General features: G+C 27.1%; 1 protein-coding gene across 3 annotated transcripts; it reads right to left on the reverse strand.

The window, feature by feature from the left end:
* Window positions 1-30,508: 30,508 nt before the first annotated feature.
* Window positions 30,509-59,644, reverse strand: LOC101235950 (equilibrative nucleoside transporter 1). 3 transcript variants are annotated; one of them, XM_065800311.1, is made up of 15 exons: window positions 59,430-59,644; window positions 59,136-59,262; window positions 49,199-49,280; window positions 46,987-47,108; window positions 43,767-43,861; window positions 43,481-43,531; window positions 42,765-42,850; window positions 42,547-42,595; window positions 40,559-40,650; window positions 38,795-38,855; window positions 36,226-36,335; window positions 34,138-34,249; window positions 33,940-34,025; window positions 31,870-32,069; window positions 30,509-30,808 (listed from the first exon to the last, which is right to left on the reverse strand). In XM_065800311.1, the coding sequence occupies exons 2-15, from the start codon at window positions 59,216-59,218 to the stop codon at window positions 30,697-30,699; spliced, it is 1,341 nt and encodes a 446-aa protein (XP_065656383.1). In that variant the 5' UTR covers window positions 59,219-59,262; window positions 59,430-59,644; the 3' UTR covers window positions 30,509-30,696. The 3 variants fall into 3 exon arrangements, with proteins under 3 accessions (XP_065656383.1, XP_065656385.1, XP_065656384.1); XM_065800313.1 differs by lacking the exon at window positions 59,136-59,262 and having other exon boundaries at window positions 59,430-59,566; XM_065800312.1 differs by lacking the exons at window positions 49,199-49,280; window positions 59,136-59,262; window positions 59,430-59,644 and adding an exon at window positions 48,685-48,837.
* Window positions 59,645-60,948: the final 1,304 nt, after the last annotated feature.

Below are 60,948 nucleotides of genomic sequence, written 5' to 3' on the forward strand. Positions count from 1 at the left end.
GCTAGGAAGCTGCATTCAGATTCGTCAATTATAAAAGAAACTGAAACTGTAGATAACATTGAATGTTATGTTTTAATTAACACAGATATATTTCGAACAATTGTTAATTTGGTTGGAACATGTCCCAGTTGTCAATCAAAAGTGTATCTTGCTCATGAAATTGAATCTAAAAAAGGGTTGTCACATTTATTTGTTTTGCATTGTGTTGTATGTAAATGGTCAAAAAACTTGTATAGCTCTAAAGAGATTGCTAATCCTGATTCAAAGAGAGGAAGAAAAACCTTTGATGTAAATATTAGATCAATTGTAGCTTTTCGAGAGATTGGTAAAGGACATAGTGTCATAGAGACATTTTGTAATGTCAAGAATATTCCACCACCAATGAGTTTACCAACATATAATGATATTGTAGAAAAAATGCACACTGCTTATTTAAAAGCTTGTTCTGCATCAATGTCTGCGGCATCTCTGCAATGTGTTGACAATGGTTTTGCAGGTGATGCATCATTTAACAATGAAGGGAATGAAATAAAAAATGTAACTGTTAGTGTTGATGAAACTTGGCAGCGTCGCGGATTCTCTTCATTAAATGGAGTCGTTACTTTAATTTCTAACAATAAATGCATTGATACACAAACCTTAGCTAAAAATTGTAAATCTTGTAAATATTGGGAGTCCAAAAAAGGATCCCCAGAGTACAGTGTATGGTTTGTATCTCATACATGCCCAATTAATCATTTTGGTTGTTCTGGAGCAATGGAATCTGTCGGAGTGCTTGAAATGTTTAATCGTTCTCTTTCAAAATACAATTTACGCTATGTAAAGTATCAAGGTGATGGAGATAGCAAATCCTATAAAGCTATTGTAGATGCTAATCCATATCCAAGTTATAAAATTGAAAAGACTGAGTGTGTCGGACATGTACAAAAACGAGTTGGTGCACGGTTAAGAGCACTTAAGGATTCATATAAAGGAAAGTTGTTGAGTGATGGCAAGAAATTGACAGGTAACGGTAGAATGACTGACAAAGTTATAAACATTCTTCAAAATTATTATGGAATATGCATAAGACAGAACAAAGGTAATCTTTATGGTATGAAAAAATCAATTGCAGCACTAATCCATCACTGTTCAGAAAACAATAATGATGACGACCGGCACAAATACTGCCCAAGAGATTACAACACTTGGTGTAAATATCAATTAGATAAACTAATGAAAACATCTAAATATAAAAAATCAATAAACATACCAAAAGCTGTGGGTGAATTAATTAAGCCAATTTTCTCGTGGAAGGATTTAGGTGCTGACAGTTTACTTGAACGATGTCTAGATGGAGAAACACAAAATGCAAATGAATCGCTAAATAACCTAGTGTGGATGCGAGCCCCAAAAATGTTTATGTTGGTAAAACCATTATTGAAATAGCAGTTGCATCAGCTGTTTTGACATTCAATGATGGAGGAGTTGGTATTTTATCAGTTTTAAAAAACTTAAACGTCTCTGAAGGAGTTTTTTCAACTCGCGGTTTGAATCAGAAAAATAAAACCCGCATTCAGAAAATGAACATTAAAGCTAGTGACAAAGGTAAAAAACAAAGAAAGAAATTGAGAGCAACTAGAAAAGGTTTTGATGACAAAATTAAAACAAAGAAGGCAAAGTTTATGGACAAGGAGAATTTTAAATTTAATATAATTTGTTTTTTGACTTTACATTTCATTTTCTCCACTCAAGGTTTTTGGATCTTCTGGCAAGGATTCTGAAATAAGTACTTGAGCTTTTTCTATCAAATTTGGACCAAGTGTTCCCTGATATATGTAGAATGTGCTGAAATTCAGAAAATGTTTAATATTTTATTTTAAAGACTTAAATTTTATATTATTCAATGAAAATTTTTGTCGTATTTATTGTGAACATCTGCGGAGGAGTAGTGTGAAGTAAATATTTTGAGAACCTTTTTATTTTTGATTTCAGCACATAAAGTACCATATAGACTTAACTTTGTGAAAATTTCAGATGCTAACTCTTTTTCGTTTTTTAGTAATCTTTGCCAGAATATAGTTCAATTTTAGCTAAAATTGGCTTTAATTAGTCCTAATTAAGTACTTAATTTTTTTTTTTTTTTATATCATTTCAAATGTCCAATAACAATTTAGAAACATAAAATATCAAAAAAATACTATAATAAACAAATTCGTTTATTTACCTATGTACCACCTTAATTCAAACGCAGGCGACTTTAAATTAAAAGAAGTAATTCTTTATTTGGTTTTCTGTTTTGTATTGTACTTTTGTCGTTTGTATCCAACGATACAATATTGGTATATATGAAAACTAATTTTTTTACGCGTTCATTGTCAAGCGATCTCTCAATCATGAATGAATAAATCAGATAATCGACCAAGTTTTCTCTGCTGTTGCTGACGAACAAATCATTTCAACAATAGATTTTGCAACTTTAAAGACAGCTGGACATTTCTCACGACCAACAATGTTCCAATAATTCTTTGCGCTTGTTTAAAAATTGTCTCTTTTTTCTATCATTTCTTAAACAAATTTAATTATTTCACTTTCAACTGTCTCAACAATTGTTGAATTTGTTTTGGAGGTTTCTGAAATTGAATTGATTATGTCAGTCTTATCCTCACCAAAATAGAATCCTTCTGCAGCATACTTCGGTGTCAGGATATAGGCAATTCCCATATTTGAGGTGATAAGGAATTTAAAACGCTTCATAACCATTTCCTGAATAATTTCCTCATCCGCGAATTTCTTGTACATTTCATCAAAATAATTGTACACCAAAGATAATGGAGCATCATAATTTTCAAGTCTTCTCAGGATGTCAGAAGGAGACTCGATATCTTTCACAAGTTTTGCCAAACTATCACAGAAAGCATTTGATCTAATTAGCGTCAAAACAGCGGCCAAATTTGTTTTTGGAGCAATATCTTTCAAAGATGCATTTTCTTCATCCGCAAGTTAAATCAAAACATACTTTGCCATATAAAGGTCGTTTATTGAACTAAATTGACTGAGACATCGAGTCCAAACAGACATTATGAGTGAGCGAGGAATATTTGCTGCGATTCTCTTTTCGTCAAACTTTTCTTTAACAATGTGATGATTTTTCAGCTTCTTTGATGGTCTTTGAACTTTCAGCAGTACTCAAAATGTCCTTAACGAGAAGATTCATGCCGTGTGCTGCATAGCCATACGTCAAAATGGGTGGAAATTTTTCTTTAATTAATTTCCAAGCAGAAAAATCATCGGTTTTAATAATGGAATTAAAAATGTTTAACTTTTAATTCCACTATTAAAACTGATGATTTTTTTGTTTCAAAAGTATATTAATTAAAAATTTCATGAAAACTAAAACAAAAATTCGTTTTTTTGTCTACCTGTCTAGTCAAAACAATTTGACGGTTTTTAATGATTTGAAATTGAAAAAAAGTTATGCGCATAATTATGCGAATAAATGCGCACAATTTATCGACGAATATCTACGCATACAAACTTTTTCGAACCCTAGTAATTTGCCAAAAAAGATTGCTAATAGGCCGAGTGAATAAAAAAAAGCAATTGCTTTTACTCAGTGTTTTTGAAGTAATTGCTCAGCTTTAAGTGAATAAAAATTTATCAAAATCGCTCAAACATAAGCGTTTTTTGTGTTTTTTTCGAAACTTCAACATTAAGTTAGAGCTTTTTACCTTAATGAAGTTTGTTACCAAATACCGTTTTCTTTTATTTTAAACATCGATCTTTCAAAATCTGCAATTGAAATTAATAAATTTATAGTTGCTACAAAAGTTTTGATTCACGTGATCATGCAATGTTTGCCCCCATGTCAAAACGGTAGCCGCTTAGTAAACACCAAGAATATGCTTTTTTTTAATTTTCATTTTTTTCTGAAAAAAACAAACACTTAATATGAACAGAAATACATAAAAAACACATACATAAAGTAATTTTAAGACTACATTGCATTCAAATATTTAATGATTCAATAAGAAATCAGATAAAAAAAGTTTTGTGCATACATGTTTTGTTTTTACAAGATAGATCAGTTCTACATATAGCATCAAGCCACAATGTTCTTTTCTTTGGATCAGCAGAAAAAATATAAAAATTCAGGTTCGGATAACTTTGGTTTAAATATTACCAAGACGTCTTCGTTTTACCATTTTTATTTTGTTGGTGTCACTCCTTTGATTAGACTTCAGTATGGAGTGACACCATGCTTATGAATCTTTAACTTATTATTATAAATAATATTATGTTTATAACTATTATTACAACATTTATTTTCATGTTTTTTTTCTTGTTGTTGTTGTTGTTCATTATAATCATACTTTATTTTTACTTTATTTACTATTTACTACTTTATTTTCTTCTTAAATATAACTACAATCGTACGATAGTTTGTATCATTTTTGTTATATTTTTATAACTATAATAATTTACTTTTTTATCATAGTAATTATTATTGTTGTTATTATTATTAGCATCATTTTTCATTTCCATTAATCATTTTTGTAAAAATGATTAATGGAAAATAAATAGCATGCTATTGTTGTTGTTGTTGTTTTTTTGTTGTGTTGCAAGTTCTAGAAAGCTTATTAATATCTTGGGTTCTAAATTTTCAATGCCTGCTTCTGCCAAAATTACTAGCCTACTTAGTGAAAAACTTACTTTTTTAACAAGAAAAATTTGTTACCTCATATCAGAAGGCAGGCGCATCACAATATGTCTTGATGGCTGGACTTTAAAAGGTCTTACTGCGTCCTTTTTAGGAACTACGGTTTGTTTTTTCACTGCAAATCCGAAAAACCGATAAATGCTCTGCTTAATTTGTATCTTGTAAAACATCCACATACTGGTGAACAAATTGCTGATTGTTTTAAAAAATTCCTAAAGTATTGGAATATTTGCAGAGAAAAAAATTGCTTGATATTTCGGACAATGAAGCAAATATGGTCAAAGGCATAAAGTTGTCGAGAATTAAAGCTCAAGCTGAACGTGATATACTTATTGAATTAGAAAATAATGTTTTTGAAGAGCAGATAACAGATCCGGAAGACCATGAGAATATGAAAAATAGTGAAGAGTGGGAACAAGTTGACATGATAATTCAAAACGTAGCATTTAGCAGATTGGGATGCTTTGCACATAATATGCAGCTAGTTGTAAAACTTTTATATGAGGGTAGATAACATGGCTAACTTTTGGAGATACGTGAATTATTGGGAAAATTTTGCAAACCTTCTGTTGCATTGGAAAAAATTATCAGCAAATGTGGTAAGACTGTGATTAGCGACTGTTCTACAAGATGAAACAGCACTAATTTTATGGTTCGGAGATTTCTGGAAATTAAGACATCTATCAACGAAGTGCTCGGTGACCTTAACATTGATTCACTTGCTAATAGTGAATGGATAATGCTTCAGAATTTTGTCAATCTTTTAGAACCTTTTTCCAATGAAACTGATATTCTTTAGACGGATGCACTTTCTTTATCCAGTGTTATACTTTTGATACTTAAATTAGCATGTCACCTTGAGCAATTTGGATAATTCAAGCATATGTTCAAAATTTTTTTTTTCAATCTGTGACTTGATCTTAAATGGACGGAGAAATTGCATGTCAGCGTCATTGGAAATGCGAGTTTTCTTAAAACTGAGTTCTTATCTAGTCTAGATGATAATCATATAATCACAACGTCATTTTATTTGCAAAATTTATGAGTAATTATTAAAGTCAGAACAATAATTGTTTATTATTTTTTATTGTTACCAAATTTGAGGAGCTTTTTTTTTACTTTTTTAGTTATACCTTATAATTGAATTTTTTTTAAATTTTAGAGCCCTATGTACAGGTTTTCGTGGTGTTTTTTATTAAGTGCGGAGGGCGGGGCTGTAAACTTCTAGCCATGGCACTGGATGTATAATGTTACATTTAAGTAAGTTTTCCCATTTTTTTGTTTGCTTATAGCACTATGTCCTACTTCTTTTAGTTATATATGTCTATATTATTTATAAATTATATTTAATTAAAATTAGATGAGAAAAATTTTATTCGACAAACAAATATTTAACTAAATATAAACTAGAACTAAAATTATCTCAACATGAACTGAATAAAAACTAGATTTAGGTTTATTTACTGAACTGAATAAAAGCTAAAACTATAAACTTTGCCTCTAAAATGAATGAAAACTAAAACATAAAACTTATGCCGACTTTTTCAGCATACCAAGAATTTGTTAGGATTTAGAGACAACTGTTTGAATATGTGTGCTCCATTTAAGGTTAGATGTAAATGAGGTTAGATAAATTTTTTTTTATTCACCTCCTCAAGGCCGAGAAGGCCACTACAGATGAGGAGGCTACTTAATAGTGGTTATAACCCTCTCTCAACTCTATAACTCCGAAACACGAACCTTGACGATTAAGGCCGCTGCGCGGAGAAACAAGTTGAGCGCGGTAAATTTATATAGATAAGTTAAGAGTGGGAAATTTATTTAGATAAGTCGGTTTCAATTCTACTTTCAAAATACTTTATCTAAAGTTTTTGTTTTTGTTTTAAAAAACTTCTTTTTTTTTTAATTCTTCTTTTTTGAATTAGAAATACTTTTTTTGTTTTTGTCTATAATATTGTTTTTGTAAGCAGAAAATATCAATAAAGCTGTTGAAGCTGAGTTTGTGTTTCCAAGGTTAAAATTTTGATAGACATTGTCCTAATTCAATATCAAGTTCTATTTTTATAAATTGAAGACTTATTTATAATTACAAAATAAATAATTTGCAGCAGTTTGAGACAAAGAAAAATAAATAAAAAAGGTCTAAAATATCTGATTTAACTTAATTTTGACTTTAAAGAAGCATTAAGATTGAGATCTTGTATTAAAATCTTGTATTGAGTTTGAGAATATATTATTAAAACAGTAATGGAATTAGAAATTACCCTGCTCTGTTTGTTGATGGTGGCGAGCATATTTACCTTTTTTTTTATTTTTATAAGTTGAAAATACAATCGAAACCAACTTATCTAAATAAATTTACCGCGCTCATTTTAAATAAATGACTCCGAAATCATGCTCTTCAGTAGAGTTTCTTAGACATTAATTTATTTCTCGGTTATTTTGCAGAAAGTAATTGTAATGACGGCTGTTTGATAATGCTGCCATGTTAAAAAAATGAAATAAAAAACACAACTAATGATTAAACAAGTTGGTAACTTTTGTTTGCTAAACTAAACTAAGTAATTGTTTAAAACATTAGGCCTAAAAGTAACTTTAAAAACTTTTTTCTATTAGATTGTTAAAATATTTTATATTAGATGTAAAATATTTTAAGGGTAAAATGTTTTAAGAATAAAGATGAGTAAGTCAATATCAGAAGACAAAGTTTTTTATAATTTCTAATAATGAATCATTTTATTTCAATAAAACTGCAAAAGTATTTAAGTATTTCGTTAATTTTCTTTTTTTTTTAATTTCTTTTTTTTATCTTTGATTCAAAATTTAAGCATTTAATAGAAATTTTTGCTCAGAAAGAATAATAATGGAAATGGATTTGGAAGAATCTAAAATTAACGTGTTTACGAAAAGTTCTACGGAGAAGAGCACGAGGCCACAAATTAAGCGGACCGTATTAGCACGGTTCTTTTTGTAGTGGCAATCGCACAAGTCGCTCGTAAACATGGTTCATTCTAAAGTTTGGTTTAGTCATCCCAGAACTTATGGACCTGGCTCCAGACAATGGTTCGATTTAGTTTATTTTTGTATTTAATTTTCATTAAAGCTATGCGTGTTTTTAAAAAAATTACAAAATTTAACAAAGTCTATACACGTGTATTACCAACTAATCAAGTTTTAAAGTCTTTGAAGGTAGATACGATTGAGAAAGTTGTTTCTGGTTTAACTTATTGCAGTTATATTGAAATATGATTGATCTTAATTATAAACAACCAAATGAGGTTACGAAAAAAAGACTCAGCTGTCACAACAGTCGTGGTTTTTTAGCTTAATGGGATCCGTAACAAAGCCCCTAAAATATTATTTAAACAAATTTATGTATCGTTAAATAAAAATAAGGAGTTATCAATTAGTTTTAAAATCATATTTAAATCAAAGTGACCTGATAAGAATTATGAAAATATAATATGTAGAAGTTGGTTTTTTCATATGAGGAATTGATTGATAAAATGCTTTTTTTTTGTTTTCTGTTTTGTGCTGGTTTTGTTATATATTGTTAGCTAAGTGACGAAACGATTAGATTTTAATAGGTAAACGAAATAATTTTTATTGTTATCTAAATTCAATTCCATAACTTAAAAATAAGTCCAACCTTACTTTATTGCTCATTTTATTATACATTTCGTGATTTAATTATGTCTTCCAATATAGCATTCAATCTAGCGTTATTACCAATTTAATATAGTAAATTGGTTGTTTATTGTAGGCTCTAATTAACAATTATTTCAAAGACCTGCCTCCATATTTTTTAAGAAGGTTCAAATTGTTCATACAATACAAATTATATAAATATTTATACATATATGTATATAATATATATATATATATATATATATATATATATATATATATATATATATTATACATAAATACATACATATATACATACATTTAATCTTCTACATGCTTAGGTCAAAAAAGAAAGGGTTTTTTAATAAAATCCATGTATATTTAAAAAAAAACATTAACTTTCTTGATTATCAAGCAGTTGTCGAGATTATAATAGGTTATTAAGACAACTTTTTTATATACCTTTTTTTTTTGTATTACTAATTTTTCTGTAATGCTTGATATTCTGAAATTCAATATTTTTTCCAAGCGTCAAGCAACATGTATACTAGTTAAATAACAATATATAAATATAAAAAGAAGTTAATATTAAATTAGTAAATTTCCATGTTATGATCACTTCTAATTTTCTTAAACTAATTTTTCAACGCTAATTTTCTTTTGACAAAATAACAAATATAATTTTGAAATCTTAAGAGACAATTTTTAATATAAAAACATTACCAGCCAGCCATCTTTAAACCATTCCAAAAAAAATGATACTCCACTAGTACCCAGCCGGTACAAACATCTTTTAGAGGTTGTTTTTTTTTTTCCGCATTTAAAATGTCAACACTTTTAGACGTCTAAATTTAGATAAATATAAGATATCTATTAGTAGTCATCTTTTAGATAACTTGAGACAGCTATTATTCATTGTCTCAAAGATAAATACAATTAGATGTTTTATAGTTATCTGAATTAAGACGTCTAAAGGTGTTAACATTTTAGATTCTAAAGACGCGTGTTTGTGCTGGCTGGGTAAAACCTGATTCTTATGCAAGTTTTGGTCTGGTGTTTTTGTAATAATAAATCCTTTTTAACAGACCATGCACAATTTATAGTAACTTACAGTCAGAGCCACCAATCTTTTAAGAACTTTGGCAGCAGCTTTTTTTATTAAAACAGCTGCTTTATGAAGGAGATGTAGGTAAGTTAACTCCAACAAAACTCAGTTATTTACTGCAAACAACTATCGCAGTACTATAGGTATTCCTGTATTAATGAATGGCAACCCTCTTGCTGGGTCCTCTTCTTTATATCTTCTTGGATAATTATTTACTACTGACCTTTAATGGAAACCATATATGCAATCGATTGCTAAATTAACATCTACTAAGCTTGCTTTTCTTCCTCTTGCTCCCCATTTTTTTCTCTCCTGATTCCATTTTCTACCTGTACAAATCTCTTATTTGTCCTTGTATGGAATACTGTTGTCATATTTAAGCTGGCTTTTTTAATGATGCTCTTTTTCCTCTGAACAAAGTTCAAAAACACATTTTATACGTTGTTGGACCTGCTCTATAAGTCTTCTGTCAACTGTTTTCTTGCTCTATAATTATTTATTTTTTTTTTTTTCTGGTAACTCTCCCAACTTATTAGTGGTCACTTGCAGCCTTGTTTTGAAGTGAATCAGAATAAAAAATGCATATATAAATCAAAACTGTTATTGAATCTTTTAGGAACTTGATAAGTTTCAACTTTGTCCTGGTGATGAAATTGCAGTATTTTTTTTTCAGTGTTAAAATTCTGTTGAAAATTTTATTTCATCAAATTTAGAATTAAAACAAAAATTAAGTCCTCAACCAAATTTTTTTGGTTTTTTTTTTACAAGACTATTTATAGTTGTTATAAATTCTGACTGGGCCTAAAACACTAGGTCAATTTATCTATTAATAAGATTTACTTTAAAATTATTTATATATTTTTATGTATATATGTATATTTCTGTTTATTCTAACAAAAATTGTTTATAAATTTAGTCGTGTGTGCTCTAATGGGCATGGTTTGATCAGAAAATATGGACTAAATCTATGTCGTCAGTGTTTTGGAGAATATGCTGCTGATATAGGATTTAAAAAGGTGACTTTAAAATTGTTGATGTTTTAAAATTACACGGTTATACGTTTTTTGTAATAATTTTTTAAAATCTTTAATTGTAATTTTTTAATGATTCATAGTATAACAATTAACACAAATCACAATTTTTTAATGATTCATAGTATTAACACAAGTCATATATCAAAATGTAAACTGAGCAGCAAAATTGAAAATGTTTTTAGTTTTGATTTAAATTAGTTTTAAACAAAATTATTTAAAAATTATTTTAGTTCTATATTCTGGAAAATCTTGTGCTCTATCTAATGACAAAAATAATAAAATTATTAATTTTCGTATCAAACTCAAAAGTTTAAGCATTAATTGTGATAAAAATTTCGATTGAAATAGATGAGTATTTTTTTTTTTTTTTAAACTTATACTTTATTATAATATCAATATAAAAGTCTCAAAAAATAAATAAATCAACATTAAAGTAAAAGATATGAATCCATTTTCAAAAATGGATTTGTTACTTACTGAAAAAAAGTTTATCAGATTTACAGAAAATTCATATTTCTGGGTAAAACTGAACACTTGTAATTTTCGAACTTTTTTTCAAAAAGCTATTATTCTCATCTAATTCATTAATTTTTTAACTTATCATTACTCTTTTTTATTATTATAAATATTTATATAAACTTTTGATACATGTTTGACGTTTGTGGTTCTCTCATATTAATGTTAATGTAAAAAACTTGTTGCTAATTCATGAACTTATTAATTAGTAATGATCATTTTAGATAAAAGATAGATTGCAGATATTTGGGTAGACTTCGGTCCCCCTTTTGAGAGGATTAAGGTTGGGTTCAAGTAGCCCTGTTATTGGGGCTGCTTGAACCCATAGTGTAAAAGCTCTCCCCCTTTTGAGGTATCTGGCAAATCTCTCAGATAGCTTATGATGTCTTCTAATAAAAGCTTTTACCCATTCAGTACCTGGGAGATTTTCAATAAAACCTAATCGATCTAGATGGGATTTCACAATAACTCGAAAATCAAATGATGTCAGTGGGTAGCCAAAAGTTGAAACTATTCAAGTGATCACAAAATGACAGTTCTTCAGGCGTGAAGACAGCTGGATGTGTTGCATGTTTCTTTTTGATAGTAAGGTGTCGTTTTCGAAGAGCTCTCTTAATGCTGGAACAGTTAATTCTAAGTTGTTCTTCAGCAAATTCTTGAATCATAGCTCCACGTTCAATATTAATACATGCTTGCTCTAAGTTACGACTGGTATAGTCTTAGTAAGCTCTAGATCTCAATTTTCTTTTATATCTGCGAACCATTCTGGTAGAACCAGTTATGATAGCATGAAGTATACGCAAAAAGGTGTATAACAATAGCTTTAACCAACCATCAACTTTATTTAGGTATGCATTTTATAACCTAACAAATATTAAAAGCATGTTTAAAATAACAGCTATATCAACTACTTTTAAATATATTATTACACTTTGGGGTTAAATTTTAATGGAAAACAAATTTAATCATTTTCAAACATAAGCTGCTACAATGACATTTGGGTTCAAGTAACCCCAGCATGATGGTACTTTAAATGTGGGTTGTATTAATGATTATATTTTTGAATTTAAAGAGATTTTTTAAAAGAATCTAATATTTCTGAAGCTAGCTTTAAATTAAATCAGAGAAATCTACCTCAAAAAATTGGGTCATGGTAGCAACATCAATTTTTGCCATGTCTGATAACATCTGTCCGCCAACATCTGAAATTTCATTGGTGTCTAATAACATCTGCAAAAATTAAATGAATATTACAGATATAATTAAATCTTTTAAACTATCAAAGTGTAATAACATCTGTGCAACTAATCTGTGGGTACCACAGATGTAGTTATTTCTAAGATTTTTAAGAAATTAATTAATAATGCCTACTTAAACCAGGTGTTAGTTACATAAAGGATTTTTTTCAGGTGTAACTACATGTGGAAAAAATACTTACAGATGTTATTGGACCCGGAGAAAAATTACTAGGTGTAGTTACATCCTTCTATTGTAATGGGTCGTTGAATTTTCATATGATATTGGACAGATGTTATTAGGGTAAAAGAAAAATGCAGGTGATCTTGGACTACTTCACAGTGGTTTTATGGGACAGATGTAGTATTCTTTTACAAAAGTATTGACTGACACCCTGATTGATGTTAATTCAGCCCCAGTGTCAGTTGTCTACTAATGTCAGTATCAAAATTAGAAATTGTTGCAATTATACTAAAAAGAACACTAAGCTTTAAGGCCTTTCAAAGCTATTTTAAAACACCATTTTGTTTTAACAATTATGTATTTAACAATTTTTTAATGTATTTAACAATACAAGTCTATGCTGAAGAAATTTATAGTCTTGTGTCTTAAATTTCAACAAAATGGGGAGTTTTTTTTATATTTCAGCTAATCTTACTAACTAATGACATAGTGATGATTATTAAATGTATAAGTAAAATTTAAAAAAGGAAGTTTAAAAGCTATAAATTTGTCTGTATACATATATATTAATAAAAATAAAAACATTTTTCAGTTTAAATTTGTTTTTCAACTATTTTTGACATAACATGCATCAGCTGATTTATGTAGCCTTACTTTATTTGCTCTTAAACTTGACTTGGCACTGTCTTATTGTAAATTCGTTTCATGGAGCACAAACTTTATTACTAAAGACTTTTTACCTAATATTTGTATACACAAGTTATACAATCTATTTAGCATGATACAAGTTTCAAGAAATACAATTCCAAACTTTCTTGAACATTGCTCTTTTGATATGTACTTATATATTTTTATGAAATGACCAGGGTTTTACAAGATAAAATTTTGATTATTAAATCTGTGTGGAATATGGAGATTTAATATGATGATAATAAATGGATACGGAGTCAAAAAATGTTGAAAATAAGTTATACATGGCATTTGAATAATAATAATATTAAGTATCAAGGAAAAAAGTTTTAATTATAAATATCCCTTCAAATAATGAGCACTTGATTCATTATACATAGCTTGAAATTGTACTTTTCAAAAAAATTGCCACTGCCCCAATTTTATATTGCTACTGCTGTAAAAGTGAAATTCTGTGACTCGTCTTCCTTTTGCACACAGAGATATTTAACGTGCTGTTAATTCACTCCAATGAATTTTTACCTGAAAATGATCACGTCTGTGTGTGTGCTTAAACTTTTGCTGGCTCAGTTATAATCTGCACTTTTATCATAATATATAATGTGCACAATTAACCTGATAGTTATGTAAAATTGCTGTAGTTTTTGGTCGATAAATTTGCTGGATAACCACCTCCCAAGTACATGGTTTGTTTTATTAAGACGTCATCAGTGATATCTGCGATTTGCTCTCGCGTCCTTAATACAAGAAGGGGTGGGAATTTGAGTCCAAATCTAATATGGGAGGGGGTTTGTGTTATAATATAAGTACAAACATTTTTTATAAAAAATTTTAGTTTATAAATCCAAACTAATTTTTTTTTAAAAAACACAAATTATTTAAATCTAGCATGGCTTGCGGTCAAATGCGCATTTTCTAACAGTTGTTTTATAATAACTTCAATAGGATATAATTATGCTGATATAAGTTTATACATGGGTGAGAAATAAATTAAAAGCTCATTTTCGACAAATCGAGAATTTCATGGTTGGTGATTTTTTTATACCCTGTTTACACTGGAATTTTCGTTTTTATCATTGACTGAAATAATTGTTTTCTAATTTTTAAGGTTTTTTAAAGTATTGTGTACATTGTGTGTCAGTTTTTTAAAATATTGTGTATATATTTTGAAGGTATATATGTTTCGTATTATGATATGTAGTCGTTGTATCAACAGCAATAACTATTGTTGTGATTTTTAAACCTTTTTTTTTATTATTTTAGTACAAATAAGAAAGAACTCGACTAGTGGATGCACAAAAGTTTTTCTTTTTCGGAAGTAAAAGATACAGTGACATGATTACAGTTGTATTTGTTTTTCCTTGAAGAAAATGTTTCCCTCCAAAAATAAATCTTTTTTATTATTGAATCCGGTAAATAAGATCTGTAAAACGATGAATGTCAGGAATTTTTAATGGAAATAAACCTTACATAATTTTTTTTATTAAATCTTACTAAAATAATTGCATGTAAAAACGTAATCGAACATAAATTTGTTATGTATCAAAATTAGCGCATCAGAAATGAACAAGCTTGTAATTCGCTTGCTTGTAATTTTCCCTTAAATACAGTGCATTTCCCTTAAATACAGTGCATACATTTTCCCTTAAATACAGTATGTACACAGAATCAAACAGCAAATATAAGTCGAGTAAAATATCAAATATTGAAAGAACTGAAATTTGGAATTTTATTTTATTAGTATCGCACCTTTCAAATTTTTTAGTTCAAATTTTAAAAACTATTACTAGAGTAAACTTTGCACTATATAAGACGTTGAAGAAAAGATTGTTATCTTTTCTAATGCCGGTGCACCAAACAATGTTCTCCATCTAAAAGAAGTCGGCATTTTACATCTTGTGTACCTAAATGCTTAGCAGCTAAACAAAACATAAAAATTTTTTATTTTATGCAATTTCCAATATAGAAAATATTGAAGAATAAAAAAAATAATAACTTTTTATATTAAAAATTTTGGCAACAATTTTTGGAAAATCAAGCACATTTCTATTATATCTCTTACTGAAAAACTTGAAGAAATCATTTTGTCTCTGGATCATATATTTTTAAGCGCTTAATAATTTGCTGAAATTATTTAAGAGATTTAATTCGATAACAAGACATGATTGGTCTTCTACGAGTACCTTATTTCTTATTATTTCAACCATTTTAATGTAAAACAATTTACTTAAATGTGTAAAAAAATATATATATTCACTGTGCTCGTTGCACACTTAAGACTGACTGATGAAATTCAAAAAATGGGAAAAAATCAATAAAATTTGACGTTAAAATTAACACAAATTTTATCGGCAAGTATTAAATTAAAAAAAAAAAATTTAAATTCTAGGATTTCTTTGTTAAACAAAAAAGAAATCCTAAATGAAAAAACTACAGAAAATTGTAATTGTAAACAAAAAAAACAGTTGTCCAATGAGTGGAAGTTATTTATCCAAAAATGTGGTATATAAATGTGATGTTTCCTCGAAGAATGTACGTGATAAACAATATATTGGCAATTACAGAGGGTGAATGGAAAAAACGTTTTGCCAATCATAAGCAATCCTTTAAAAAAGAAAAGTATTCAAAAGACACCATGCTGTCAAAATATATATAGGAATTAAAGGATAAAAATATTGATGGTTTATACTGAATTGGTCCATCCTTAAAACAGCACCTGCATATGACAATATTTCCAAAAAATGCATATTATGCATACAAGAAAAATTTGAAATTATTACACATGCAAACCAAGAATGTTTATTTAAAAAAAAATCCGAATTGATTTCTAAATGTAGGCACGAAAATAAGTTTCTCCTAAAAAACTATAAAAATAAGTGAGCTCGTATAATATTAAACCCCCCTTTATATAATTTTTTTAAAAAAAAAGCAAAAGTAATCAATTCTAAAGAATTTTTTTTTATAATAGTGTCAGCATATTTATACTTAAAGAAGTATGAATATTTTTTGAAAGAAACATTTTACATGGTAAGATATAAAATGTTCACGTCCACATGTTTATTATGACAAAAGTTCCCATCCACACTTCTATTCCCACTCCACCATGAATAAGCACTGTCACTGCTTCAGATATGGTTTTACTTTTTTTATTATGTATTTTGGAATATAAATAAATGGTTAGGATAAAAAATACTTAGCTGTATTCCTTGTATTTTCTGCAAAATAAGTTCGACTTTCGTGGCTAACTCTTGTCATTTTATTTAGCTTGTTTCTGGCTTCAAATGTCCTCTCAACTAAAGAAACTATTGAAAACATATTGAAAATACTAAAAAACACCTTGAACTGTTTATGCACAGATTGTGATAACAGTTATGGTTCTTTAAAGATATGCAAATAGATATTCAGATTTTAATTTGAAAATAGTTATATCCGGTCTTGTGGTTGTGCTGTTAAAACCAATGAGTCTTTAAACAGCTTAATCATACTGATATTAAAGAATAATAATTGTTCTTTTCACTAATGAGTAATTAAAAATTTTGTAACATTTTCATTATTGGTTTTGTGTAACTTTCTTTCCTAATAAAAGTAATTCTTATTTTTATTTGTCTAAAATAATTTATTTAAATTTTCTTAAATCTTCAATAAATGCTGGAATATGTTTTTGAATTCAATAGATTTTTTTTTAAATAGATTTTAAATTAAACCCATTTGAATTTACAAGACGTACATGGGAGCGCTGAAGTACAACTTTTTTTAAAGCATGCTTGATAGAACAGCGTTTAGTGTTCTTTGCAAACTCAGTGTGGTATAAGTTTTATAACTTTTTAAAATTTGCAACTATCTTACATACAGAGTGTTTTGCTGTCGCTCGATGTGGTGTAAATAATTGACAAAATAGAGCTTACTACAAAATTACTTTCACGCATTCAATATAATATATACATCAATATAAACCAATTTCATTTTTAAAGGTTTGAATTTTTATGAAGATAACCGGCTATATTATGTTTATAATAAAACCAATGCTTTATTATAAACATAGCAGAAGACTATTGATTTGCATGTGGATTATTTGAAATTAAATTTTTCTATATTATTTTTTCTCTACTTCGAACCTCCAACAGTATAAAACTATACAATACACAGATCGATCATTCACATCTTGATAATTGCTAAATTATGAATCTTAGCTTGAATATTTTGAGCATCACCAACTCTTTTGCAAATAATATGTACAATATGAAGCTTGTGATAAGTTCATTTTACAAATACTTTCATAATCCAAAAGATACTTAAACACTATAGAATCTGTGTGCTTAATTATATAGAAAAGAGTATATTTTATTTCGATTTTGGAATAATCAACTCATTTCTAGATATTTTAACTTTTTATTTGGAATACTTTTTAAAGTTTTTTTTGCCTTATATCTGTTTTTGACAGTAATATCATTATAAATATCATTTTAAATGCCAAAGCGGCTTAAGAAATTGTATTTGAAGCATTTATTAAAATTCAGATATTCCTGACGTAACAGTAACGATTAGGCAACTCCAGCCTTGATGCCACAGTAACAGTTAAGCTTACAAGGTATTAATACCCAACTACAATAGTTGAATATATTAGCTGAACTACTATTAATACCTAACTAATGCCCATTTACCAATATTAAAATACTTTAACTATTGCCCATTTACCAATATTAAAAGTACTTTAAAAGGTAAAAATTTTACAGCAATGAAATTGTTTTTTTTTTACTCCGAGTAAAGCAACTGTTTTAGTAAGAATGTCATCAAATTCTGTTTTTTTTATTTGTTTTCTTTTTCTTTCAATGTTTATACCTTTTAAAATGTTTTCGGAAGAAGTTCGCGGTAAGCCGTTATCTTTTGCAAGAAAAAAAAGTTCTTCTATAAATTCTACTTAAAAAAAAGTTCTTCTATAAATTCTACTTAAAAAAAAGTTCTTCTATAAATTCTTAAAACTTTTAAAGTACTAGTCATGTAAAAAATGTTTTGAGAAATTAAAAAAAAATCTTATATATTTAAGTTCATTATGTTTTTTGAATGGAAATAAGTTAATTTAAACATAAAAATAAGTAAGATTTATATATCTTATAAATAATGATTATAGATTTTAGATTTTGTGTTCTTAATTTTTTTAGATGAAAGTTTTAACTTTTTTTCCTGTTGTGAAACGTTTAGGTTTATGAATGAATAAATAGGTCATTCAAAAGTTTATAGGTTATATAAAAAATATATGGGTTACAATCATACCCTAAAATTTGGGTACAAACAAAAGCTTAAGTTTTCCAGAAATGCTCAAAAGTCGTACTAGAAAAAGTATTAAAAAAATTTGAACATCTCAACAAATCTCTAAACCCTAATAACTTGCTCTAGCATTAGAATCTAAAAGTTCATTTGCATTTTAGATGTTAAAGTAAAATTTTACTTTGATCTGATGGTTTTTCTTTGCTTTTTTACAAAATCATTTGCTTTTCTCGTCATGCGTTTTACACGTGAAAAATCCAATTTTTTAGTAATTTGTTGTAAAAAATACCAAGAATAAAATTTTTACCAATTTAAAAATTTACCCATTTCATTTAATTCTCTTCCAACAAATATAGATTTTCGTAAACAGGAAGGTTGTTAGATTACATTCAAAGCCTTGTTTGCATTTTATGTTTTAGCTCATCTCCCAGTCAAAGCAATACTAAAATTGTTATTATTCTATTTACTGAAAAATGGCCGCGTTTCTGCCACGTATCATCAACCAAAATATGTATTGTATATCACCAACAATTTCAATATAGGCAACCCTTGCAGCAGCAGTTCTTATACTGCATTAAGCTAATTTCTTGTAACAACTTTGTTAAGTTGGTGAAATGTTTCTTTTGTTAGACATTTTATATTCATTATTGAAGAAAATATATACATTGCACAGAAACCACATCCAATTACACGAAATCTAAAACTGCTGGAAAAAAATTTTTCTGTGATTATTAAGGTGCTCAAGGAAGTCCTTAAGGTCTTATAACGAACCTGTGGAAGTGCATTTGACCAGAAAAGTCACAACTCCTCTCTTACCAAGGCAGTTCTTCTGGATAGATTCGGCATCGAACTTTGGATCTTTTGATTCTTAGCCTCTAAGTATTGCGCCACGGCTATATTGACGTCTAAAGCTCAACGATATTGAATTTATTTATTTTCTTTTTGTTTGGTTTCAGCAGAAATTTTAAATTTTTAATCTAGTCCCAACTTTAACATCTAAGTCTAATACAATGTGAAAAACCTTGTCGCTTATGTTGTACATTGTTAATAGCACACTTTGCACACGTCAATTCACAAAAGATGTTAAATATAAAATAAATTATGCATTGCTAATTGTACCAGTATTAAAAATTCATAATCAAGATGTTGAGTACTACATGTGTGAAAATACCATTATTTTTATATTGTTTCTTTTGACATGAATATGATCCTCCAACTTTCTATTTTTTTGGCAAACACATTAGGCCGGGTGAATTAAAAAAAAGCAATTGCTTTTACTCAGTAATTGGTCAACTTTACGTGAATAAAAATAAAATTTTAGCAATTTTCCTTAAGTTTTCATTCACGTAAAGCTGAGCAATTACTGAGTAAATTGCTTAACTTTACGTGAATAAAATTTTTGCAAAACTGCTAAAGGTTTTATTCAGTAAAACTGACCAATTACTGAGTAAAAGCAATTGCTATTTTTTATTCACCCAACCAATTATTCTTTGTTTGTTTGTACTTCTACTATTACTTAGCATCTATAAAATATTGCATATGTAAATACACATACATGCACATACAAATAAATTCGTATATACATTATAAAAAATAGTAAAACATGTATAAAAAGATATTCATCACACAGAAAATAACTTCTATGTGATGAGTTTCTAAATAACTATCATAAGTTTTGAGTTTCAAAATATACTTTTTAGAACTAATTTCGAGTAGAGCAAAGTGGATGTTTACACAGAATAAAAAAATAACCCACGTAAAGGGGTTATTTTGGGCTTTAAACATTTTGAACGATAACTAGGAGCGTTACTGTAAATTAGTATGTAAATGTTAAAAAATACAAGACCTATTAGTTTTCAAAACTGATTAAATTGATATGCAGTAGAATGCATTAACTATTGTGTCGGTCAGAGTTACTGTAAAGAAATAATTCTTTAAAACCAGGTTATAAAATAAATTAATCGATAATAAACCACGCAATAAGTAATATAAGCAAAATAGTTTTATAATTACAAATTTTAATGCATTAGTTGAGTGAGCAAGTTTTTTTTTTTTTTTCAGTTTTGCAAAACTAATTAAGGAGTAGATTTTTGATAAAAGAACTAATTTTGCGTAATTTTTAAAAGTAAAGATATTAAATTCTAAGATTTAGTTTTTAATATAATTGAACACAAAGCAAAAATAAAAAAGAAACAAACGAAAAAAAAAACGATATTCAAAATTATGTATAGAAGATTTTAATTATTGCGATTAAGAATTATGAAGTATAATAAAAAGAATTGAAGATTTTAAGGAAAAATTTTTAGTTTTTCACAACAAGAAAATAAAAAATAAGTTTTTAGAGAACTAAATTTTTAAACCTTTGCAAATAAAATATACTCTACAATATTTTAAAGGCCAACATTTAAATATAGCTCTAGAAGAAGTCCTTCATTTTTTGATTAATTAAAATTATTTCTTTTAGTTTTGATTTCAAAGTATTTATGTTTGCAAGCGTTTTGATGTCATTTCTAATTACTATACTATATAGTTGGGGGCCTCTAGCTGTGATAGAAAACTTAGTGGCTTCAAAGTGAGTTTTAGCTCGAATATAATTATTGTTTGCATGTCTAGTAAGGTATTTGTGCTGTATTTTTTTAAATAGCGTTTTAAAAATATTTGGCATCGTATCATTATTGATTTTATATATAAAAATTAAATGATGATATATATTTATTTGGTAAACATTTAAAAATTTTAGATTAATAAATAGTGGCTGTGAATGAGAGAGACGATCTGCGTTGGATATTTTTCTTATGGCATGTTTTTGTTTGTTAAATAGTTTGTTTAGTTTTTTTTTTATTGGTGCTGCACCAATAAAGTAGCGTTTAAATATAGTTAAGTTAAAATGCCAATGCGTAAAATGTTTTTACAACGAAGATTTCTCCAAAGAAAGGAAGTTAAAAAAAATATACCGACATCAAAAAAAAGCAAAATGTTCAGTATGCATTTTGGTATGGATGCCAGTTTTTCTTAAAAAATATCCTCACTATTATCCGGATATAAATTCACATCCTTCACATAAAATTTCATGAAGTTTAAAAAAAATATATTTTCGGCCTTTTAAGTTTGAAATTTCGTAAAATGCATGAGGGATTTATGTTATGAATACTCGCGATCATCAGCTGCAACTACGTGGATGGGGCGGGCAGTAACAGCCTCCCACGCATGTTTTAAGGACTTTTTTATTTATTTTTTTTTAAGTCATTTATTTCAAAATTATTTATTTGAAAAACTATCGGAGGGCAAATGCCCCTGCTGCCCCCTTCCCCCCCAGGTTGTTACTGGCCTGTTACTATAGTTTCAAACGATGAAGCTACACTGAACTAAATTAGACTCCTTTTTAACTAAACGTATGTACTTTTTAGTAAAGTAGTATATATGTTTATGCTTATATGTTTATAGTATATATATTTGTGTTTATATGTTTACAGTATATATGCTGTAATTGAAAGTATTAGTAATAATATAAATTACACTTAAGAATAAATAATTTCTTAGACAAAACGAGAATGACGTTCGTGTAAATGCAGGACCATATGGACTCACAAACACCGGTAATCCTGTCCCGAGAAAGCAGACAATAGCGAGGTTAGCTTAGCTGCTGACATTGCTCCTGAAGATGTCACGGATGATATTACTGGAGGTAAAAATATTTGTACATGTATCTTTTGTGGAAAGAGTAGAAAAAATTTAAAGGTCGTGAAAAGAAATTATATATTTTTACTAAAAATGTATAAATTTAGAAAAAGAGAGCAACAATTCCGACATGTTAAAAAAAAATTTAGAACTTACCTTCAAATGGAGAGAAATATTTTCATATAAGGTAGTCACATAACTTATGATGTTGTCGAAAAGTTGGTTACTGAATATATTATCTTACAAGATTTGCCACTTAATTTTTTAAATAATATGTTTGAAATATCAATTATTTTTTCATATTGATCAAGTTTTACTATACGCGCGTACTAATCAGGGCCGCCGAGAGGGGAGGGGCACTGGATACATTTTACCAAGGCACAAGGACTAAAGGGGCACATGCGACCCTCAATAAAAGATTTTACTAAAATTTTTAATAATCATAAAAGGCACTTCTTCTTGGAGAAATTAAAAACAAAATCTGAAAGACTTTTCTTACAATTAGAATTTATTACAACAGACTTCAAATATTTATTATTCTAAATTTAATTCAAAATAGAAAAAAAAAACTTTGCTATTATCACTAAATGAATATATCTTATTAAACATTAATATAGAAAACGTGTATGCATTAATATATATAGATATTTATATTACTTTTATTTTAAATCAGTAAAAATATACTATAGTTTCACGCTCTTTTAAAGACATTTTTAGCATTTTGCAAACTTTATATGTATACTACTGTGATCAAAAAGTAAGGTGAATTTTTAATTTAAACTTCCCGCCTTATTCGAATCGTCCAATCTTTTTTATTTTTAAGTTGGTAGGAATGTCATTAACATTTGCGCCAAATTACATGTCAAACTCATAATTATTTTTTTTTGTTTACGCTTGTTTCTGAAGTACCAAAAGTGCATTCGGCGATTTTCACGATGTCTAATTTTGTTGAGCAAAGAAGTGCTATTAAATTTTGTTTGCGGAATGATATTTCTGCTGCTGAAACGTATCGAATGTTGCAAAAGGCCTTCGGTGAAGAGACTATATCTCAAAAAAATGTTTACAAGTGGTACAAAGACTTCAAAGAAGGCCGAGAACGTGTTGATGACTTGGAACGCTCCGGACGACCATCGACTTCGATTGATAATCGCCACATCAACAAAATCAAAGAATTGGTGCTTGTAAATCGTCGGTTAACCATTCGAGACCTTGTTGACATGGTTGGAATATCATTTGGGTTGGTGCAAGCGATTTTGAAGGATCATTTGGGCCTCAGAAGACTCAACTCACGTTTGGTGCCGAAATTTCTCAACTTCTTTGAAAAAGAGCGTCGCGTTAAAACGTGTGAAGCAATGCTTTCTGACTATCAAGACGTCTACAAACAAATTATTACTGGCGATGAGACTTGGGTCTACGCATACGACCCTGAAACAACCGACCAATCGAGTGAATACCGTGAAAAAGGCGAGCCGAGACCAAAGCAACCACGTCAAAGTCGCTCAAAAATCAAGGTCATGTTGACTGTTTTTTTTGATTATTGTGGTGTCGTGCACTACGAATTCCTTCCAACTGGCCAAACTGTCAACAAGGAATATTATTTAAGCGTTATGCGACGTTTGCGTGAAGCTATTCGTAAAAAGAGACCGGAATTATGGGCCAATAACTCTTGGATTTTGCACCACGATAATGCGCCTTCGCACACAGCACTGGTTCTTCGTGAGTTTTTCGCCAAAAACTCTACCCATGTTGCTCCACAACCACCGTATTCGCCCGACTTAGCACCGTGTGACTTCTGGCTGTTCCCAAAGCTCAAGAGACCACTCCGGGGAAATCGTTTTGAGTCCATTGAAGAGATCCAACGTGAATCGGCACGCGCATAGAAGGCTATCCCTACCGAGGACTTTTCGGCATGCTTCGAAGACTGGAAAAAACGTTGGCAAAAGTGCATTGGGGCCGGGGGGGATTATTTTAAGGGGGACGATACAGATTTGGAAGAATAAATAAAGATTTTTCATTTTATAAAAAAATTCACCTTACTTTTTGATCACAGTAGTATTAAAACGGATTATGTAAACAGGGTTCGGTGATAAGACAGTTTATGTTTTCTTCTTACTCTGGCCTAAATTTATATATGTAGTATGTATTTATTGTAAATTTATCAAACGGCAAACTTTCAAACAGGCAAATTATCAAACGGCAAAAAAAAAGGAAGATTATTTGGATAACTTTAGGCATAAAATTTTAGACAAAATAGAAAAAAAAATTTTTCTGTAAGAAATTTTGTAAGTTTTTTTGAATTTTATAACATGAAATGAAATTGAAATTTAGGCTAAGTTAAATGTAAGTTTCGCAATTTCTATCTTTTCTGCATGGAAGGACAGATTGCAATGGCTCCTAATTAAATATAATTCAAATTCAAATTACATAACACTTATCCGAACAAAAGACTTGATTTAAAACATGAATGTTATGTTACACAAATCAGTTACTCTCAATCCAACACTTTTAAAATATTCTTTCAAAATACATTTATTCCAATTAATTTGATATCGTGAAATTGCATTTAATTCTTTTCTCTTTAATTCCATTGAGAATTAAATTCTATATAAAAAGTTCATTTCGATTTCGAAACAAATTAAAAACTTTTTTATTTTATTTAAAAAAACACACATCTTAGAGCAGAGTTGTTAGTGGGTTGGGTTAACCCATGGGTTGGGTTGGGTTGGGTTGGGTTGGGTTGAGGAAGTATAACCCACTGATAACCCACGCCTTAGCTGCATTTTCATTGTATTTTCGCCGTTTCACCGTTATGTTTATTTCATTATTTGCGCTTAAGATTTAACGGATTTGCTATCAAATAACGCAGTTTTATTAAAGCCAACCGTCGAATTGACGTCAACACATCGATATCCAGGCCGCTGTATTAATGTAAAAAAAAATAATGTATAATAATTAGTGTAAAAAAAAAACTGCTCTTGCGTCATCGAAAGCATAATTACTTTCGATGACGCAAGAGCAGTTTTTTACAGTTAGCGATTAGAGCGTTTTTTTTCTGCGTGAATGACGTCATATAGCAAATTCATCGCTGAGTACGGCTATATAAACAGCATAAAATTAAATTAAAAGCATCATAATAATTCAAACTAAGCATGATGGCGAATGCCGATGAATTAAAAAATAAATTGAAACGTTACCCCAATAATTATTTATTCAAACCGTACGAGGCTGCAAAATCTGCGATTTGGGATAGGTTTACTTTAATATTTGAAAAGCGTGACGTTGCCGGAAATGGAGAGCCATCGAGTGTTGAATTGAAATATTTCTGTGCGTGTACCGTATGCAAAAAAGTTTATGCGTATAAGTCTGCTGATGGTCTAAGCTGCTTTGGCACAAAAAATCTCATAAATCATGCAAAATTATGCGGCACGAAGGACAGCAAACAACTGCAGATTCGTCAATGTTTCGCGTTAAAGTGTCAATTGACAAAAGATGACTGTGACCTTATGAAAAGAAAAGAAGTAGAATTCTGTGCTGATGGTTATCATTCTTTTCGATCTGTCGAACACGATGGTTTTAAGAGACTGCTTCAAACATGTGTTGACTTTGGCGCCAAGTATGGAAAATTTGACATCACTGACGCTCTAGTTAAACGTGAAACTGTAACGCAAGCTACACGGCTACAAGCTGCAGAAATAAAGAAGAGAATAATAGACGCTATTAAGGAGCCTATCGGAGATGGAACAATTTCACTGTGTCTCGACTTGTACACTGACGACTACAGGAAAAAAGCGTACCTTGATGTTCATGCTTCGTGGACTGACCGACAATTTTGCGTACAACATGCAGCGTTGGCCATTCGCCACTTTGGGACTGAAGCTCACACGGGTGTCAACATATCAACTGCGGTGAATACCATCTTCGCTAATATAGTGCTCATTTATGTTAAAGCTGTTCTTTGTTAGTTTGCTTACTAACGCATATAGTGACAGTAACTGAGTAACAACATATTATTTGTATCTAATATGGTTGTATAGGCTAGAATGTATTAAAATGTCGCCAATTTAACGGTATAATTATACATGTTTGCATGCACTCCGTGGGTCAACCCATGGGTTGGGTTGGGTTCATGTGGCAGTGGGTTGGGTTGGGTTGGGTTCAATTTTCTTAACCCACTAACAACTCTGTCTTAGAGTAAACGCGTCATGTCCAGTTTTCGAAAGCATGATTCAGGGTCATGTCCAGTTTTCGAAAGCATGATTCAGGGCAGAAAAAAAGCTGTTTTATAAATTTTATAAAAGAATACAAGAACAAACATACACTGGAAAAATGTGGCTTTGACAAAGATAAAAAAAAGACATCTAATAACTGTACGTCCTTCCAAGTCGTCAAGCAATAGGTTAACAGCTTTATTTTTTTATTCACAATCTTATATTCATAGTTTTATTTAAAAACTGTAAAAAGAAATCTTTTTGACGGACCATGCTACCAATAACATTGATGAACCCTTGAGTTCAAGAAAGTTATCTTCCCCTTCAAACTTTTTAACGGTCTCTGAAGTAGACGATCATTCGGTGAGTTTGGGACGCATTCTCATTTTATGAAAAACCTGCAGATATTAAAAACATATCTGCAGATTCTAAAAACATATCATTTAGTATCTGCAGATTCTAAAAGCATATCATTTAATATCTGCATTTATTAAATACATACCACAATTCTCAAATGCTTTTTTTAATTTAGGATTATGAGGCGATTCAACTTGATGATCAAGCAGTTAGAAACGACCTCGTTTTGTAGAAGAGGGATTTATCCAAACTCGAACGCGATCTAGTCACCTGATGAAGACTAGTCAGATATAGTGTGATCTGACTAGTCTTCATAATTAATATTTTATTGATGAAACATATAACTCCATTAATTTTAAATTGTATTTGTATTTTCATTTTATCATATATAATCAAGTTCAAATAAAGAGTGTTAATGCGCAGCGATAGTTAATACAAAAGTAATTATTGTTTTCATTAAATTGTAATGTGATAGTAGGCATACGGACAATAAACAGTAAAATTCATGCTTAATTCAATATACCCAGGAATCTAAAGTTTTGGGCACCAAACAAAAATTGACCCCGGGCACTACAAAGTCTCTGTGCGTCCCTTTAAATATATACATTGTTTCTTAAAATTCCATATATATTGTATAACGACGTTACCAAAAGAATTCAAATATATTTTCAATTGAAAGAATCAAGTTTTTAAATTTATTTTTGAAGACTAGAAAAGTAATTGATAAATCAAAATTTGGTAAAACAATCCTATTCCAAAGATATAGTGCACGATATGAAATACAAAATTGATTAAATCTTATTTTATAAAACGGTTCATTTACAAAGTTATTATTTCTTAAGGTGTATTTGTTTATGAGTTAATTATTAATAATTTGTAGTTTATTAATAGTTGACACATATGATTTTTACAAAGGTAGCTCTATAATTAGCTAATTTAAGTCAACTGACACTGATCCTTCAAAAAAAAAAGTATCGTTATAAATGTAAATTGTAAGATAACCGATAAATACATTAATAGAAAACAGTTTATATCTTTAAATGACTGTATTTAGACAAATAAATAGACGATATTATGTGGGGTTCCACTAGACTCAAATTTGGGTCCTCTATTACTTTTAATTCATGTTAATGATCTATATAATGTGTGGTTTAGTCGTAGAACGCTTGCTTCATTAGCGAGAAGTTTGATCGCTACCATGTCCTTGGTAGTACCGCGCTCATCTTGTTCGTCAGGTTTGTGTTTTGAAATTATAGAGTTGAGGGAGAGTTAAAACCAAAATTAAAGTCCTAAATTAATTATTCCAAGTTAACCTCCTCAATTGTAGTGACCTTTTTGGCCTTGGGGAGGTGAATTAACATTAAAGAAATATATAAAGCGTCAAACACAATGTCTTTTCTCATATTTGCTAACAACATTACTTATTTTATACTCGCAGTAACATTATCAGTCTATTTTAAATAGCAAAAAAGAAACCAGAATAAACACCAATTTGGCTTAATGCCAACAGTTTATCATTAAACACTGATGAAACTAAGTTTCCATTGTATTAATCTGAACAATCGGAAAAAGAATCGGGGCGTAGTGATAAAGCAAATCGGGGCGTAGTTATAAGGCAAATCGGGGCGTAGTGATAAAGCAAATATTGTCTTCTTTTAGCCCCGGTCATGTAAATTTTATTTATATAAAACGGCATTGTATTCTTTTTTTTAATGACGAAATAAAAAAACAAAAAAAGTTTTAATATATTCCTACGTCTTTACCGATATTTTTTATAAGTATTATCACAATTAAGCACTCTACCACAAACAAATTTTTGGTGTTTTAGTAGGTAAAAACTTATCTTGGAGAGATATATTAGCAACACTATATATTACGATATATTAAATATACTAAATACACTAGTAATATAATCTCAATAAATATTGGTATTTTGTATAAAACTCGTCGAAGCTTAGATAACACAAAACTAACTCTGTACTTTGCATTCATAAAAAGTTATATATGTTATGGTAATATTGTTGTATAAAACAATGACAGATATTTTTTTATGTTTTTATAAGGGTCGTTTTTTAAGGGGTTTTCAAATGACTTTGTACCTTTTATACTCTAAAAAATACATAAAAAACTCCCTAAAAAACGACCCTGCTGAAAACAATGACTCTCTCTTTACCCTCTTTTTATCACGTTCTTGGTTCGTGACCATTTATGACGCTTTTATATCACGTTCTTAGCTCGTGCTACTTTTATATCACGTTCTCAGCTCGTGCAATGATATCATCTGATGATGTAATTGTATGATCTCATCTAATGATGTCATAGTATGATGTAATACAAGGTTTTGCAAAGTTATAAGTGCGCATATAAAATTAATTTCAACCGGATTCAATAAACATACAGTGCGCTCATATGGCTATTCTCCAAAAGATACAAAAGCATACTTGACAGTTCCTGCAAATAAAGGACAAAATGTTAGCCTCATGTGCTTAATTCCAATTTAGGAGTTGAATGTTTCCAATACAAAAGCGGCAATACAATACACAATCATTTATTGATTTCATCAACCACAAACTAGTACCATTCTCTGCAGTAAATCCAAATAAAATTCTTATAATAGATAATGCAAAATTTCATAAAGCAGCTGCAGTACTTCAATTACTAAGAGAAAAAAATATTACTCAGAAGTTTTTAGTACCATACTCCCTTGAATTAAACCCAATCGAAGAGTTCTTTTCAATGTTAAAATCCTATTTCAAATCCACAAGAAATTCCGATATGACTGTTGAAGAAACTCTAGAATAAATTTTATCACCTGATGATAATTAATGTCAACAGTGCAATGCCTTTTATATAAATATGAGAAGATGGTTGGAAAAGGCAATAAGGAGAGAAAAATTTATCTAATTAAAATATTTGAAATGATTTGTTTATTTTTTTAACAGTGTATATTTTTGCAGCCTTTTTTAAAAATTATGATTATATAATGTATACTATTTTTTAAAACTTATAGAAAGTATCTAATCTAGAAAAGTTATTGATATATAACAGTATCTAAATTGAGTGAAAATGTAAAGAATTTTAACTAATTCATCAAAAATTAGGCTGGTACTGAAAATGAAGCAATTGCTTTTTATTAGCAAGTAAACTCGATACACAAATAGCCTCACAAGTTTAACCAGTTGTATTTTAGGAACTAATAAATTTACTTTTGTAGGTATAAATTTATTCTACAAATTTAACCAGTCGCCTAAAAAAAAAGTCTATTAAAAAAATTGTTACGAAGCAAAAACCAAAAGTGTATCATGGTGCCCCATTCTCCTCTAAATATTTACAAAAAGTGAATTATTTAGAACAATTAGAACACTATATTGGTTCACTCTACTATAAGTTAACTGCAAACGTAGTGTTTATTTTGATGGAACTTTAGTCTCCCATGTCAGCTGAGATCTAAACCTTTTTACAAGTTTATATTTTGCATTTCTACTTTGTATTTTTTTATTTTTTTTCATTTTACTTTTCTTCAAACATCCTAACACAGGACTTCCATAACAAAAGTGCTTGTGTTGTATTAATAACTGAAGATTTTATCCTGTTTAAAGTTTTTGAAATAATAAAAGAAAATGGCTGGAAAAATATATAGTAAGTGCCGGAAAGTAATAATTTCAACTTCAGACAATAAAACTTTATTTAAAACAATAATTTATTAATAATAATAAATAAATACACTTTAAAAAAAGAAACACAGTTTCATATTTTAAAAATTTTTTATACAAATAATAACTGAAGTAATAACAGAAAATAAATACAAAGACGTAAATATATATATATATATATATATATATATATATATATATATATATATATATATATATATATATATATATATATATACATAAATAAATAAATATGCTTTAAATGCTCTTAATTTTGAAATACATATACATATATACAATTATGTTTATAAATAAATATAATATTAACTTTTAATTAATTCAAATAGATATTTAAGGAGAATAAAAACTTATACAAATTTATATACAAACAAATAATTTTTTTTAGAACATAAGCAATAAAATAAGCTATTAACAAAGAATTAGTTTACAAATTTGGAGCAATAGCAAATGAAAAAGCAGCACCACAAGTCAATCCAGCCACAACAGAAAAAACCATAATAGTCCCAGCCATTTCAGCGTCACGAGCATTTACATATCTAAAATTAAGTATCAAATAAAACAAAAATTTTTCTGCAGCGGTCAGCGGTCTTGTACTTTAGAATGGTTAAGAGAAAATATAAAGGAGAGTAATGATGTTCAAAAAAATTTAACAATAAAAAAATATATATTGTCAAATTTCACTATCACCTAAGTCATTTGTGGGGGGTTTGAGTTTATGGTTGAAATGAATAGCTTAAAAGGTTTTCTATTATATTATATAAAAGCCTGTACTTTGAACCATACAGAAAATAGTTTTTTTATTCGTTTCATTGCGATGAAGAAAAATAGCGAAGCTTTTTTTCAGTTTTTTTTAGTTTTCAAAACATAAAAAAATGACTTGGACGATTGTAAAATCAGAGACGGTATATATGAAGTGTTGCATTTTTCTAAAGAATTATTATTAAGAATTGGATTAACAAATGAGCGATCACACGTATCAGTGTTAAAAAATTGTAGAAACACCATGAGATTCTAAATAAAATCTCATCGCTGTTAAATAATCTTTTCAAAATTTTCTAAAAATTACTCCTTTATAATAATGATGTATGTGTATAGTACATATATTAAGTCCTTATATTATTTTACTTAAGATATACTATGTCGATGTATTTTAAGTTAAGAAACTTTATTGGTGATTTTACATGCATTCTTGTTCTTTTGTAGGTAAAAAATTAGTGACAGAAAATTTCGGAGTCCAAACCGAGAACTTAAAAGTTTCCAGTACTCTAATGAAGCTAAAGTCCAAAAACAAAAAAAACAAAAAATGAAAAGTCTAATGCAGTTAATACATAAAACTCCATGCATTTCGTTAAATCCACCTTCACGACCAGATTTAGTTATTACCGAGCAGGTACAAAACTTCTATAGGACGTGAAGCATTTATGAGACGTAAAGGGTCTACATAAAGGGTCTCACTGACGTCTATCCCCGATGAGTTAAATATTTTTGCACAAAATAAAAAAAAATTCATGTAAATAAAACTTAACAAATCATAAAATTAAAATAACCTAAATACATGAATATATATACATAACTAAAAATACTGAACTTAACTTACGTCGGTCCTTGCATGACAGCTATACATCCTAAATACCCATTAGTGGTCGCAAAAACTATCGTAAATAAAATGGGCCATGCATCATGTTGGAAGACAATTAATGTTCCGTTATCGCGAGGTTGAGCATTGCACAATGCAAATAACGGCAAAAATACCAAACGTGTTGCACACATCAAAATTAAGAGACGACTGTTTTTAGGCTAAAAGAAATTTATCACAATTATCACCATTGTATTTTTTATTGCAATTATCACCACTGTATTTTTATTGCAATTAATACTACTTATTATCAACTATCTGGTGAACTTGGAAAAATCTGGTCATCTTTAAATTATTTCTCTAAAATATTTACATTATAATTTTATCTACCAATTTTTTACCAATTTAATTGTGTGTTGAATTCCTTTGATTTCTCTATCTAAGCTTTTCTTAGGTGCACTTTTCTTATCAATTGCCTTAATTCCAGCATTTTTTTTTTTTACATACTTTGAACATAAACAGAAAGTTTTATTACCTCTATTTTTAGGCTTTCTTTTAAAGTTTTGAGCAATTTTTAACTTATTTACAAAACTTATTACCAAAAGCTTTTAAAGTTTTGAAAAATGATAATCTAGAGACCAGATTTTTCTGTGTCCATCTGCTACTTTAAAAATTTAAAAATGCATCTTAAAAAATAATTGGAACACCTGAAACAAAATTGGAACACCTAAGGAATAAAAATATTTTATACCTAAGGAATAATTTATTTTTATGATTTGATTAATGCAAACAGACAACCCTACTATACTTTTAAACATCATAAGAATTAATGGATTATTATTGGAACAAATACGGTTTTGTCAAGACAACAATTTTGTTCCAAAAAATGCAACCAAATGTTTCCTAAATTGAAGCACTTTGATTAATTTATAGATTAACAGCTTGCTTCTTTTTAAAAAAACTTTATGATCAACTAAGGAAAACTTTATCGTTCTGATCAAGGAAACTTTGAACTATTTTGCTATATTACTGCAATAACATGTTTGCAGCAACTTATAAGATGAGTTTATGTTATTACTTGCATTTGAAATCCCATCACATTAAACACTATAAAATCGTATAAATCACAGCAGTATAGTATACCCAATGCAATCAATATAGTGTAAACAGGAAATTAAATCACCTAAAATAAGTATAGTTTACACAATGCAATCAATATAGTGTGACAGGAAATTAGATCACCTTAAATAAGTGAAGCAAAAAAGCTTTGAATTGATGGTGGACTAACATTTTTCAAGAGATAACTTTCAAAATCTCTCAAAACATAATAATTAAGGCATTTTATTAGAAAAATGTAAAATATGCTCATGAGATTAAGGTGCTGTTCTTATTTTATTAAAAATTAAATAAGAACAGCACCTTAATCTCATGAGCAAAGTTTTGGCTTTCGGAACAAAAATTAAATAGGGGAGAATTCCCCTATTTAATTTTTGTTCCGAAAGCTAAAACTTTGATTTTTTGTAAAAAAATAAATAAAGTAATATCAATCATTGTCATAAGAATGTAAAATAATCAAAAAAAAATTTTTTTAAGGCTACAGATACGAAATATTGTCACTAATAACATGTTAAATAAAAATACATTATATAAAAATAAAAATACTTATAAAAAAATGTGAAATGAAGAGAAAGTAATAATATTTTTAAGTATTAATAGTAAGAAAAAATTTTTTTTTTATAAGATTAAACTATATTATTTACATATATAAACTTATATTTAATGCACAACTATCATGAGAGGGATAAAACCTATTTTTACCTTTTAACTATTTGTCTAATTGCTAAATGCTACAGGTCCATCAAGTTGTCTTATTACTTAATTCTAAAGGTCCGTCAAGTTGTGAAGAATTACTAAACATTACAAGTCAATAAACTTCCTTTCTATCCTTTCTTCCAATCTACTTCCTAAAAGCTACAGGCACATCAACTTATGTTGACTTACTAAAAACTTCCATTAACTTATGCTAAGCTTTAAACATCATTAGAACTTTATGGTTTAAAAATAGTATTAAAGAATAGAAAAAATACATACCCAGTATACAAAGCCAGACAGACATTTACCCAAAAAATCACCAAGGTTAAACAACAGAAAGCATGTTACAGGGATAAAAAATTTATCTAAAAGACAATTAAAAGATAAAATCAAACCTTTTACTGCTTATAATATAAGGAAAAAAAAAAAAGAGAGAAAAAGGAATTTAAAAACTGATTAAAAAAAAACAGTGTTCACCTGTCCACTGGTTATGCTGGTTACTACTAGACTGAATTCTTGCAATTGTAGATGGAAAAACAGATAGAGTCACAAAAAAGACTAAAAAGGCTGATAAACTTGCTGGTAAAATCTAATTTAAAACAAAAAAAATAGATAACATGGCTGTGTGTGATATATATATATATAACAAAACATACAAATACACAGGCTGATGCATTTTTTAGGATAAACTATTTTATAAAATTTTATAAAAGAATTTGTCCTAAAAAATATCCCTGCCTTTTTTATTTTAGAAATAAAGAACTTTTTTCACAATAGGAATTAAATTTTTTTTTTCTGATTAATTCAATTTTATAATTAGAACCTTTTTTTGAAAATTGCGCGTGTCGTCAAAAAAACATAACCCTTTACAATACCATAAAAAAAAATTATTAAAACACTGAGTGCTTCTGAATTCAATTTTTTAATTTTGATTTTTAGTCTAAAATATGTAAAAACTAGAATTTTGTTAGAAAGTCAATAAATATTAGAATTTTTATATCTATAAATATTTGTTATAAACATCTTTTTTTCTTTAATAAAGTAACTAACTGAATTTAAATCAGACTATTTCTTTATATATAAGTGGGTTACAAAAACAGTTATTAGGGTTGTCCAAAAGTGATTTTAAAGGATGAAGGGGGGTGGAACATATACCTGTTTTTTGCCAACTAAGGCCAAGAAAAACTTTTTTGCTGACTAAGATCTAAAAAATAAAAAAAAATAAAGGTCCTTGTTAGCTGCTATTTGCCAAATAACAACCATAGAACCAATTTTGCTGACTCCAGTATCCAATATGCTAACAAGTAAATTTAGGGGGGCCAGACCCCACCCCCTCCTCCTTAGGACGCCTTTGGCAGTTACTATTTGTATTCTGTTAAATCAGCAAAAAATTGCTTCTTCTGTAATTTTGATCACTGTTTTGCATATCCAGGCCTTGAAGAAAAGAAATATTAATTCAATTTGTTCTATGTTCATTTTTATGTAGATATTTCTACATAAAAAAACTACCTTCCTAACTAATTTTCTTGTATTCATAGTTATCTAAAAAGTTCAAAAACAGCAAACATGTCACAACATTTCAAATAAATAACATTTGTCTCCCATTCTGACAAAAGAATTTCAAATATTTTCCATTCTCTTCTAAGTTATAAAAAGATTTCCTACATGCAGAGATAAATATCTCTGCCTGTAAGAAAATTTAAAACTCTGCAGTATCTTATATTTTAACTTTTTTGAGAGCTGCAAACTAGACAATATTTTATTTTGCATCAGTCTGGCTTTAACATAATACTTTTCATTTGGAGAATTGATTTTAAAAATGTTATCCATTAAAACCTTGAGAAAGCAAATTTTTTGTTTCGATTTTTATTTACTCATATTTTCAGTTGTATAAGAGATACCATTGTTATCAAGATACCATTGGATAATAGTTTGATTTTATATGACTAATGTATATGACTAATATAAACCACTACCAATACATGCGCTAAGTCACCTGACAACATGTTGACATATATTAACAAAAATATTTCTCTCCACAAGTATATCAAGTCGAGTCTCACGAGAATTTCAAAGAAAGTTAAAAAAATTCAATGCTTTTAAATAAAAATCAACTTTTTAAAACTTATTGTTAAAAAAAAGTTTTAAACAAAAATTGAAAGAAGACACTTTATAAGATGTTTTTTAACAAACTTTTTTTGAAGGTTACGATTAAAAAAGATTGGTATATAAGAAATCTCCATAAAATTTCACTTCTTTTGAGGCCCGACATGATATACTTTTGAAAAAAAAAATTTTGGTAAAAAATGACACCTACCATGATGCCAGGTGTCTTAGTGCAAGAACTTTTTTTTTAGAACTAGCTCTAAATAATTTATAAAATAGTCAGGTCACAAAATAATTAATTTATAAATAATTAAATTATGAATAATAATTTATAAATAATCAGGTCACAAAAGTTCATCATTTGTGACTACAGGAGAAACAAAATTTTGCAAAAATATTTTCAGTCATAAACCTAATGTATATGTTTATAAATTCAAATTTGAATAATTTTTAACAAACCTTTTTAAATATGTGCAAAATACCATTTTTTTCTGGTTGCACAATTATTGTTGAGTCATTGTGTTTATGATCTTCAGGTGTATCTTCAGTAAAAACATGAGATTTTTCTTCTAAAGAAAACATTTTTATTAGAAAAGCTAACAGGTACTTAGCTCAACATAATATGTTTAATATATTAGCATGTTGCTTTGAGCTTTATGTTATCACGTAGTAAGATAAAGCACAATCAATGTTTATAGGGTAGATGGGGGCATACGGGACAGTGTGGCATAACAGGACAGTTATGCCTAAATCCTTATATTTTAACTAAAATTAATTTTTTTACAAATTTTTTTTTGATAAAACATTTAAAATTATCGTGCTTCAATAATATATAAAAAAAAATTAATTTTAGGTATTTATTTATTTATTTATTTAATAATAACTGTGTACATGTACAATGACAATGTACGGAGCCTAGGTAATCTAGGCTTTAACAGCCAATTTATGTTAAAAATAAGTCCAACTTTGATTTAAATTGATTAAGTGTTTTAGAATCTACAATGTTTTGATCTAAATTATTCCAGCTGTTAATGACACGGTTTGTTAAGAAATAGTACCTCTTTAGATTTTTAATTAATTGTCTATGAAACCTCATGTTGTGACCTCTCGTATTTGAAGTTATTAAATCTGGTGGGTATTCCAATGTTAAGTTATCTATTTTTTACTATTTATTTATATAATTAAAATTAGTTTTTGGTATACTAAAATGCATTAAAAGTAACAAAATGCATCAGTAAGTTTGCAAAAAACAAAATTTGGGTATTTTCTTAAGCAATACAACAACGAAAGATTTATCTTGAACTATTGCTAATTTGCTTTATTTATAAAAAGTTTATATTTTTCAGAGAGTATTTTTTATTATCTGGTTTTTAAAAAATATCTGGAGTTGAGCTTTTTAAATGTATTAATTTCAAATGACTTTTGTGGAGCATATCAGGACAATAATTGACTATATTACTACCATTTTGTTAACAGTGATTTTATTTTTAATCTAAAATATTATTTCCGTTATTTAGAAAAGCAATATTAGTAATAAATTCAAAAAAGTTGTTATTTTTCTATTACATTAAACACTATTAATAACTTCGATTATTAATAGTGCTTAATGTAAACAACGAAAGTAAGAAACTATATAATAATAATCAATCATTCAAAATGAAATGAAATGCAGTTTTAGTTGTGAGTTAAAAAAATTTAGAATTCGAAAAGCTGCTGATACATATGGGATATTTAAATTTGCTCAACATTGGCATATTGTTAATAAGTCAGCTCATCAAAAATATTGTCAAATAATTTTTTTGTGATACTTTTTGTGTGATTTATGTGATCCATGACATTTTTTGTTTAACTTTAAATTTTGCAGTTACCAATTTAATAATATATTTGAGTTTTATAATAATATATACGAGTTTTGCCTTTCTGAAACAATTTCTTAAGTTTGTTTGTTTAAGAGTATTTTAAAATAAAACACAAAGTTTTTTTTTATTTTAGTTGTTATTTCTTTTTTTGTGGTGTATGGGTGTATGGGCGTGTAGTTTGTATAGGTATGTTACTTTTTTGAGAGTTTAATGTCTGATCATGTTTAAATGATAAAATGCCTTCATTTTTTGTCATTTTTAAAGCTTTACAATTAACGAATAACTAACTGGTTGTCATTGTTTATTTTTAGAAATTTTTTATTTGTTTTTTCATTTCCTTATATCAATGAATTTTAGGAAATTTATAAAAAATAGTGTTAACTATGATTAGTTTATCCGCAACTAGCATTTGTTTTTTAAGTGTCCATATATGCCCCGCTCTACTCTACAATACAATAGTACATAAATGTATTGCATACATTTATGTATATACAATACAATAGTATATAAATGTATTGCATAAATTTGTGTATATACAATACAATAGTACATAAATGTATTGCATACATTTATGTATATACAATACAATAATATATAAATGTATTGCATACATTTGTGTATATACAATACAGCACTACATAAAAGTATTGCATTCTTTTTTGAACACACAAACATTATAACAAACACATTGAAGTAATATTTTTTGGAGAAGAAATTTTTAAACTGAATATAGATTTTGGATTGATAAACTTTTTATTCTAACCTTTTAACTTAATATTTATTTAGTTTGGTTTTTATTTGTGTAACTTAGTTTCATAATGTGAGAACAAGATGTAAAGCCAAAAAGTTACAAAATGTAAAGTCAAAAAGTGAGAGAAATTAGAGAATTGATAATTCACTTCAAAAAAATATACTTTTATAAATACATGCAATTTTTTTTTGGTTGAAAATAAAAATTTCTTTATATAATGATGTATTAACTTTCTTTATATAATGATCTATAAACTTTGGAGAAATTTCATTAAGGAAAACTGTCCAGCCTGTACTATCAAAGTATGATCACTGATTCTTTTAACTTAACAGTAGTCTCACACTTGAAGTAAGATGCAAAACTACTGTAGACTTTGTTCACTGAAGAAAAAATATTTAAATAAAAATTATTTACTTACTAAATTCTTCCAAACATACACTATCTAACAACAATTTTCTGGTGTAAAACTTTACGAAACTCTAAAAGCAAAGATTTATTAAATAAAGTAAACAATTAGTTTAATAGTCATTTTTTCAACCAGAAAACAAAGTAAACAATATACTCTTTCCCGTCTAAATTTATTATTTGTAAACTGTAAAAATCAATGTATTGAAAATAATAGAATAGCGATAGAAGACATCATATTTATACCACAAAACTAGCATTTTCTGAAAGATATCTCAAAAAAAATAAATTATTAATAACAATCATGGTGAGCACAATTATCACATGAATTTCAAAAAGAAAAAAATATTTTTAAAAAAAAAATCAGAAAATTTGACAGTACCCCTACACTACCTACAGTTCCTAGTACACAACAAGGATGTCAGTATCCCTTATTATTACTTGATAACAGAATTTAATTTGATAACAGAGTGAATGTGTTAGAAAGCATCCTCAGGTTTGTGCTTTACTTTTATTTAAAAAAAAGTCCAAAGCAAAATTGAAAATAGACCAAGATGATTTAATATTAATCAAGTTTCCTTGTTCTCATGACGTGTATTTTCATACTTGTAATGAACCATCTGGCATGACTTAAGGGACCACACTAAATTTCTTTAAGATTAGTTTTAACTAGAATTTAAATGTTTTCATGTAACTTTTACTATATAAACAAAAAAAAAGGTTAATATATAACAAAATTTAACTTGCCAAACATTCACTCATCCTGTATTTTTTAAAATCTTTTTAGATAAGCTTCTTTATCACTAACTTTTTCTCTTCTTTTTTTCAATGTTTCATTGCGCCTATTTTATCAACATGCCCTTTCTGCATAACAAACTTCTCAACAATTTTACTGCTATCTGAGCTACCTTTATCTCAAAGAGTTTTTTATTTAATATAAAAATGTCATCAAAACTTGCAACTAGTGGAACCAAAGAATAAAAATCTTTTTACACTTGTGTTGCAAGAGTTTTGTAAGAAGTAGTTCAAGCTTCCATTAGAGGTTTATAAAAGCTCTCCCCAATAATTATTAGAGGTTTATAAAAGCTATCCCCAATAATTATTAGAGGTTTGTAAAAGCAATTTCTCCCCAATAATTATTAGAGGTTTGTAAAAGCAATTTCTCCCCAATAATTATTAGAAGTTTATAAAAGAAATTTCTCCCCAATAATTATTAGAGGTTGGTAAAAGCAATTTCTCCCCAATAATTATTAGAGGTTTGTAAAAAGCAATTTCTCCCCAATAATCACAGGCTATTAAAACTTTACCCTGTAGCTTTTCTCCATAGAACAAAAACCAGTGGAATAAATTGCTGAGAAAGTCTCTAATAGATAATTATTTCTAGTAAATTACATGTTATATATTTTTTTAAATCTTTTAAAAGAACTCCTTTTTGAATAACTGTTTGTAAGGCAGCTTACTAGGAATAAAATCTATTCCAGGTTCAATAAACTCACTAATACTAGAAAAAGATAAATGGCTAGTCCTGGATTTTAACATAATTTATAAGTTTCTTAAAGAACACAGTGTCTGATTATGCTCTTATATTAATATACATTTTAATGGTGAAGAACAATATCAAAACATTTTTTAAAATTGATTAAACTTGATACTGTGCTCCTAATGAGTCTCATATATATAAATACATATATATATATATATATATATATATATATATATATATATATAAAAGAAAGAAAGAGTGAGAGGGAGATTAATTATAATAACATGGTCTTACTAATCTTTCCAGGAGTATATACATAACCATAGAAATGATTAACGCAACTGCAGCAGTACAAAAGCAACCAAAGGCACTTGCTATAATGTTACCTATTACAAAAAAAAACTTTTTAAAACTTTTGAAATACATGTGTTTAAATATTGCTTTTAAAAGTATTTAGAAAATTAAAATTAAAATTAATGCAAAAATATTTAATTATAAATTTTCGTTAAATTTTTAAAAAATTTTATATTACACATTCACTTATTTAGGGAGATTCAACAAAATAAGTTTAAAAATTAAATTTTCTTTGAAAGCAATCACGCAAATGGAGAGCTTTAGCTCTCATTTGCGCCCACATTAATCCTAAACTGGTTTAAACAAGCTATTTTTGGCTAAAAATTAAAAAACTTTTTTGATATAAAATTTATTTTATAGAGTTTTTTTAAACTGCGGATTAAAAAGTTCAGCAGGCAAAAATATATTTTTTTTATATTTGATATATATATAAAATAGTTACAAAAATATTTTATATATTGTGAGTGGTTATGAGATGAGTTATAAAAACTATTATTGTTGCATAACAAAATAGTGTTTTAAAGATATTCACATTTTTAATGCATAAGATACTCTTTGCCTGTTTCCAAAAATTTCTACAGCTTTAGTAAATTGTAGGTAGCAGACTACGACTCTAACTCCAACTCCAAAGCAAAATTTTTGAAAAATTCTTTGAGTTTTTTAAAAAATATTACGTAATAATTAAACAATTTTTTTTGCCAAATATATAAAAAATTCTTTAAAAGTTAAATATTTTGTACATGCACGTGCAATACCAAGAAAATTTACTATTGGAGTCGGAGTAAAAATGCTAAAAATGTTGCGACTCCGACTCATGGACTCCACGACTCCGACTCCACAGCCCTGCATGATACCATAGTGACCATAGTGGTTTATTTTTATAATGGAATACCCAATAATAGAAATGATTATTTTACTTTCTAAAACAATTCAGGCTTAAACTGAATGTAGGTTTTTGTTATTGCTCTGAATCTAGATATTTATTATGACCTTCTCTTTTTAATACAAAACAAAATTGACAAAGGTGCAGTGCAGAGAACCAAGTTGAGCACAGTACTGCACCCTACCACTTCTCAAATTCGGCATTTTAAAAAGATAAAGATAAAGTTAATATGCTAATGCATAAATAATAATATTTATTAATTTGAAATCAGAATTTGATGACACATTAAATTTTTTTTAAAACCTGGTTGATATACTTTTGATGAATTTTCTTTATTCTTTTACAATACACTTTGACAATTAAAACGCAAGGTAAAGTAATTTAGTGCTTGTATCTTTTTTTTTTTAACTATTTGCTTAAAATTTTAATCCACCTTAAGTTTTAGTTGCAACCACAAAATAATGCAATTAAACATTAAAAAGTTTTTATATAAAAGAAATCCTTTTATTTAATCTATAACGCATATATAAATTGTATTATATCTAAAAATTTACCTAAAATTTTTAAATTAATATTTAAGTTCATATTACTAAGACAATTGCTTTTGTTTTGATATATATATATATTAAATGTTTTCGGGAGCTATGCTTTATTTTTGAAAAAAAAATTGTTGGCCTGGTAATATTTAAATGTTGATTGTAAGGTGGATGACATAGGTCATGAATTATTAGTAGTAATTCCATAGTTGTATTTAGAAAAAAAAATAGCAAAAAATAATGCTTGAAAAAGATTTTATGCAGTTAAATAAAAGAAATACCGAATTAGGAGCAACCTCAAAAAAACCATTAAGAACTGAATATAGATTTACATACTACTAGTATACTGGTAAAAGTTAACGGGACAGCGTGTGTTATTAACTATAACTAGCTAGTATGTATGTATGTCTGCAAGCATTAACCAACTAGTATGTACATCTGGATGTACAAACTCTGTTTAATTTTTGTAATCTTAAATTTGCATAAGAAATAGAATAATCAAATCTCACCAAACATAGAAATAATACTGATCACTGAAACAAGTAGTCCGCCAAGACCCTAAAAAAAAAATTTGCTTTTCAAATGATGCTTAAACACATAACTGTAAAAAATAAAAAGTAGTGTATAAGGAAATGATTTTTATATTAAATAACAAAAAAAAATTCAAAGCTAAAATATTCCAAGCAAATTGTAAAAAAAGAAAGAAAAAAATATGAAAAAAAAAGACCTGCCCAGCCATTACAGCTTGCAAATACTTTGAAGGTAACAAAGATGCAAACCCAAACAATGCACCTTGAAAAACTGCAGCTGATCCTAACAAAAAACATTTTTCAGAAATACAAATAAAAAAATGTTTGAACTAATGGCCATTTATTTTTATATCCAATACAAATTTATTTTTTTCAACCTTTTTTAAAAAATATCTTAACAAAATTGACAAGTTTTGCTTAACTGAAATTTCCAAAAGCTTAAAACTAGCATATTCGAACCTCCATTGACTAAGGATGTTAATGAACAGTCATCAAAAATCCACAGATAAGCTCAAAACAGTGTTTTAAATTACAATTTGTTAATTTTCAAAACTAAAGCAACGAATTTCAGAAAATAATATTTTCATTAAAAATAATATTTCAAAAATACTTTTAACTAATGCATTTAAATTTTAAAGAAAAAAAAAACCCAAAAAAAATGTTAAGACCATAAAAAAGGAAGAATGATAAAATATCAAAACCACAAACAGTAGGGAAGGAAAAAGAATCAATTTCCATCAAAATACTTTTTATTTTTAATAATACTTTTAATTCTTACTAGTTGTAATATCAATTTAATAAAATAAACAATGCATAATTAATGTAAAAAAACAATTTCATGATACATTTTCATCTTAATTACCTGGTTTGATTTAACAATATAATTATCAATCATCATATAAACATAACATACCATTGATTACGACCAGCATTACAATTGTTATAACAAAAAATTGTACAGTCCCTTGGGAAAAAAATTAAACATATATATATATATATATATATATATATATATATATATATATATATATATATATATATATATATATTATATATATTATTATTATATTAATTTATTATGATGATATATTATTAAAAAGATTTTAAAAAAATAAAAGTTCAAAAATATAAAACTGTTTAAAAACAAAAATTCGTTGAAAAAAAAAAAAAAGAACAAGCTACAAGGAATTTTTAATTACATGAATATGTATCAGTTAAAACCAAAGATGTTGTTGCTATAGACACAACAATCATTATGAATAAAGAAATACAAATGCGCTTGACGCGTGAAAACCTAAATGAAAAAAAGAAATTTAATTTATATAATTCTGATAAAAATACAAATATAATAAAAAATTATTTTTTTCATCACACACAGTGATTATTTTAAGTTTAGAAATTTCTAATAAAAATTTTTATGCAAACACCTTCAATTAATTTAAAAGAACTTTTTATGCAAACACAATAAAATTAATTTATACAAACTTGATACTAATTCTCTGTCTTATACTTATTTATGCATAATATACTACAAACAAAATAGTATACAAAAAAATATTGGCATTGAATACCAAAAATAATTGAGTTACTTAGGCACAAATAAATGCATCGTTTATAGCATTAAGTGTTGTTGCGTTACAACTCTGCATTGTGTGTGTTGTAACATTGTGCAACAACTCTGCATTGTGCAGCATAATTACAAAAAAAACAACCATAGATGTACAGCTAGTATGCATGACGGAAAAAAACATTACAGTTTGAAACTTTTACGTTTGAATGTTGTTATGCTCTGCTCACCATTTGGAACTTAATTCTTCTAATTAGAAATGTAATGAATGGAATTTAAGGAAAAAAATGACTAATGGAATAAACTTATATTATATTGGCTCAATAGAATTATAATTGTTTTTGTTTATATAAACAATATATATAAGAAATTAGCATAAAGAATGTAGTATATAGTATATGTATATAGTAAAACACAATGTATTTTTAATATTCTGATCATAAAAAGGAATAGGTTATTTGATTGTGTGTGGAGTGTAGGTATTCTCATTTTCTGTGGTAACTCAAAAACTATTTGTATAGAGAAAGCATAACAAATGAACTTTGTTTTTAGTTAATTGAGAAGGGATCTTGGCAGGAAAAATTTTTTTTTTTAATTTTTAAGAATTAAAAGATGCTTAAGTGAAAAAAAAAATTTTTTTTTTCTAAATTGTTACCATTTTTAAATCTTATTTAAAACTTTTGATCAGCTTACTTTCAGTTTTTATTTTTATTTGCGTTTTTTCAGTTATTAAGTTACACAACTAATACTTAAATTTTTTACCTTATATTTAAGTGTTGCTCAACTTTCGATTTTATTAATAAAGAAACAAAAACTGATGCAAAATTGCACTCAATCAAATTAGTTTATCCATGTTGAAATTGATTTGTTAAGTACTTAAATTGTTAATTATTTGTTTATTAATATTAACACTTATTAATCCATTTGTTAAGTGTTTATTTATCAATTTATGTTATCATGTTATGTGTTTATTTATCAATTTATGTAAATTTTAACCATATTGTGTTTTAAAAAGGGTTGACGTTGTCAACCCTTTTTTAAACACAATATGGTTAAAATTTACATAGTAAATTTTAACTGTATTGTGTAATATATTTTAATAATTTTATTATTAAATCATACATGAAAAATGAAAAAATATAAATATATAATAAAATATAAAATATAACTTTATTATTAAAAAACATGAATGTTGATTAAACAAAAAAGTTTAAGATATTTAAATAAATTCTTAAATTTTTTAAATATTTTCTTAAAATGACCATCGTTATTTGAAGTTTAATTTATTTAAAACCTTTTTTAATTTAATCTATTTTAAAATTGTTTAACAGATGTTATTTTTTTATTTTTTAATGTTATTTACCTCCCAAGGTCATGAGGGCCACTGCAGTTGAGGAGGCTACTTTATTGTGGTTACAACCCTCTCGCAACTCTTTAACTCTGAAACACAAACCTTGATGAACAAGGACGCTGCAAAGAGAAAAAAGTTGAGTGCTTTACTATTAGGGATGTGGTGTCCATCAAACACTTCTTGCTTACGAAGGAAGCACTCCACCACTACAACACTACCACATAATTTTTTTATTTTATATTTATAATGTAAACATATAAAAAGGAAAATAATATACTTACTGAGATATATTTTTATTGTAAATAATTTTGAAGTTTTTAAAAAAAAACTTTGTTCAGAAGCAGAAAACTCTTCATCCACATCACAAAGACTATTGCTTTGGTGTTTAGAAGTCTCTTTCACAACTAATAATGAGATTATCATTAGCTTTTTAAGGACTTGCCAGCTCATAAAAAGATTTTTTTAAATACATCCCATGTACGGCAGCAAAACATTGTACATAAATACTTGTTATTCTTTTCACATTTTTCAGATCATTAGACAAATTATTTCCATAGATCACAACTACAATTTTACTTTCACAAATTATTTCCATAGATCACCAGTACAATTTTGGTTTCACAAATTATTTTCATAGATCTCAACTACAATTTTAGTTTCACAAATTATTTCCATAGATCACAAGTACAATTTTATTTCACAAAGATCCCATTCTTTGTTTTGTGATCAGATAAATAATTAATTATTCAATGACATTGCAAAGCTATCTTCTAAAATATTTTTGAAAAATGATAATATAGCAATCAAAGTAATTGTTTTTAAAACGATTCTGAATTTACATATTTTTGTTAGTTTGTTTATATTAAACTTTTTTTAGCCTGTTGACTAAATCAATCAAAAGAAGCTTTTCTTTTTTGGTCGCATAGCTTTTTTTTTATAATTATATATATATATGATATATAAATCTAAACATAAAGGGAACCATCAATCGATTTAATTAATAACCAAAAAAGTCGGATAAAAAAACTCTAGCAATGTTTAGTTATGTCAAAAATTGTAAAGTCTATGATTCGTATCATAGGATTTACAATTTTTTGACATTGGTTAAATATGAGATGTGAAATAAACAATAAAACAAAAAAATATAATAATCATTTATTTATAATGATTATTATCTTTTATACTCAATTTTTTACAACTATTATTATTCTAATTTATAGTTACCATTATTGTAATATTTGTTGTTATTATTACCACCATTATAATTAATATTATACAGAGCTGACAACACAGGTTTCGAAGTGTTGGGGCGGGGGGATGGCACAATTGTCAATTAAAAAAAAAGTCTTATATATCTAGAATTTTCTTAAAATAAAGTAGGGGAGGGGGGGGGGGACATGCTGTCGTCAGCTCTGTTATAATTGTATATTAATTTTTATACTGCTTTTTTAATCATTATTTTTGTCATTATAAATAATATTATAACTGCTAATGCTAATACCTTTGCAAGTAAATAACATTTAAAAACATCATCAACAAGTTTGGAAGCATTGCAGCCAAAGAAAAGTAATTTTGGAATGTCTTTGTTAATAGCGGTTCACTTTCGAATTTCATGCTAAAGTACTGTTTAAAAAGAATACTTTGTAAGAAAATTAACTTAATAAAAAAAGTAAAAAAACTTCATAAAAATAAAATTAAAAATAGCTAAATTTACTATAAATTATAGTAAAAATATTTAAAAATATATCAAATTTTAAATATTTTGATCACTAAAGACTAAATTATGTTTGTTTTTTTGTAATTTTGTTATGCATCTTAAACTTCAAGTTATTATAAGGCTTCAAATTTTAATTAATCCAATCAAATGTTATATATAGGTGTCAGTGAAAACTGGAGGTGTACTGGGTACCTATGAAGACTAGAGGTGTACTGGGTACCTATGCATAATAACTATTTGTTTAAGTAAAGTTTTCAATTATGCAGAAAATTACAAATATTATTATTTTTGGCTTGCAATAAAATTCTTGATAACTTATAAGTCTTAAAATTCAATAACCAAAAAGTCAAAATTTATGTGAAATATTTTAACATCATCTCCTTCACAACCTTTAGGTTTTGTAAAGCTGACATTTAGTTATTTTAATGTTCTTTAGTTAATGGTCTTTTTAATAAAATTTCAATAATTGTAAAGATAGTATAACTTAATTTTTCATTATGGCTGCATTCTTATATTTTAGATTTTAGTTATTAATGTAATTTTTCTTTAAACAATTTCTGGTTAAAATTAAAAAACTAAGTTACTCAAACTTTTAGAAAGATTGAGTTTGTTTTTCATTATTTAAAATAATGTTTAAATACAAATTGATATTTAAAAAACAACAACAAAGAAATTAAGTTAACACATTTAAACTTTACTGTTGCTCTGGTTACTGATAGTAGGTAACCAGAAGAAAAAAATGTGGATACTAAACTGCTAAATCTTAATCTTACATTGAAAATTGCTAATAGCTTAATAGAATGTTGAAACTGAAAAGTTTTTTATTAATTTTTCATTAAAGAATCAATCTTATGTGAAATATTTTTTCTCTCTTTATTATAGAAAATCACAATTTCTCTAATTAAAATGTTTTTAGCTAACTCCCTTAATCCTCTGGTTATATCAGTGGAATGTAAAGTTATACCTAAATATAAACAACATACAGCATGGAAAATAATGGCCAGTCAATGGTCAATGACCACCTGAAATGACTAAAATTGCTATTTTGACCTCCCAAAATAAATTCTTACCGGTCATGTTTGACCAGTTAAAAAAAAAATCAGAGTTATGAAAATCAAGGTTTAACAAATAATCATGATGTAATTTGGAAAATGCATATAATAAAAAATTTCATAAAATCCTTTAAATTTTTAATAATTTTAATTAAATTTTAAATAAGCATTTAAAATAGTTATGTTGTTTATTACATCCTACTTTAATTTGCTTTGTTGACGAATTTATGATGTAAACTTTATCTTTTTTTTTTTTTTTTGCTTCACTTATTTATATTACTTTTATTTTACTGGTGGTTAAAAACCTCTTTTTCATGAATGATTGAAATTCCTATTTTATTATTGTTTTAATAAATATAATAATATAAAAGTAAGAAAACTTAAACAAATAAAAAATAAAAATTTTGATCATCCGAAAAAAACAATTGACCTTCGATTCCATGTGTTAGCCAGTCAAATTGACCGCTCGCCTTCGATTTCTTATTTTCCACGCTGACACATATAACCATTGTTGCCTTTTTTTTTGAAGACTTGTATCTCAGGCAAAACTGGATTAATCTTTTTAGTTAAGAATTTTTCCCACTTGAACAAAAAAATATTATAAACAGCATATAAAACAATGTGTTTATCAGGAAAGGTCAAACACACTGTTTTAAAATCTGGCTCTATTTAGAAACACAGATCAAACTGCCAACCCTCCATTTTAGATGGACAATTTACTGATTTTTTTTTAAATATAAATATCTTAAAATAAAAAATATCTAAAGCTTAAAAAAATGTGTATCACCTAATATTAAATAATGTTTACATAATTAAAAAACCAAAAAGAAGCGTTTTTCAGTTTTTTCCTTAAATTAACTCAACTTGATAAACAATAGTGTCAGCAAGTAAAACCTATAACAATATGCATAAAATATAAATCACACTAAATATTTGAACATTACGCTATTAGCAGTGATGAAAAAATTCCATGGCAAAGTTGTTCCACAACCAAGACCATACAGAATGATGTAGACAATATTGTACCTAATAAATAACATGACCAATTTAAATGAGTTATATATATATATATATATATATATATATATATATATATATATATATATATATATATATATATATATATATATATATATATATATATAAGCCTTCCCAGGAAGCGCGTTCGGTCCCACACACTTTTGTCCACGCTTAAAGTAATTTTTTTAGACAACATGATCATTTTTATATAGTAAGCGTTTTAAGAATTTGCAGCAAAATAAAGCTATAAAAAACTAGAGAGAATAAAACAGCAATACTCGAAAAACTAAAGACTATACGAAATAAAAAATCTGAATAAAAAAAGCTAAAAAAAGTTGAATATTAAAAAAAGGAAATTGTTGTCAAAAAAATAATATACCTAAATAATTTACTGTTTTTGTTTTTTTATTTTTAAGGTGTTTGTTATTTTCCCATACCAAAATGGGTACAAGTCAAGAAAAAAAGAAGATAAGAATATAACATAAATAAAAACATTTTTTGGTATACAACTTTTTCGTGACTTTTTTTAGTCAGTATATTATAGAAATACTTTATAATTTGAGCTAGAATTATGGACAATTTTTAAATTTGTTTTTCAAATGTTTTTGCTAAACTTTACTGCTTTTATCAATGCACAGGAAAGCAAGAAAACTAATTGCTATTTATTTGTAAAAAAAATTATTATTTTTTTTAAACAAGTTTTTCATGTAAAAAAAAAAATATTTGGTTGTTTTCAATACCCCCATTGACATAGTCTGCACTTTTGTAGGATTATCCAAATTGTGCATTTAAACCCAATAGTTTACTTCCTGATGAACTATTGTTATTGACAATGCTCCAAAAGCTTGTGGGCTAGTGTACTGTTAGTTTACTGAACTTTTTTAACGAAATAATTAGAAGTCTATTTAAAACTTTTCTTTAAGTTTTTAAATACATTCTTTTAAACAGAGCAATCATTATGTTCATTATCTCTAGTAATTGGTATTAGCATTGGAAATTAGGCATTATAAAAAAAAAATGCATCAAATGCTGTAAATACATTTATTAAAGAAACCATGTTATTCTGCTATTGAACATATTCCATCATTACAAAATTTATTATTCAAATAATATATTTTACAAATAAATAACAATTTATTTTTTTATTTTCCTGTTATATAAGTATTGAGAAAAAAACGTCAAATATAGCAAAAACAAATTAACAAAATTTCTCATAATTCAAGGGACACAGCTAAGTAGTTTCTTAATTATATGGATTGATAAAAATCGTGAATAAATTGCATATCAAATCTTTTAATTGTTTTTAAAATCATTATAAAGATTTTTTTTTTAAACAACGACTCTAAAAAAAAAATACAAAAATTGTATACGTAAAAAATTGTACACTTTTTGTAAAAAATTTTTTATATATTATGTAAAAATTGTATATTTTTTTAAAATATACTTTATTTAATTATTAAATTTTCTAGTTTATTTAATTAAACTTGATATTTCATTATAATTTTGTTCCCTTTTTTTAGGATTGTTTGTTTTTTCTTAGTAGATTTACCAGCTTGTTTAGCTTTTACCAGCGAATTATTGAAACGCTTTATAAATTAAAAAAAGATGCAAACTGCTGTGGTCAGTTTGTCTAAAATAATTATTTTAAACGTGGACGAACAAGATGTGCAATTGCATGTGCTTCCCAGGAAGGCTTGATACATAATGTGATATTGTGTTATTATATTCATATTCAGTATATTGTACTCCTTTACATTTTAGATAACATAATAATAACCTTACTACTAACCTACATGTATTAGTAATGATTGGATCTACAACAATATTATTATATTATCTTTTTAACACAATGGATCATAAAATATTCCAAAAAACTCTTCAAGGTAAACTGTCAGAAGAAGAATATTTATATTGGATAAGAATGCTACAAATGTATATTTTAAAAGCTATAGTAATAGATGCAGATAAATTAGATGTCTTATTTGTTCTATGTGGTGCTAAATTTTTCCCACTCATTGAGAATGAATTCAACTTTGAAGATGCACTAACTATTTTGGACAATAAATTTTAAAAACAGAAAAACTACACCTATAATGATGCGTCACAAGTTAAGATCAACAAAACGACTTGAATTAGCTTCGGTAAAGCAATTCATGGAAAAATTACAAACTTTAGTAAGAAATCCAACGCATCATGGATGCATAGGATTTTGTCTCAAAATTCAAACTACAAAAACTTACCCTTATCTAGATGACGTTATTATATGTGGATCTAATCAAGAAGAACACAACAAAAAACTCACAGCTTTTAAAAGAGCAGCAAATAATTTTGAATTGAAGTTTTCTCAAGCCTCTGTCTGTTTCCTTGGTCACGTAATAGAAAAAAGAATGTTGAAACCAGATCCTGAAAGGTTCCCAGCCTTACAAAAATATCCTAATTAACATTAAACAGCTTGATAGGCTTCTTCGCATACTATGCTAAATGGATCCCTAACTGCACCAATCCAACTACCATACTGACTAATTATCGTGACTCAACAAGCAAAAATATCCCACTTTCAGATAAAGCTGACACAGTAATAAAACATCTTTTAGAAATATTTTCTCTCTTTGGCACCCCTGCCAACACTATATTGATAAACTTAGCCTTACAAAGTTTTGAACTAGAAAAAACTGATTGAGAACTGGTACTCCCCGCAGCTCTATCCTCCATTTAATCACTACTATGCACTTCAACAAATTCATACAACAGACTAATGGGTTTCAAACACTTAACTATTACTACTATTAGTAGAATCAGCCCTACATAAAAATTACCTTCAATTAAAAGGAGACCCACTGGTAGAACCAGTCACTTTGTTTAAAACTATATCACCCTACTATGCATGTATAAAACATGAATAGCAGAATTGACACTCTATCAATACGACATTTAGCACTATGTGCTGCTCGAAACATTAAAGAAATAATCCAACCACCCAAAACTTTTGAGACATCATTTTTACCGAGGGAAGACAGTTAAACAGTTACAAACACTAACAACTCTGAAACTGATTAAAAAAACCATCCGCTACTAATGATTTACCTTCTCTAAATAAAATAACTACAAGTACCAAAATTACACCATCCATAACTCCATACACGAGTGTTATTATTACTTAAAACTTACTAGTTTACATAAATTGCCCACATCATACTAGAAGACTGCATTCAAAGCTTAATTTGTAACAAAACTTAGCTAACTAAGCCAATATATATATATATATTGGCTTAGTTAGACCAGTGGGTCTCCTTTTAATTGATATATATATATATATATATATATATATATATATATATATATATATATATATATATATATATATATATATATATATATATATATATATATATATTATATATATATATATATATATATATATATATATATATATATATATATATATATATATATACATATAAATATAATATAAATATATTTTACAGAATAGAGTGCTCAAGAACAGGGCAAGAACAAACTAATGGAAAATCACTTATCAACTTTTTTTCACTTTACACATTGTTTTATTAATAAAGACTCATAAAAAATGTATTTCTTATAAGATTTTATTGAGGAAACACTGAGTAAAATGAAAAAATTTGATTAGCGATTTTCTACTAATTTTTATACATACAAATAAAAAAATATATATATATAAATATATATATATGTATATACATATATATATATATATATATATATATATATATATATATATATATATATATATATATATATATTCTTTTCATATACAGGTACCGAAAAAAGTTTAGAACCACTTAACAATTTTGCGTAATTTCATTATTTTTTCAATATACGAAACTAATATTGAACTTTGATGATAAATTATATATATATATATGACATTTATATATATATGACAATTATATATATGTAATTTATCATCAAAGTTCAATATTAGTTTCATACATTGAAAAAATAATGAAATTACGCAAAATTGTTAAGTGGTTCAACACATTTTTTGGTACCTGTATATTAGGGCAATTCCATTTTTACCATTTAAAATTGGTATAGATGGGGAAAATTCTGTAACAAAAACTAAGAATAATGGTGTAACTATTTTTTAATTAAAATGGTTAATTGATTAGGGCGAGGTATTTTAAATGTTTTTTTTATAAAAAAAAAAAATATTACAAGTTTAACTAATTATGTTTATAGCGCGCTGTACGGATCAGTAAAATAATAAACTTCTATACAAATGATGTAAACAAACCACTATAATGGTAGTAATTTTTTTTTTTAATAGAAAAACGTTCAACTTTGTTATATATTGCCAACAATTTTCGTTGCAGTCAATATTCATATATATATATATATATATATATATATATATATATAGATATATATATATATATATATATATATACACTGCCGCTCACAATAGTTAGGACAGTGGAGATTTTTTCGAAAAAGCAAAATTAATATATAATTACATTATAGAATTTTTAATTTATATTAATAAAAATTATATTTTTTATACATTTTTAATATAAAATATATTATTAGTCAGTTTTATGTAATAAAAATGTACAAAAACCATTATAATAATTAAATTTTTTTTTCGTCAAAAAAATCACCCTTTGATCTAATAACTGCTTTAACTATTCTCGGCATTCTTTTAATTAATTTTCTAATTGTTTCTTTTTGAATATTATTCCATTTCTGTTCTATAATGTTCCATAAATGAGATTTTGATGTTGGACATACAGTTCTAATTTTTCTATCCAGTTCATCCCATAGTAACTCAATGGGGTTGAGGTCTGGGCTTTGGGGAAGCCAGGTCATTACACGTAATACAATTTCAGCTTTTTTTGATTTTAAATAATTTCTACATAATAATGCAGTATGTTTAGGGTCATTATCATGCATCAGAATAAAATTATCTCCAATTAATCGAAGTCCCGAAGGGATTGCACTTGTTTCCAGGATATCTCTATAATGTTCTGCTCACATTATACCATCGATTTTATGCAAATATCCCACTCCATCCAGAGAGAAACAACTCCAAACTATCACAGAGCCTTCACCATGTTTTACTGTTGGAACCAGACATTGAGTTAGCATTTTTTCTTCAGCAGATCTTCTAACATAAACTCTTCGCTTATTTCCGAAAACTTCAAATTTTGACTCATCGGTCCAGAGTACTTGTTTCCATTCATCCATCGCCCAATTTTTGTGGAGCTGTGCCCATCGGAATCTCTTCTGTCGATTAACTTTTCGTAGATATGGTTTTTGGATAGCAACATGACCATGCAAATTAGCTTCTTGCAATCTTCGTTTGACTGTACTGACAGAAACTTTTTTTTCTCGATCACAGTTGAAAATAGCTGTTATTTGTGGAGCAGTTAACATTCGATTACGCTTACTGATGATTTTTATACGTCGGTCATCAGTTTTTGTTGTTATGCAAGAAGAACCTGTGTCTCGATATTGACAATTCGTCGATATCGAGAATCTGGAAGTTTGGAAGACAGAAGAATCTGTCTTCCAAACTTCCAGATTCTCGATATCGACGAATCGTATAGCTAACTGTTAATTTACTCAGATTTAATTTTTCAGCTATTTTTCTAACTGTATAGCCTTCTCGAAGCAAAGTGAGTATTGCTGTCCTTTTTTCAACACTTATTGGCTTACCTTTAGGCATATTTTTTTCAATATTTTGAATTTACACTAAAAAAATAATTTTCAATTTTACCTTGAACTTCTGCACTTGAAATTTTTAAAACACTAACACAAAATACACAAAATATCTGCAAAAACACAGTAAACAATAGAAATACTTGTTAAATGACAAACCTAAAAGATTTGAGTTGATAATGTAAAATACAGGTTCATACGTGACCTTTAATATGTTTCTGCGTTCTCTGTTTATTTATTTAAAATGATAAGACTTTTACTTGTGAGTACAATTTATGTTATTTCAAATGTTAGTTATTTTAATATATTTACATTAAAATAACTTAATTTAGAATTTTTTTGATACAAATTTTATTTAACTTGATTTATTTTTATATAAACATAAATTTTACTAATATAAGTAAATAATTTTATAACGCAATTACATTTTAATATTGTTCTTTTGAAAAAATATTTTTTGTCCTAACTTCCGTGAGCGGCAGTGTATATACATATATGACAATATTTCATAATCAGTAGTTTTTATAGCTTTTATGTTTAGTAAATATCTTTATTTAAACATGTGTTTATGTTTAGGAATACATTTCTTGCTGTATTGTATTATAATCAGCAAAATATTCATAATTTTTAAAAGTAATATAGTTATATTATATATTTTTTTTATTATAGTTAATAATTTTATTTTCAATTATAATATTAAAAATAATGATCTACAATTTCTACAATTTGTATTAAGTGCATTGATCTAATTGTAACTAAATAAGAAATAAAGTATTGTACTTTAAAATATGTAACTGCATCTTGTTTTCAAATAGATAATAAATAAAATGGGAAAAGTCCCTTAAAAGTAGAACTCGTTGCACAAGTTCTCGGTTTGCAGGACTACCAAATGATCTTCCTGTTAGCGACTTTCCCACATTTAAACAAGTTATACAGTTCAGCTACTCAATAAACAACTCAATAAACAACTCACTGCCAAAAAAATAACCGATCAAAAAATTGTTTCTCAAATAAGCATTAAACTTGTTGAGCTATGGAGAAAAGTGAACTCTAAACTCCCCTTGATCCACGAGAGAAATATACGCAAAAAACTTGAGTTACTTTTTAAAAGAGTTTTGTGTGCTGAACATAAAAAATCAAAAGGGAACAAATCTAGCATCGTTTATTTGGAAAAGAATTTTAATTCATTGTTTGATTTGTCTGTTTGTAATTGTGAACTACCTGTTGCTAATTGCGATGACAGGTATAATAAGAACTTCTTCATCGAGTTTTAAATTTAAATAAAATTTGTGACATTTAAGATTGTTTAAAGAAGCATATATTGTGCAATTGTGATGAAGAAAAAAGGTACTTAGCAACTAAATTTTAAAACTACAAAAATCGATTTTTTAAGGACATTTATTACAGCAAAAAATATTTTATTAGTAGTGTTTACTATTTTTTTTTATTTAGGTACCAGTGAATGAAAGGGAGTACCTAAAAGACCAAAGAGCTAAAAAGGGTGGAAAAGGGTCATTTCAGATTGGCAAAATTGATCAAAAAGGACTAATCAAGTTAAAGAATAAACAAGTAATTGGAACATTGTATAAACAAGAGTCTTGTGTGGAAAGTCTTGAAGAATCGAATTTAGTGGTAAATAAGCATATGTATATTTGTTATTAGTGATTCGTAAGTACAATTAAATATTTAGAAAGAAGTGTCTAAAATTGGTACTTAAATTGGTTTAACCAGTGCTATTGGGCTAGCACAACTGATATCTGATATATATATATATATATATATATATATATATATATATATATATATATATATATATATACATATATATATATATAACTACAAGTATATTGTTTAATTCAAGCATAAATAATTTTTGTTTAGTGTGATGATCCTTGTTCTGATGATAATGATTTTGATGACGGTGAAAGTAACAATGATCCATATTTTTATGAAGAGATGTCTACTTTATATAATTACAAACACTTGCCTAATATTGCAAAAGCAGCAATATGTTATGGAATTAGTAACAATGCCACTGCTCATTTAGGTGCAGGATTACTAATTGACATAGTAATAGCTGCTGAAAGAACTAATATCATTACAGAAAAGAAAGTTTTTAGTGAGAAGTTTAGAATAGGAGAACAACTTGACATTGACCATAGTAAAGAGGTTTTTCAATTAAAAGTTAATGGAGTTGACAATAAAAAAGATAAAGAAACACTTGTTCACACAACTGCTTACAATTCAGAAGGTGAGCCAATTATAATACCTGGAATTGAAAAAGAAGCACATCTCACATTTACTGCAGAAAGTAGAACAAAGACAAGAAAATATTTAACACATAAAATTATTACAAGTGGAACTGGAGTTTCCAAAGCAAATGCAACTAAAGAAGTTTTAAATGAGTTTAACAGCACTGAAACTCTTGAAGCTGTGGTTCTTGACAATACAAGTTCAAATACTGGTACAGACTGGTACGTTGTTAAGCTAGAAAAATTTATAAATAGAAAATTACATTTAGTTGGATGTCAACTACACCAAAATGAATTGCCATTAAGACAAGTAACTATTCTACTTGATGGAAACACATATGATCCAAAGAAATATAAAGGTCCAGTTTGTTCATCGGTTTGTTTTTCGGACATCATCAATAATGTCCGAAATTCAGTCATTTATGGATGAGTGTGTTATTTCTGATTTAAGTAATGATCAAAGAAAATTGTATGAATACACCATTGGTATATCTACAGGTAAAATTTCAAAAAAATATGCAATGACAAAACCTGAAGAACCATGCAAGGTGGTTGACACTTGCATTACGCATTATGTACAAATATACTAGAGAAACAAATCCATCGGCAGAGTTGGTTATGATAACGAAGTATATAGTCCAAGTATATTCTCCAATTTGGTTTGCTATAAAACGATCAGGTCATTATAAAGATTCAGCAAAAATTCTGTTTAAAATGATTGAGTTGACTAAATTGCAAGATAAAAAGATTTAAGAAGTCATTTTTAAAAACTTAGCTGGAAATTCATTTTGCAGTTTACAAGAGAATTTTCTCTATTGCATGATAATGGATGTTGAGAAAGTAAATCGCGACAAAGCCATCGAATACTCATTATTAGGAAACTAAATGAGGAAAATAAAGAATTTGTTCCTAAGCTTAAACCCAAAACAATAATGAAAATTGATTTTGATTGTAGCTGCTGAATTGATCTTGTTCAAATATGCCAAATTGAAGTGGAACCTCCTACTACAATTTATTTTTCATCTGTTGAACTGATGAATGCAAAGAATCTGGAAAGGTTTTACCGCTTACATTTCTTCCAAACAACTCTCAGTCGGTTGAAAGTGCAGTTAAGTCAGTAACCGAAGCATCAAAACTGGTTTATGGTCTCAAAAAAAGGCACAACTTTATTCTTACATTCCAGTCAATTAAGTTGCATTATTGTGATTTAAAAAAAAAAAATTTTATTTACTTTCCTTAATTAAACTTAAAGTTTTTTACATAAAGTGTACTTGATTTTGTTATTTCAAAACAAAGATTCATTAAGAGCTTTTTTTTACTACAAACAGTAAATTTAAAGGTCAAAATTTAGTTTTGCAATGTCGTTTTTTTGAAATATTTAGCAAAAATTCTTAACTTGTTTAATAATGTTATTTTAAATAAATATGTAGCATATTTTTTAAAATGGTAAACAAATTCTACAAAAAATAGAAAATTGCTTTTTCATTATTTAATGTATAACTTTTTTCATCAATTAATATATAACTTGTAAGTAAAGAAATTGAAAACACTGAACACATGAACTCAACACGCCTATTTTAATGTAATTGAAGACATTAACATGAAATATAAACAGTAATATATTTATTACAGTTTGTATTTTTTATAAATAACTCATACATATTAACAACATTTCACTAATGTTTTTATTGTTAATGTTATTATTATTATTGCTACTATCATTATTACTGTTATTATTATTATTATTATTGTTAATATTATTATTATTATTATTATCATTATTATTATTGTTGTTGTTGTTGTTACTATTTTATTATTAATATTATTATTTCGTTTAGGACTTACATTTTATTCTAAAATTAGTATTTACTTTTTAAGTTTATTATAAATATGTTATCAGAAAATTTCTTACCTATCTTTTGGGTTGTTTTCTATTTTATTTATTTGGTTGTCTTTAATAGCTAACAAATTAGATGATATATTACACTCGTTCATTTTTTAAGACTTTAATTTTATCTAATAATTCATGGATGATTTCTCTATAAAAAAAATGAAATAAATTTTCGCGTTCTCTCTTTTTTTCCTGCATTTATCACTACTACGCATTTTTATTTGTTTTAAGTACATCAAATTTAATAAATTTAAAATTTAAAAAATATTCAATTTAACTTACAAATAATATTTGGTTATTATTTAGAATTTATACCTTAATACCCAACATTTGATGCTTCTTGCTCAATTAATCTCTGATAAGATTAACCTTAAAGTTTTCATAAAGATAAAAAATAAGTTAGAGATGGAATTCATATCAATTTTTTACTCCAAACATCACAAGCATAGTTCAGGTAAACATGAAAAAACAACAGATCGCATAAGATGCCGCAAAAAGAAATCAGAAAAAAACCATCTGGTTTCCATGATACCGTTAATTTGCGTCGCAATCCATTTATAATTCGACCAGCCGTAGGAAGGATCGATAGTGATATCATAATTATAGCACAAGAAAAGTAAAAACAATAAATTTATAATAGAAAAAAAAAAAAAGCACTTCAGCTAAGTAAAAGCAAACCATTAAAAAGTTTTATGGCATAGGCATCTAGTTTGAACTATTGAGTATAAATAATAAATAAAGTTATACTATCAATAATAAAACAATAACTTAAATACATTTTTTTTTTTTTAGTTATAAGTTTGCCGTTTAAAATAATTACAACTCTCGTATTGGTAAAATATACACATGGCGGGGGCAAGAAGAAGACAATATTAGCCTTATCGCCAAATTCCCAATAATCCGTAAATAATATAGCTATCAAATCTTGTCATTACAAATGTTATCAAATATAAAAAGAGAAAAAAAAATTTCTTTCTTTTAAAAGAAAAAAAAAATAAATTCTAAAATTTATTTTTAAATATAATTGAACACAAAGCAAAAATAAAAAAGAAACAAACGAAAAAAAAAAAGAAGATATTCAAATTTTTCATGATAAGAAAATAAAAAATAAGTTTTTAGAGAACTAAATTTTTAAACCTTTGCAAATAAAATGGAAATATAGTATATTTCCATTAAAATATTGTATAGTATAATACTATACAATATTTCAGAGGCCAACAAATAAATATAGCTCTAGAAGAAGTCCTTCATGTTTTAATTAATTAAAATTATTTCTTTTAGTTTTGATTTAAAATTATTTATGTTTGCAAGCGTTTTGATGTCATTTCCAATTACTATGCTCCATAGTTGGGGGCCTCTAGCTGTGATAGAAAACTTAGTTTGGTAAACATTTAAATTTTCTAGATTAATAAATAGTGGTTGTGAATGAGAGAGACGTTAGATATTATTCTTATGGCATGTTTTTGTTTGTTAAATAGTTTGATTAGTATTTTTTTATTGGTGCTGCACCAAGCAATGTTAGCATAATTGAGATAACAATGAATAAAAGAGAAGTAGATATATTTTAAGCAAATTTGATTTAGATAAAGTTTTACCTTATAAAGTATGCTAATATTTTTAGAAATTTTATTTTCGATTAATCTTAAGTGGTTTACCCATGTGATATTTTCGTCAAGAAGAACACCTAGAAACTTTATTGAGTGTTCTCTTTTTATAAATTGGTTCCCAATGCTAACATTTGGGAGCATTAGAGGAATTTCGTCTCTTTTATAAAGGCAATGAAAAAAAGTATACTTAGTTTTGGTTAAGCTTAATGACAATTTATTTGTATTAA

This window comes from Hydra vulgaris, chromosome 06, assembly GCF_038396675.1.
Source record: "Hydra vulgaris chromosome 06, alternate assembly HydraT2T_AEP".
Lineage (NCBI taxonomy): Eukaryota > Metazoa > Cnidaria > Hydrozoa > Anthoathecata > Hydridae > Hydra > Hydra vulgaris.

Coding starts and splice junctions, on each gene's coding strand:
- LOC101235950 (XM_065800311.1), bottom strand. CDS start 59,218: ATGAACGAGTGTAATATATCATCTAATTTGTTAGCTATTAAAGACAAC. Junction 40,651..42,546: donor CAGTATTATTTCTATGTTTG/GTGAGATTTGAT, acceptor TTTTTGTAATAG/GTAACATTATAGCAAGTGCC. Junction 34,250..36,225: donor TTTTGCACATATTTAAAAAG/GTTTGTTAAAAA, acceptor GTTTTAAATTAG/ATTTTACCAGCAAGTTTATC.